General features: G+C 34.8%; 4 protein-coding genes across 4 annotated transcripts; 3 read left to right on the top strand and 1 right to left on the bottom strand.

The window, feature by feature from the left end:
• The first annotated feature begins 13289 nt into the window (after positions 1 to 13289).
• LOC132189406 (tropinone synthase) lies at positions 13290 to 16164 on the top strand. The gene is made up of 2 exons (XM_059604151.2): positions 13290 to 14274; positions 15237 to 16164. The coding sequence occupies exons 1-2, from the start codon at positions 13336 to 13338 to the stop codon at positions 15855 to 15857; spliced, it is 1560 nt and encodes a 519-aa protein (XP_059460134.2). The 5' UTR covers positions 13290 to 13335; the 3' UTR covers positions 15858 to 16164.
• Positions 16165 to 28498: 12334 nt separating this feature from the next.
• On the top strand, positions 28499 to 31378 carry LOC132186240 (dimethylnonatriene synthase). The gene is made up of 2 exons (XM_059600109.2): positions 28499 to 29465; positions 30537 to 31378. Exons 1-2 carry the CDS (start codon positions 28530 to 28532, stop codon positions 31155 to 31157), a joined length of 1557 nt encoding a protein of 518 aa, XP_059456092.1. The 5' UTR covers positions 28499 to 28529; the 3' UTR covers positions 31158 to 31378.
• A 13161-nt stretch (positions 31379 to 44539) lies between these two features.
• LOC132184233 (vinorine hydroxylase) lies at positions 44540 to 48454 on the top strand. The gene is made up of 3 exons (XM_059597791.2): positions 44540 to 44973; positions 45708 to 46323; positions 47441 to 48454. The coding sequence occupies exons 1-3, from the start codon at positions 44645 to 44647 to the stop codon at positions 48065 to 48067; spliced, it is 1572 nt and encodes a 523-aa protein (XP_059453774.2). The 5' UTR covers positions 44540 to 44644; the 3' UTR covers positions 48068 to 48454.
• A 1422-nt stretch (positions 48455 to 49876) lies between these two features.
• Positions 49877 to 55290, bottom strand: LOC132166958 (phosphoserine aminotransferase, putative (DUF760)). The gene is made up of 2 exons (XM_059577823.2): positions 54842 to 55290; positions 49877 to 50839 (listed from the first exon to the last, which is right to left on the bottom strand). The coding sequence occupies exons 1-2, from the start codon at positions 55201 to 55203 to the stop codon at positions 50050 to 50052; spliced, it is 1152 nt and encodes a 383-aa protein (XP_059433806.1). The 5' UTR covers positions 55204 to 55290; the 3' UTR covers positions 49877 to 50049.
• Positions 55291 to 60762: the final 5472 nt, after the last annotated feature.

The following is a 60762-nucleotide window of genomic DNA, read 5'->3' on the forward strand; positions in this document are numbered from 1 at the left end:
GATGTGTGGAGGTGAGCTAATAATTAATGGGTAGTTCAACCAGAGAAAAATCAAAGACACCTTTTAATTTTAGAAAAATTCAAAAGAAAAGGCGCTGCCTTAATAATTAAACCCATTTTTTGAAATATATGATGACTTTCAAAACTTTTGAATCTGAAATATATATAGTTTATAGTTTATATTTTATATTTTAATTTTATAACATATATAGTTGTAGTTACCTAAAATTATGGAGAATAATAACTGTAATTACTTGAGATTATGAAAACACGTCAAATACAACTAAACAAATTAACGTTACGCGTGACAAAATAAATTGTAAGTAATATTTATATATTTTAAATGTTAATTAAATTTTGTTGAATTATTTATTTATTGCGTTAGTTATATTTTTTAATATTTTAATTAATTTTTGTTCAACTTTTTTTTATTCAGAACAAAAAATTCTTTAACATCCTTAACCAAAATTCTGACTTTGCTACTGTCTAAATTAAATCTGGGATAAATTATATCAATTTCGAAGTTGTTTTAAGTTAAAAAATTAGTTTATTAATGACCTTTTGAAGCCTAATAGTAGTATTACTTTTCCTTCCTTCTAAAAGTAAGCCTAATAGCTCGACCACCACAGGTTGGGAATATTGGTCTCACCTAGCCATTACCACGTGAAACATGGGGAGAAAGGTCAAAAATAAAGATTAACGGTTGGTTTGAGTTTACAATTTTAAAAAGTACCATTTAAAAATAATAATTTTAAAATATTCATGATTTTTTAAAGCGTGGTTAGATCTTTAAAATCAAAGATATTTTTAATTTTAGAAATAGTCATAGTTGATTTTTCTATTTAATTTAAATCTCTTCAATCTATACGTCAAAAATAAAAAAATAAAAAAATTTATATATGTTCATTGATTATGTAGAGAAATTGAACTCCAAAGTCTTTCACAATCCTTGAACATGAGGGTGTTTGATGCTGGATGGGGCATCCAAAGGATCATGGCTTGATGGAGCATCTAAAGGATTGCAGTGAGGATTGTCAAGGTCCCCCCTCCTACCTTTCAAAATTTCTTCTTAGCTTTGGTGTAATTTCTCTCTAGGCCTTAGTTGCCCACTGATGCAGCGTAGGATTGTGGTGAACAAGAAAAACAGCAAGTAAAAGAGATAAATATTTCTAAGATTGTGAGACTATCACAATAATCAAAGAAATCTTCTTAAAAACTATAGATTCTATTTATGATTTAAGGAAAAACACAAAGAAACTCAACTCTGAGTAATTCTTATTAAACAAACTCAATAATAATCATAAACTGAATTATTAAAGGCTATAAGCATATATTTATAGCCCAAGACTCCTAACCCTAAATAACAAGAAATAAAGTTGGTTTAGAAGTTTATGAAAGAAGACTAAACTAAATAAAAGACTAACAAAGAAACCTAATTCAAATAAAAACTAAAAGATAAGATAGAGTAAACGACTAACAAAGAAACCTAATGAAAGACTAAAAGATAAGATAAGATAAGCCTTGAATTCCAATCTACATCATCCTCCTGAGGTTGGAGAGAATTCGCCTTCGAATTCGGACTGTCTTTTCCACGGTCCTTCGGATGTCCAATCAACTCATTCCACTCGCCCTTCCTCAAGATCAAAACAAGGCAACATCCCAAAATAAACGTGACGCTTCTCATCATCGAAATACCTTGATAGTTGTCATGAAAGCCCCACACACCGCTTGGCAATACTTTAGATTTGCTCTTCTTCTCTCATTCTTTCTCCCTCTCATGTGCCATGAAGATACTCTAGGACGAGTCAACCATTGTTTCCTTTGTGAACATATAATTTTGCTCTTCCGCATAAAACTCACCATAATCTTCATTAGGAGAATTTAAAATATCCTCAACACCAAGGAAATCAACATAATCAACCTCTTCACCATTAAAATTAGACACTTCACCTGAGAGGTCTTCATTAACCTCTTCATAATTGTCGATGTCACCTGTGGGCTCTTCTTCTTCCAATTGATCATCTTCGAGGTAGAGGCCGCCAAACATGGGAGAAAAATCATCTTCTTTGTACTCTTCCTCTTGGTCATCTTCTTCGGGCTCCTCATCATAGGTTGGTGGTGAGTCCCAATCCCCAATTCCTTGCGAAGGATCTTCAACATCTTCATGTCTGAAATCTTCATCAATGAACTCGGATTCTTGAAATTCTTCATCCACAGATTCCTTTCCCTCCTCCATAGAATATGGATTCGGTTTATGGATTTGTGGTTGGCAAGTAGAGGTCCAATTGGCATGTCGTTGACTCTTCACCTCACTCCATGTTTCCCTAAATACCTCTTTTTTGTAGGAATTTTTTATTTTCTTTGTCACAGCTATAGACCCTTGTCTCCAATTTTGTGACTTTTGACCTGTGGTACAACTATGGAGCAAGAAAGCGATGCGCATATGTTTCAATAGTTTCTCCCAACTATTGATCTTCAATTTTCCTTCCCGCTTCCTAGTTCTCTTCAGTTGTTGCCACCACGCACCAACTCTTCCCTGGAATGTATGTACCACCAAAGAGACTTGTTGTTCATCGGGCACCCCGTTGAATTCAAAAACCTCTTCAACAGCCAACACCCAATCCAAAAATTCGTCGGGTTCTAGATCCTCGTCAAATTTCAGAATTTTGAGTTCGAATCTACTTACCCGCCGATTGGCATGAGCTTGTGCAAGGTGCTAACGTCCGTGAATTCGGCGCTCCACAAACGGGCTTCTAGATCCATTCCCATGTTGACCACACAAGTTGGATAATTAGGTAGTGAGGTTTTCAATTTGATCTCTCATAGCCCTGAATTGATCCTTCGTGTGTTGCCAAGGTTCAGCGATAGATTTGCCTTCCGCCTCCACGAATAGCAATTTTGGTTGGCGACGACAATTGTTTGGCCCACCACTCATGTGCCTCAAACGAATCGCCGGTTGCTCCTTACATGCTGTCTCCGTACGCACATACACATCGTTCATGTCTGCAAAGCGGTTGCTTCTCTCCATTCATGGAAAGTGACTGAGCTCTGATACCAACTGATGCAGCGTAGGATTGTGGTGAACAAGAAAAACAGCAAGTAAAAGGGATAAATATTTCTAAGATTGTGAGACTATCACAAGAATCAAAGAAATCTTCTTAAAAACTATAGATTCTATCTATGGTTTAAGGAAAAACACAAAGAAACTCAACTCTGAGTAATTCTTATTAAACAAACTCAATAATAATCATAAACTGAATTATTAAAGGCTATAAGCATATATTTATAGCCCAAGACTCATAACCCTAAATAACAATGAAATAAAGTTGGTTTAGAAGTTTATGAAAGAAGACTAAACTAAATAAAAGACTAACAAAGAAACCTAATTCAAATAAAGACTAAAAGATAAGATAGAGTAAACGACTAACAAAGAAACCTAATAAAAAACTAAAAGATAAGATAAGATAAGCCTTGAATTCCAATCTACATCACCCACCCTCAAAACTTCATTAGGGGGAAAAGTTGTCCACCCATTTCCCTCCGAATTTTTATTTTTATTTATTTATTTTGTCTTCAATACGCGCCGTTTAACTAAGTTCAGATTTGTGAAACACTCACTTAAAAAGTAGGGATAAATATAAAATCGATCATTGTGGTTAACCTAAATTACAAATCACTCAATATGGTATAAAAAATAATTTATAGGCCCATGTAGTTGGCCTCAATTACAAATAACTCTATTTGGCATAAAAAATTTTTATATGTTCTCAAGATATACCAAAATAACAGTTTACTTCCTAAAATCAATTTTAATTAAGTAACTTAATAAAATCTGTCACTTTGCTACTTCATACCCAATAAAAACGTAACACATATTATTATTAATTTTTTACTTTAAAAAATGACACTTATGATTTTCACATCATTTTACGATGTCAGCTAAGATTATACATCAGCGCTCACTGCGCGTCATACAGTTACAGTAAATTAACATAATCTCTTATATCGCCAAAATTTTACCCTATATGTAACCCTCCTTCATCTTCATCGTCATCAGCCGCTTCACCAAATGCGATCGTCAAATTATCGTAAAATGTTAAATGCTCCCAAATCGTTGCGATGAAGATGAAAATGAGGGAGGGTTACGCATGGAGTAAAATTTTAGGGATGGAAAAGATTAGGTTAATTTACTATAACAGTATGATGTGACAAAATAACGGATTCTGTAAGTTAATTAACGGAAATTGATTTTAGGGAGTAAAATGTTATTTTGGCTTACCTTGAAGACCTATAAATTATTTTTTATACCACATGGAGTGATTTAAAATTTATCCCAACTACATAGACCTATAAATTGTTTGTTATACCACAAATAGTGATTTGTAATTTAGGCCAACTACAAAGACAAATTTTGCATTTCTGCCTAAAAAGTAACCGAAACCTTTAACTTTGATTGCATGGGCGCCAACTTTATAATTAAACCCATTTTTTGAAATCTATGAAGACTTTTAAAACTCTTGAGGCTAATTTGCAAAAGATAAATACTAAAGGTCAATATTTTTCTCATATTTGACACATATTTTCTTACAATCAACCATTAGATTTGTGGACTTATATGAACTCTACATAAATCAATGGTTGACCTCACAAATCTAATGATTGATATATTGAATTTATAAGAGAATATGATAAAAATATGAAAAACCTATTAACCCCTAGCATTTTTCTTTGCAAAATGATGGGTGCAACACACCAAAAAAAAAAAAAAAAATTGATTGCTTTAGTAAAAGAGATATAATTGATGTCAATATTTTGCTCATATTTTCTCCATATCATGTAATAAATCAACCATTAGATTTGAGGATTTATGTGGACCCCACATAAGTCAATAATATACCCCATAAATTTAATGGTTCATCTATTAAATTTGTATAAGAATGTGAGAAAATTGCTTTATTGTGAGTGTACGTACAACTCAAGAAGAAACAAGGCGCATCCATGTCATGTATGTGTGTGTGTTTTATTTTATTTTATTTATAAATAAATTATTGAATGTTGATGTACAAGATAAGTCTCACCCCAATTTTAGGCCCCGTTTGGTTTACAAAATATGTATTCCATTAGGAGAATGAATAGGTATTATTGGGAATAGAAGATGTTGGAATTGAATAATTATTGCATTCTTTAGTTTGGTAGCAACACATATTTCATAATTGGAATTGAACCAAAATTATTAAAAAGCCCATATGATTTCTAATTTTTACAAAACTCTTTTTTTTTAAAAAAAAATAAAAAATAGTTGAAGGTGTGGGTGGCCAACCACCCCAATGGGTGGCTAGCCACCCACAATAGGCATTGTGGCCATCCTGAAAGGGCCTCACTGTGGCCTTCTAGGGGTGGCTATGGGGGGGGGGGGGGGCCTAGCCACCCCTATTCACATCGAGGGAGGTCACGGGTACCCCTGATGGAAGGCCACCCTCGATGGCACTGTGGGTGGCCGCACAACCCCCAAAAGGCCACAACAAGGCCCTGTGGTTTTTGTGGTGCGCGCAGCCACCCCAGTGCCTGCTGTGGCCGGCCACCCACAAGATATATTTTATTTTTTTAGTTTTTAAGTTTGAGAGAATTTTTTTTTTAAAAAAAAAAATGGTTTTTTTTGGAAAACCTTGTCCATTTCCTAAAGAATAGCTATTCTTCTGCGTAAATGATTAGTTATTCCTATATAAATAACTATTCTTAAGAATAGGACTATACCAAACAAAAGAATGACTATTCCAAAAATAAAACAGGCCCCTAATGTTTGATTTCAAATGTAACTTAGGCTTAAACTACATTTAGTGCTTTTTTTTTTTCTTTTTTTTTTTTTTTATTTTCTTTTCTTTTTCGGCTTTGAGTGTTATTTGACAAATCAAAGTAAAAGAATTTGTCAAATAGGAATAGTCATTCCTATTTGACTATTACTTTGGGTGTTATTTGACTATTTACAAATTCTATTACTTTGAGTGTTATTTGACAAATCAAAGTAATAGAATTTGTCAAATAGGAATAGAATTTGTCAAATATGAATAGTCATTCAATCGTTCAAATCAATTTCTTCCTAAACTTTTATATTGATTAAGATTTTATATTTAAATTAATTGTTTCTTTTATATATATATATATTGTTTCATATTTTAATTGTTTAAAATATATAATTATAGTTGCACGAGATTCTTGAACCCCTAACAAAAATCCTGACTCCACCATTGTCTAAATTATACCCGGAATAAAATTATCTCAATTTTGAAGTGGTTTTAATTTATATCTATTTTTTAGTTAAAGTGAAATCTCAATCTTTCACCACCAAGGTGGTAGTCGAGATGGTAAAGCAGCCGGGTAAATCCCCCCCTCCAGGGGCACGAGTTCGAACCCGCTTGCGGTAGTAGTGCGTGCTCAACACTGGGCTTTACCAACTCGCACCTTTGTGGGGTTTTGGTGACGGGCTCGCCGCTTAGGCAGTAGCTATGGCTCAAACCGGACATTCCATGGCGAGGGGGGGCCCCTATGGTCACGCCCAGGGGGGGAAATCTACACTGGTCGCCCCTCCCCCCTCTTTAAATTAGAAAAAAAAAAAAATCTCAATCTTTCATTCATTCATTCTAAAAATCAAAGATTACAAACAATCGGAGCATACATCAGCATGAAAAAAATTAGGATACTCCTCCACTCAAATTTTCTCATTAGATGTTTAGAGTGTCTTTGTTGCCAAAACATGTGCCGCCATATTCGCTTCCCTCTAAGTGTATACTACCCTCTAAGTGTTGAGACTATGCAAGACAATTTTTTTCTTCCTCAATAAAATTTTCATACCACTGCCACAATTATTCATACCCCTAAGTGTTGAGAACACTAAGAAAATATCATGAAAACAAATTTTTTGGGATTACATTTAAAAAAAAAAAAAACTGTAATTTGAAAACGTAAACAGTATACTTTTTTCAAATCGCTGATAAGAATGTGTTTTTTTTTTTTTTTTTAAAAAAAAGGTGTGGAGGTGAGTTCCTTTGATACTGTTGTACTAGGAGGAAGAATAAATGTGTGGAGTTGAGCTCCTTTGATACTGTTGTACACTGTTGTACTAGGAGGAAGAATGAATGTGTGGAGTTGAGCTCCTTTGATACTGTTGTACTAGGAGGAAGAATTAAAAAAAAAAAAAAAAAAAAAAGTGTAGAGGTGAGCTCCTTTGATACTGTTGTACTAGGATAAATGTGTGGAGGTGAGCTCTTCTTCTTGCTTCACCACAACTTAACGTCGTGGAAGTCAAGGTAATAGATGGACGCGTAGACCAAAAACAAAACATGATTCACATGTACATTAACCTGTCCAGATTGATTTGTAATTTTTTTGTTTTTTGAGTGACTTTGATTTGAACCAAGGAAGCATAATAGCCAGATGTGTGGAGGTGAGCTAATAATTAATGGGTAGTTCAACCAGAGAAAAATCAAAAATACCTTTTAATTTTAGAAAAATTCAAAAGAATAGGCGCTGCCTTAATAATTAAACCCATTTTTTTTGAAATATATGATGACTTTCAAAACTTTTGAATCTGAAATATATATAGTTTATAGCTTGTAGTTTATATTTTATATTTTAATTTTATAACATATATAGTTGTAGTTACCTGAAATTATGGAGAGCAATAACTGTAGTTACTTGAAATTATGAAAATACGTCAAACACAACTAAACAAATTAACGTTACGCGTGACAAAATAAATTGTAAGTTATATTTATATATTTTAAATGCTAAATAAATTTTGTTGAATTATTTATTTGTTGCGTTAGTTATATTTTTTAATATTTTAATTAATTTTTGTTCAACTTTTTTTTATTCAGAACAAAAAATTCTTTAACATCCTTAACCAAAATTCTGACTTTACTACTGTCTAAATTAAATCTGGAATAAAATTATATCAATTTCGAAGTTGTTTTAAGTTAAAATTAGTTTATTAATGACCTTAATAGCTCGACCACCATAGGTTGGGAATATTGGTCTCACCCAGCCATTACCACGTGAAACATGGGGAGAAAGGTCAAAAATACTCTCATTAAAGATTAACGGTTGGTTTGAGATTATAATTTTAAAAAGTGCCATTTAAAAATAATAATTTTCAAATATTCATAATTTTTATAAACGTGGTTAGACCTTTAAAATCAAAGATATTTTTAATTTTAGAAATAGTCATAGTTGATTTTTCTATTTAATTTAAATCTCTTCAATCTATACCTCAAAAAATAAAAAATAAAAAATAAATCTATATATGTTCATTGATTATGTAGAGAACCTGAACTCCAAAGTCTTTCACATTCCTTCAATATGATGGTGTTTGATGCAGGATGGATGGGGGATCCAAAGGATCGTGGCTTGATGGAGCATCCAAAGGATTGCAGTGAGGATTGTCAGAGTTTCAAATTTTGCATTTCACAACGTCACGCTGCGCGCGTTAGTGTTTGACATGCCCAGTTGTAACACTAGATGAAGGGGTATTTCAACAAACGTTTCATTTAAAGCTGAATTTGGAAGAGGAGGTGATACTATTAACTTCTGAAAGATAGTAATCCTAAATTGATATTTTTTTACATTTTAAGAATATAATTATAAAAGTTATGAAATATTAAGTATGGTAATTAAGTGAAGTTTTCCCTATCAATTTCATTCAGGGGCATACATGAAATATTTGGGATGGTAATTAATGGTTTTTTAAATTGGTGACGTGTTAATATCTAACATATCACTAAAAAAGTTAGTGGCTTAACACGTCACCAAGATGACGTTTGAAAAAACAGTACAATGTAGATACATCACTATTTTTTTTTTTTTGGTAATGATCCTACTGTTACCACGTGAAACACGGCCGGGAGAATGGTCAAAAAAAAAACTTATTTAGCAGATTAAAAAAAATATATTATTAACTTGAAATCCAATATTTTAACTTGCAGAAAACGCATTAAAATATGGTAATTCTCAATATTAACATGCCTTGAAGAGGTGCTTTGATATTGTTTGGGATTTATGATTGTGTTAATAGTTATAATGATGCAAGTATTTTTTATGTAAATTTATCATCACATGCTGTATATTCGTTCTAGGATGACCCGAGGGTTAAGGTAGGTTCATTTGGGATTGTAGTTTCAATAAATGTGATTTTAAAAATTATGTTTTTAAAATCGCTACTTTTTAAAATCACAAAAGCATTTGATAAAACATATTAAAAAGTATTTTTTTATCAAATATTTGTTATGCGAAATCGTGATTTTAGTTTAAATTTGCACATTTTTTAAATAAGCACCTTTAGCTTGCTTATAAAAATTGCATATTGTTTTTGCTATTTTAAATTAAGTGTTTTTAAAATCGTAATGCCAAACGCTTACATTTTGCGAAATCTTTTAAAACGTATATTATTCTTGCAAAATTGCAAATTCAAGTGCACCCTTAATATTAATTAAATGATTAAATTCACGTAAAAAAAAAAAAAAAAAACCGAAGGAGACCAAAGAATAAAATGGCATGTAGAGCATGAGGTGCTTGTTGCATACATGGTTGTAATAGGCCCACTGGAAATGTCTCAGAGAATTATGTTTTCTCTTTCTGTATTATTGTGCAAATCACAATCACATTTCTCCCTGTGGGACACGTATTGTTGTTGCTTAGTGAGCTTTCGTGCTCATATAAAGCAGCGAGAAAAATTGGTTTTTTTATTTTTTATTTTTTGAAAGGAAATTTTTTTTGTCTCATTAATTGAAGAAGGATCACGAGCATAACACTCTTAGATTACATAGTTAAAAGCCCTGAGAAAATCATGGCCGAAGCTACGACTTACGAGATTACAAGCCATATATGCATATATAAAAATTAAATATTCAAGACCTATTTATAACATCAATACCAGTTGTAACACCAGATCAAGGAGTATTTCAACAAACGTTTCATTTAACGCTGAATTTGGAAGAGGCGGTGATGTTGCTAACTTCTGAAAGATAGTAATTCTAAATTGATACTTTTTAACATTTTAAGGGTATGATTACAAAAGCAGATGTGATTATTTGTAATATCTGCAGCCACATCCGCAAAATGCGGATATCACTTTTAGATATCCGCATCGGTATTGGTAACCTCATCATGTTTTTATTAACCACATCCACGCGCTTCTTTAGATCTCTATTAGGCTCATTCTAAACGATTATGAAAATAATTTTGACCCCTTTTTAGTGTTTTGGACTTGTTTTAATTTTCCTTTAAGCCCTAATGTTTTGAACTACATTGATTTTACATTACTTTTGCATTTTTGCCCAAGTGAATAAGGGAATTGTGAAGAAAAAAATATAAAACAATGTAAACACAAGGTATACCTAATTCGTTGAAATATATATATATATAAAGAGTATCTTAAAATTGCTATTCTCATCCACATATGAAGATAGTGGATAGTGGTTTTTAGAGCACTAGCAACACATGTCCTATATGTCATTTTCTTTTCTTATATTTAAGAAAAATTTCAAAAAAACCACAAAAACGCACCAACATTAAAAGCCTTATATTTAACCTAAATCAAGAGGTATCTACAGTGTTTTTCGATGTATTGGAAACACTATAGATACCCAATGCTTTATTAAATTATAAATAAATCATTCTCTCTCCTCTTTCATCTCTCTTTTACATATCCCAACAATTCTCTCTATTCTCTCATTGATTATAATGATAAAAAAAAGAAAAAAGTATTTAATTCATATAAAAAAAAAAAGAGAATATATTGTAAATATTTTTTTTATAGAGAATAAAAAAATAGTTTTATTCTCTAATTTTTTTTAATATATATATATATATATATATTTGAAAAACTGCTGCTAATACTGCTCACGTTGATATTCACACGTACAAATAACAGATAATTACAAATAACGAATCCGGACAATTAATATGGGCCCGGTCTATACCCCTAGTTTCTTAAGCTTGGAAAAATCAGAACCACATCTCATGTTGTCGTGTGAAGCACGAAGGAAGGAAAATGTCAGGTTAAGAATAGTCCAAGGATGGATTGGACATGGCGGATAACGTTTTTACTATTTTTTTAATAATTGTTGACGACAAGAAAATGAAACTGGTCTTCATGGGTTGTTTGCTAATGGGCTCAAAAAAAAAAAAAAAAAAAAAAAAGTTGTATATTGTTGAACTCAAATTCAACTCTAATATTTTTATTTTTTATATTACAGAAATTACATTTTATTATTATTTAAATAAAAAATAATAATTACAAAACGCAGTGAATTTTTCCTTTTCAGTATTATTTATTTGAAAGAATATTTAAAGAATATCTAAATGGTATACGAAAAGAATAAAAAAAATTATTGTGAAATTTATTTAAATAAAAGAACGAAAAAATAGTCTGACTAACTAAATTTAAATAAAATTTAAGAAAAACAATTACTAGTACTTTAAAATTAGAATTTTTTTTTTATTTTTTATTTTTTATTTTTTTTATCAGAGTGTAGATCTCACTGTTAGTTGCTGTGAATCTAACTCCCTTGAAACTCCAGAGATTTGAAGTAGGGGTTGAAATGTATGTGGATTTGAAGTTCAATTTGTTTTATATCTTCTTTCTCCAACTCTTTGAATTCCGATCCAATTAAGTAATGCTTGTCAATTTTTTTCTGAAATCTGTCACATTCTATGAGGTGAGGATTTTCACAATATATGATGGGAAAGCATTTATAGTTTAGAAAATTAGAATGTTGCAATTGATCATTAAAAAAAAAAAAGAAAAATTGACATTTTCTACCGGTCTATACTATTGTTTCTACATTGAGCAATGTTACTATATTCATTTTATACATGTTGACATGACACCTTTTAAGTAGCTTCTTATCTAATTAAAAAAAAGTCACTTACAACATGAAAAGTATGGGTGTACATGTGGATGCAATTATTTACAATATTTGCAGCCACATCCGTAAAATGCGAATATCACTTTTAGATATCTGCATCTGCATTCGTATCATGTACATTTTTATTAACTGTATTTGTGCAGTTATTATCCGCTATTCGCATATTAGTTAATGGACATTTTTAGCCTATTTTAATCTTTTGGGTCTCTTTGGGTTTCTATTAGAGCTTATTTTAAACAATTTTAAAAATAATTTGGCTCGGTTTTTGATGTTTAGGGTCTAGTTTTAATTTTTTTTAAAGCCCTAATATTTCGATAATATATTAATTTTACATTACTTTTGCTTTTTGCCGAGCAACATAACCAAACAAACACAACAAAGACCAGCAACGAACACCAAAAAACATGGCTATCTATCTAAAAATACATAATCAGAGATACTTCAATAGTTGGTAAATCTCTTATTGAACATACCCATATACATTTACACGTACACTTTAGTCAATTTTGTTTTTTAATATATAAAATATGTTATATATAAATGGTATTACCCGCATCTGCATGCTCTAAAATTGCTATCTGCATCCACGTATACAGATAGTAACTTTTGTTAATTGCATCCGCATGTTCCCTCCTAATGCAAAGTTAGTTGATGTGGTAAATAGATATGAAGAGTAGCATTACTCTTCTACATTAATGAGAAAGGAAGTTCTATCATTCAAGAAATAGAGTATGTGCTACTAGGAATACTATGAGTTTTAAAACAAATTCCTTACAAACTGATTTGACAGTTCACGTGACACTCACCAAATTCCTTACGGCCGGTATGGGGTGGCTGAAACCACCCCCAGCCCCTTGGAGGTGGTCCGGCCACCCCAAATGCATCCGACCCCCCCCCCCCCCCCCCCCTTTTTTTTTGGCCTTTTGGGGATGGCCGGACCACGCCCTTGGCCATGGGGGTGGTCGAACCACCCCCATGGCCGGGGGTGGCTCCAGCCACCCCGATCTCTTTCTCCTTTTTTTTTTTTTTTTTTTTTAAGAAAAAAGAAATAATAATAATTTTAACGTTTTGGGTTGAGGTGTTTTTTTATTTTTTTATTTTAAGTTTTTTAATATTTTTTATTTTCTTTTTTTTTTTTAAAGAAAAAAATATATATAATTTTAGGTTATCATTAGTTAGGTGTGCGAAGTGTGAATGCTTTGAATCATTATTGAAAATTGTGTACGCTTTTTCTGCATATCTAGTCATGATACTGTAGCTGGAACAGTACCATTCCAGCTACAGTGTCGTTCCTCGCTGTTGGCAAACGGGGCCAATATATACCATACGGACAACTGGTTTCTACTATAAATTACACAACAAGTCTTGTATAATTTGCCATCGATCGATAAATCCCAACATCGCCAAACACCACAATGGAGATCCAAACAATTATAGGCATTGTAGCTTTGCTAGCAATCTTCACCCATGTCCTCTTGAGACTTGCATCTCACGGCAACAATGGTTCCCCCAAACTTACCGGAATTCCTGAGCCACCCGGTGCACTACCCTTCATAGGCCACCTCCTCGGTCTCGGCAGCCACGAGGATGACCCGGTTGCCCGAATTCTCGGCTCCATGGCCGACAAGTACGGCCCGCTCTTCTTGCTACGGATCGGCCTGCGCCGGCTCTTGGTGGTGAGCAGCAAGGAGATGGCGAAGGAATTCCTGGCCACCAACGACAAAGTTTTCGCCACCAGGGCGAGCATAACAGTTGGAAAACACATTGGTTACAACAATGCCATCTTTGCTCTTGCTCCTCACGGCCAATATTGGCGTGATGTGAGGAAGATGGCCAGTCATGAGCTCCTGTCGAACGACCGGCTGGAAACTCTAAAACATGTTCCAGATTCAGAAGTGGAGTCAATGATTAAGGAGTTGTTCAAGCTGTCGGAAGACAACAAGGTGGCAACAATCAGCGATATGTTTGAGCACATGGCATACAATATCATCCTCAGGAAGCTTGTCGGGAAGCGGTTTTCGGCCGCTGAGTACCGGGAGAAGAGCAGCGAGGCGGGCCGGATAAGGAGCGGCATCAGCGACGCCTTGTTTCTGAGTGGTATTTTTGTGTTGTCGGACGCCATTCCTTGTCTTGAGTGGATGGATTTTCAGGGGCATGTGGGTTCCATGAAAAGGGCTGCTAAGGAGATTGATTCGGTGCTTGATATTTGGCTCCAAGAACATCTCCACCAGAAAAAAATAGAGTGTAAAAGTAATGAGGATAGGGATTTCATGGATGTGATGCTATCAACCTTTGAGGAGGATGCTGTGATTTCTGGCCACACACGAGATACCATCATCAAGGCAACAACATTGGTAAGTTGTTCCTTCATTTCTTACTATTTGGTTTAGGTCGATAAATAAAGATTTTAAGTTTTTTTTTTTTTTTTTAAGAAAATATATATATATATTTCTTTTAAGATTTTTCTATCAATAGTACGATGTTATGCATTTCTTATGATTGTTAGTAAAAATTAAGCCCCAGCTGCACACCTAGTACTTATTCATCATTAGATGCCTTTGCTGTAATGTTAAATTCAATAGAATATTAATTAAATAATTAATCAGTTACGTTTTAGTAATCAAATCAAATCAAACATATATATTTTTTATTATGAGGCACGCAGGGAGCAGAGGCAGAATTAGAACATTTAACCGCTATTATAATGTCATGGACATAAATATTAAACATCATAGATTTCATTTCATTCCATTGACTATTTATAGTACAACCAAAAGATAAACTTGTTTTTTTTCTTTGGCGCACTTGAGGAGGCTGAGCCTCCCCAAGCCAAAGGGTGGTTTCACCCCTGGGTCAAAGTATAAATAAATAATATATTAAAATAGGGGGTTAAAGAATGAGTAAAAAATATATTAAGATTGAAAATTAAATTAATACATAAAAAATAAATTAGTATCAATTTTGTGTTAACCAATAAAAAAAGAAAAAAAGCAACAAAATAATTGTTTTCAATATATTTCATTTTGAACTCAAACAATTATCAAAATGGAACTCGACATTTTGAGATAATTAGTGATCAAATCAACCAAATTTCTATCATTTTAAATTGTTGAAACAATTAACAATCAAATCAACCATTTTCTATCGTATGTTGCCGAAGACAGATCGAGCATGATGGCTTGTTTAATTAACCGCTATTATAATGTCATGGAGATAAATATTATACATCATAGATTTCATTTCATTCCATTGACTATTTATGTACAATTAAAAGATAAACCTTCTTTTTTATTTTTTATTTTTTTATATTTTGCAGATTCTCATCCTAACAGGCTCAGGAAGCACAGCTGTGACTCTAACATGGGCAGTGACCCTACTCTTAAACCACCCAAAAGTCCTAAAGGCTGCCCAAGAAGAGCTAGACACCCATGTGGGGAAGGACAAATGGGTGCAAGAATCCGACATTAAGAACCTCAACTACCTCCGAGCCATTGTTAAGGAAACCCTTCGCCTCTACCCACCAGGCCCCCTCACAGGAATACGGGAGGCCATGGAAGACTGCAATATTGGTGACTGCTTTGTTCCAAAGGGCACTCGTGTGGTCATCAACATATGGAAGCTGCAGCGCGACCCGCGGGTGTGGGAGAACCCGTCGGAGTTTCAGCCCGAGCGGTTTCTGACAACTCATGCAGAGGTTGACGTTAGGGGTCAGAATTTTGAGTTTATTCCGTTTAGTTTTGGAAGAAGGTCATGCCCTGGAATTGGATACGGCTTTCAAGTGCTTCACTTGGCATTGGCTCGAGTGCTTCAAGGATTTGATATTGCAACCGTGGGAGGCATGAAGGTTGACGTGCGTGAAGGATTGGGAATTGCTTTGCCAAAGGTGGAGCCACTACAACTTGTGCTCAAGCCTCGCCTTCCTAAGGATCTCTATTAATATATTGATTGCTTTCTATGAAAGTAACTACTTCAAATGATCAGTTGAAGGTTAATTATTATGTAGGTTAAGTGTGAAATAGCAATAGCCCTAGACCCTCCTTTAGGTTTTTTTTTTTTTTTTTTGGTTTCATAGATGTACCCTTTTTGAGGTGAAAACCCTATGACTATCGACTAGTTCAACAGAATAAGCACCCAATGTATCTAGGCCTCAGACACCGTGGTAACCCAGATATATAGCCACATGGTCATCATCTATGATCTATGCACCTGCATAAACATTAACAACATCGTTTGCACCACGAGAATCACCGCCACCCATGATGTAGGAGGATTTATGAGTCCGCCGTCTCCATGAAATAGAGACGCTCAGCAGTATAAAACTTACTAGTTTTTCAAAATGAACCAAACAATCTCATCTAGATCATCATATGATAGCATCATAAATCATCGCATGCAACCATTCGTAGTGATATCCATATGCACAATTACATCTCATGCCTTATATACATACCGATACGCCTAATAAAACATATAACAAATCATCTTCATCATAAAATGTTATGCTTTGCATGCCCATACTCATCGTGGTCATTTACATGACTTCATATATCATTAATACATATATACCATCATCTCAATCATATCATCCACACATATATACATATAATATCATTTCCTTCATATCATCCATACGTATATATATAACATCATCTCCTTATATCATCCATACATGTATACATATAACGTCATCTCCTCCTAACATCTATATATATATAACATCATCTCCTGCATATCACCAATGTTCATGCTCATATCATAAAATCATTGAACTCATATGCTGTTATAACTCATATCATAAAATCATAGAATCATGTCATAAATCATGCGAACCATTAAAATGTTCATAACAACATAATCATCACATTATCTTGTAAACCCATAAAAGCTCATAAAAACCTTTCAGCAAAACATCTTATAAAACATCATTAAATAGTCATAGTATCACAAAACACATTTTATACTTTAAACCATAGTATCTTTTGCCCAATAAGTAAAATACTTATTATGTTCGCTTGAGTATTCCTCAGTGAACTGTTGACTCAACCGTAATGCACCTAAGCATTTACAAAATAAACACATAATCAAACTTTATTCTTAGCTTTCCCCAATTATTAACACTCATGACACTTACAATAATCACTATGATTCTAATATGACATATATTAGAACATAAACCTTATAAGTATCAATTTTCATAGAACCCATGAAAATTTAGGATTAATTAACATTTTAAATGTAATTAACCCATTTAAATAGCATTCATAGTGTTCACATGGAGTCTTAGAGCACGAGGCACCCTAGGGCGAGGATCTGCAGATCGTAGCCCCAAGAGGACCAGACAATCTCGCTCTTAGGAGAAATCTCTTATTCGTCATCTCTTTTTGTATAGTTGTACATATTTTGTGACATTATAATTCCACCTTGGTGGTGGCAATTTGGTATGGTTATGGATATATGTTTTCTTTTTATATGTGCATGTTTAGCTCATTGTCTTTCATATGTTGTCTCTTATCAAGCTTTTCCTTCAAACCTTTTTAATTTTTTTAAAAACCTCCTTGTAAGGAGGGTTTTGATTCCTGGTAAACACAAAATTTTGAGGACGAAATTTTTATAAAGAGGGGAGAGTGTAATACCCCAACAAAACACTCATTTTAAAAGGTTAAAGATTTCTTACTAAAACTATTAATATTTCCATAAAACAAGGCTTTAAACAAAAATACCTAAACCTTTTCCAATTAGCCCAACTCCTTGATATTTTTTGAAGCAAAAACTCAAAACCACCCTCATTGGTCGAACGTGCGCTAAGGGACCACCACAAGCGCTCGTTGACTAGTCTTCGAGCCATGGGCAATACCCAAATGTACAACCAAACCCTTTTATTCATTGTGTAATAGTACTCGAACGCTCGCCCAATAGTACCTGAGCACTCATTGACATTTTTGAAAAGCAATTTTAATCCATTTTCCACATTTTCCCCAAGGCCCTATATAAACCATGCCCTTTGACTTCAGCCTCTCCTTACACCAAGAAACCTTAACCCTAGAGTGATGAGTGATTTTTGAGAAAGGAGGAAGCCTTGGTGGAGTTTTGTCATCATCAAGGTAATTTCTACTTCGTTTCGATCTTACTCTTCATGTTGCTATTACAACTTTCTTAGTATTACACATTTCAAGGATGCTTTGGCAAACTCTTCCACCCATTTTCTTACAAAACCAAGAATGATTTTGAAAAGCTTTCAACTGCCTTTACTTTCTTTAAAGTAGGGGTGTCAACATGGTCCCAGTTATTGGCCAAAACCGGGAACCGAAACCGGGATACCCGATTTTTTTATTTTGGAAAACCGAAACCGGAACCGAGTACCAGGTTACCCGGTTAGACAATAACCAGCTTGTTCCGGTTGGTACCCGGTTATTTGAACCAGGTAACCAATTCAAAAAAAACAAAAAAAAAAAATCATTTTAGTCTTATTTTAGGTATTGAGCCTAATTTTTGGGCTTATTTGAGGTATTTAGTCTAATTTGTGTGCTTAATTTAACAATTTTTTGCCCTTTTTTTTTTTTAAAAAAAAAAAAAAAATTATCATTTTTGTCCCAATAAGTTGGGCTTTGTTGTGATTGTTCAAAAAAAAAAAAAAAACCTAAAAAAATCCCAAAAATATCCTAAAAAATCATTGTTTTTGGCTTTTTGGGCCTAAAAATAAAAATCCAATGTTTAAAAATGTCCTAAAACTTCATTGTTTAAAAGTACCCTAAAAAAAATAAAAATAAAAATATTATTTTATATATATACCCGGTTATAGCCGGGTGCCTAAAACTGAAACTGAAACCGAGTACCCAGTTACCAGTTTTTTTCTAACCGGTTTTCCTGTTTCTCGGTTACAAGTTGTTACCCGATTTCTCGGTTTCCTGGTTGGTACCTGGTTTTTTTTGACACCCCTACTTTAAAGTTTGCATGATAGTATGTTTTGTACCTAAATGTGTCAACTTAGAGCCTAGGATGAGATGTACCGACCCATAGTTCAGGATAGGAGCCTAAAACACAGTTTTGAGTTTCTATCTGAGAGTCTTAACTCTGTGCCCGAACGCTTGCCCTCGAATGTGCGCGCACGCCCAAAGAGTAAGGCAATCACCCCTTAGCCCCAAATATGTGATACTAGGGTTTTTAGCAGTCATTTTCATTAATGAACCTCGTGCATAGCGTTATCTATTACTGCTTATAAAGATGGGTTATATTTCGTTATAGCAGGGATTCGTGATGTCGGATGACTCGAACGAGCGTACGAGGTAAATAAACACTTACGATTGTTTTACTTAAAAATGTGCGATATGTGAGCTGATTAAGCACGTGTATAATATGAGCATGTCTACATTTTTGTTAAACTTGGTAACTGCTTCAATAATTGGTTGATAAGATGCATTATATGATATGGTAAATTGGTATGTGAGGTATAATGGCCATGGGCTTATTATATAGACTTGATTCTATGGTCATACATATATGGATGTGATATATGGGCCTTGGATCCAATGGTTATTTCGTGACTGGCACAACCTTAACGAGCGGGTCACTATAAGACGTACATCATTAGTAGCATGGACCACCTGAGGTCGGACTCACTCGGGCTACTAATGTTGTGGACGGTAGCATACAATGGTCGGAATATCGGCATTGTATTATAAGTCCCTCGAGACAGTGCCAACCCTGTTGAGAATGAGTAATATCTCGAGTAGACCATATATAATAGTTCTAATCTATAAAGCATTAGTTTTCTACATTAAAAATACCTAGGTGATTGCCACTGTAAGTACACCCGTTTCTATCAACAAAACAATATTTTATAGTATATTAACAGAGACAATACCTCTTTCAAATGTCTACCAACATTGTACGTTTATTTCTGCTTAATGATAACTGGCTCATGTCGTACCCAACTGTGGGGTTTACTTACTAAGTCGTTAGACTTACGCAGTTATTACATCTTGTAGGAAACCTATTTCTTGAACCAAGGAATGGCACGGTTGTCACTACATGCCATGTTTAAGAAAGATCTACACATTGTTATCAAGTTTGCTTAAGTCATTATTAGTTGCTCCGGGTCTTTAAATCGAGGATGTTACATGTTTCATTATGAATATTAGACATTGCAGAGTTATTTCATTGTCATATGCATCAACCACTACAAAAAAACAAGGGTTTAGTGACGTGGCAACTGTTCATTAGTTTTTGCCACGTCACTAAATTGTAACGTGTTAAACTACTACACGTTACAATGTTTATTAGTAACGTGGTATTTTTAACACGTTACCATATGGTAACGTGGCAAAAATGCCACGTTACCAAATGGTAACGTGTCATGTTAACACGTTGCCAAATGGTAACGTGTTGAAATGACACGTTACCATATGGTAACGTGTCATTTCACCACGTCACCATTTGGTATTTATAGAAATTTGATAAAAAAAACTAATTTTTTTTTAACACTTAATAAAAAAACAAAATTTTACAGAAATTTGATAATAAAATTTTTTTTTAGGCACTCTTTGCATTATTTGCTATATGAGAAAAATATAAAATTATGGTTTTATCTAATTTATGATTAACTTTTTATGGTATCAAAAGGAATTTAAAAGTTTATAAAGTATGCAAATAATAATAATAATAATAATAATAATAATAATAATTTATTTTCTACAATCAAATTTCACATGATGGCATTATGTTATGTTAGTCTTCATTGTAATGTTTTATTTACCACACTTAGAAGTTTCATTTGATCTGTTTTAATTTAAGTTAAACTTGATGCAATTCCATGTGGTTTTATTATAAATTGGAATATTAAAATGAGTTAAAATACAAAATAACAAAGCGAAATCAGATTACAATTAAGGCAAGATCTACATTAGGTTCTCTCTTTTTTTAGGCCAAGGCAAAGTCAAATTATAAATGTAAAGAAGCCAATGCTAATACATTTTTCTTCTTTATAATTTTTTAGTGGTAATCCCGTACGTTTGAGTTTCTTGAAAATCATTGTTAAGCCGGCATAAAATGCATTGTAACCGGCCGTACTCTCCCTCGTATAAGGGAGAGGCGAAGAAGGGATCATCATGCGAACCCATCATTCAAAAATAAATTATAAAACAAATATAATAAATATTAAAAATTAAGGATATTAATTCCAAAAGAATTTAATTTGATTACATCTATGGGAGTATATAGATTTAATTTGATTACATCTGCTCCATTAGATTTACCGTTAAAATTTGACAAAATGTGTATAGATAATGTACCTCAAGATGGTGACATATAAATATATAAATATATATTTATATATTTATATATATATATATATATATATATATATATATATATATATAATTAAATTAATACGTAATATACAAATTGTAACGTGCCTATGTGGCACGTTACCCTTTTGTAACGTGCCTATGTGGCACGTTACCCTTTTGTAATGTGCCACATAGGCACGTTACAAAAGGGTAACGTGCCACATAGGCACGTTACAAAAGAGTAACGTGCAACATGTGGCACGTTACTCTTGTAGTAACGTGCCTATGTGGCACGTCACTACCTGCCTCGGGACCATGCATACGCACATCAGCTTTTCTTTTTTTTTCCTTCTCTTTTTTTTTTCCTTCTTCTCCTTCTCTCCTGGTTTTTCCCCTGGCCTTCGATCCGCAGCTTCTTCTCCACGCGCAGTGCAGCTTCTTCTACCTCCCTAGTCAAAATTTTCTCTCTTCTTCTAACATTTTCCAGCCACATTTTCATCAATATTTCTCTCCCATTTTCCAGCTTGTTTTTCGGATTTTGGAAGCAGGCCACCACCTCATCACCACCGTCTTCTCTCGCCGCCGGCGAGCTCATCTCCGGCCGCCAACTCACCTCTATCTCACGTTTTTTGCGTCAATCGATCAGGTATATATGTATATATATATATTTTTTGAAAATATATATTGATAGTTTTTAATTTTCTTTACAGTAATGCATATTTTCAATTTTGTATATGTATATAAATTTGATTCTTGTAATGTATGAGTTTATAGAATATTGTATATGTATATGTTCAATTTATTTTTTTAGCTAATTAACTTATTAATTTGGTTGAATTATATATTGCTTTTAGTGTTTTATGTTTGTACGTAGAAATGTAGGATTGTTCAATATAGCCATGCATGCAAAATATTTATAGACACGTCTTTAGGTAAGTAGTTTGAAATTGGCTAAATTTTTTTTATTTTTTATTTTGGTGTATGTTTTACAAACCTAGCTAAGAAAGAAAAGAAAAAACAAATTTAGGGGTTGTTTTTTTTTATTATACACCATCTCAAACACGGTCGCAGAACCGTGGTGGTCCAATGGTCTCGCGTGAAGAATTCGAAAGAGCCATTGAAGCCGAGAGGGAGAAGCACAGAGAGCAAATGGATGCGAGGCTAGCGCAGCAGAGTGAGGAGATTACTGCGGCGGTGACCGCGCGGGTGACTCAGCAGGTGACTCAGCAGGTGGCTGAGCAGATGGCTGCTCAGATGGCTGCTCAGATGGAGGCGCATGAGGAGCGGATTCGTAGCCTTGAGGGGTCGAGACGTGTGGGGTTGGAGCCGGAGGTGACGACGATCAGGAATCTGCAAGATGCAGAGTCACCAGCCCGAGTGATTGCGAGATCCTCAGTTGATAGTCGATCAGGTAACAATATATTTTTTTTATTCCTATTTGAGTAACACGATTATTTTACGAGATGAATATCATTTTAAGGGCTAGTAATTTTGTTTGGTAAATAAACTTTGTTCGTATCTAACACAATTGTATATAACACAATTGCAACGTAATATATATGCATGTGTAGATGACGTAAGAGTAGAAGCTGAGGACGATGATCACAATGAAATCCAACACAAGACGCCGGTTGGACAGAAGTCTCGTTTGTCTCAACATTATACCCGTCGTTTAGGCACCCCGTAAGTATATATATATATATATATGTAACTCAAAATAATTTACTATATCTGCATAGTTAGTAAGTTTATATTTGTTGAAGACGCCTCATTAAATAAATGTATATGTGTTTATGTATGTCGTGCAAATATATGCATAGGTCGTGCAAATATGTATGTCGATATTGTGTATGTGACAATTATTCGATTGTTTTCTCACTTACTTGGACATTGCTTACCTATAAGGAGTTGATAATATTATATCACAAATGTCAATTAACTAACTAATTGATTGCTTGTTTTATTATTTGCAGTTAGTGCGGAGATGTCGGGAGATAATGGTCATGATGTTCACTCGGCTATGGTCGGAGTAGTGTATAACCTTACATGTATATTTGTATAACGTTGCACATTTGCAATTAGTCTTTTGGATTTTGTATTTGTGTATTTGTAGTGTTTGGTTAGTGTTGGATTGTGGTAGATCGACTATATTTGATGTTGGATTGTGGATTGTGGCTATATACAATTGTGGATTGTGGATTTGGATTGTGGATGTTGGATTGATCGAATATTGGATGTTGGATTGTGGATGTTGGATTGATCGTATATTAGGTAACGAGCGGAAAAAATTCAAAAAAAAAAAAAAAATTTCCCCTGTAAAATTTGGTAACGTGGTGCCACGTTGCCAAATGGTAACGTGGCATAGTGTGCCACGTTACCAAGTGGTAACGTGGTGCCACGTTACCAAGTGGTAACGTGGTGCCACGTTACCAAATGGTGACGTGGCATAGTGTGCCACGTTACCAAATGGTAACGTGGCACCACGTTACCATTTGGTAACGTGGCACACTATGCCACGTTACCATTTGGCAACGTGGCACCACGTTACCAAATGCCAACGTGGCAACGCGTTACCAAATTGTAACGTGTTACCACGTTACCATTTTTTTTAACGTGTCAGAACCTAACACGTTACCAAATGGTAACGTGTCAGAGTCTGGCACGTTACTAAAGTTCCAGTAGCTACGTCCAATTTCACCACCTGTCAAACACGTTACCATTTACACGTTACTACACTTTAGTAACGTGTAAACACCATATACACGTTACTAATGGTCCGTTGCAAAAAAATTTGATTCTTGTAGTGAACTCTGATGATGTTTAGAGTGACGATTTTCCATTTAGCTACCAGTTAGCTAAATTGAGTTAATTGCCAGTAACCCTACCAGACTAGTCAATGCCAGATTTGGGGGCGTTACAGCGCAACCCCCAGAAGGCTACAACGAGGCCCTCTAGGGGTTGTGTGGCGACCCCTAGTGCCTGCTATGGATGGCCAGCCACCCATAAGATTTTTTGTTTTTTATTTTGTTTTTGTTTTTGTTTTGTTTTGTTTTTTTGTTTTTTTATTTTTTTTTATTTTTAAGTTTGAGAATTTTAGAAAGAAAAATGGTTTTTTTTTGGAAATCTTGTCCATTCCCTCATGAATAACTATTCCTCTCATTTTTTAGGTGAATAGTTATTCCTCTATGTAAGGGATTAGGTATTCTCTTGAGAATAACTATTTCTTGGAATATGACCTTACCAAACAAAAAATGGCTATTCCTTTATTCCAATGATCTATTTCGCAAACAAAACGGGCCCTAATATTTAAATTCAAATGTAACTTAGGCTTAAACTACATTTTTTTTTTCTTTCTTTCTTACTTTTCTTTTCTTTTTCAGCTCGAGTTTTATTTGACAAATCGAAGTAAAAGAATTTGTTATGTGAAATTTCTTTTTAAGGATTTCTTCGGTCTGCAAGCATTCAACAATTCCAATCAAGCCTTTAAAGTTCAATCGTTCAAACCAATTTCTTCTTAAACTTTTATATTGATTAATATTTTATATTTGAATTAATTGTTTCTGATATTTAGATTTCTATTTTTTTTTTTTTAATATTTAATTGTTTACGAATATATATAGTTTTTGTTTCATATTTTAATTTTTTTAAAATATATAATTGTAGTTACGTGAGATTCTTGACCCCCATAACCAAAATCCTGACAACGCCATTGTCTAAATTAAACCTGGAATAAAATTATATCAATTTCAAAGTGGCTTTAATTTATATCTATTATCTTCTTTTCTTTTCTTTTTTAAGTTAGATCTCAATCTTTCTTTCATTCATTCATTACTAAAATCAAATATTAGAAACAATCAAAGCATACAACAACACGCAAAAATATAGGATACTCCTCAATCTAAATTTTCTCATTAAATGTTTGGAGCACCGTCTTTGCCAAAGCATGTGCTGCCATATTCACTTCCCTCCTAGTGTGCACCACCCTCCAAGTCTGGAGACTTATGCAAGAAAATTTTTGCTTCCTCAATCAAAGTTTCATAACTCTAACACAATTGGTCATCAGTCTAAAATGTATGAACTATTTCAAGAGCATCACCTTCTGGAATGATTTTCTTTAGGCCTATATCTATGATCTAGTCTCTCTATACTCAAATTAAAATTATAGTTTATTAATGACCTTCAAGCCTAATAGTAATTCTCCTTCACGAGGGAAGAGCTCCCTCCTACTTTCCTCTCCCCCCTACTCCCCTCTTATTTCCTCCACCTCCCCTTCTTGTGTTTTTTTTTTTTTTTGTTTTTTGTTTTTTGTTTTTTTTTTTTTTTTTTTCAGTTTATTTTATTAGTTTTTCTGACCAATCTAGTTGCTCCGGCTATCCCTTTACTTTTATTGCGCTGCTTGCATCTACCCTCCACTGTGCTGCACCACTCTTCGCCTCCCCATAATCTATTGGGCCTTAGATCTAGTTTTTCAAATCTAGATCTAATCTCCTCAACTGGTTTCGCTCAGCCATGCGCCGGCCCACCATGCTTCCCGGCTCCTCAGCTGCCCATCGGTGAAAAAAAGCTCCATCTCGTCCACCACGCGCAGGCTAGTGCACTTCTCCTCCCTCGACCCTACTGCTGTAGCTGTTTGTTGGTCTTTTTATTGTGTTTTTGTTATTTTTTTGAATAAGGGTTTGACTTCTTCTTAGATCTGCTTTCATGAGCGATCTTTGGGGTGAAAGTTTTTATCCTAACTTTTGGGTCGAGGAGGATTAGTTTCAGTGTGAAAGCTTTACTTCCATGGCCAAGAAAATAAAAGTTGAAAATATGGGCTACCTATGTATTAGATTGAGTCTCACTAGAACAGATATGTTGTATAACTGAAGTTTGGACATGCGTTAGCAAATGTTGAACTCAAAGATAGAACTTGATTATAAGATTTTTATATTTGTCTCTATAACGTTGTAACCTTATACCTTTGGCTATAATTTATCGAAGCTTTTTAATATAAGAGCTTTATGCTCTTGATATATTTTTTGAATAAATGAATAGGAAAGATTCTCCTTGAAAAAGAAGAAGGTAATTTTCCTTCCTTTAAAAAAGTAAGCCTAGCTAATGCATGGCTCGATCACCATAGGTTGGGGAAATTGGTCCCACCCTACCGTTACCACGTGAAACACGGGAGAATGGTCAAAAAAACTTATTTAGCAAAATGATTAAAGATTAAACAAAGGCCTAGTATTAAAATATATATATATAATTTTAAGTTGAAATCCAATATTTTAACTTGCAGAAAACGCATTAAAAAATGGTAATTCTCAATATTAATATGCCTTGAAGAGGTGATTTGATTTGATAAGATATTGTTTGGGATTTATTCATGCCAAATAATTTTTTTTTTTTTTTTTTTATGTGAATTTATCGTCACATGCTTTTATTTTCGTTATGAGATTACCCGATGGTTAAGGTAAATGCTTAATGAATGACTTTGTTGAAGTATTAAAATATTAGTTAAATGATTAAATTTACGATGAAAAAAAAAAAAAAAGAATAAAATGGCATGTTGAGCATGATGAGGTGCTTGTTGCATACATGGTTGTAATAGGCCCTCTACAAATGTGAATCACGTGCTTGGAAAAATTTTCTCAGAATTTTGTTTTCTCTTGGTGTATTATTGGTGCAAATCACAATCACATTTCTCCCTGTGGGACACGTATTGTTGTTGCTTCGTGAGCTTTAGAAGCAGCGAGACATGGACGTTGCCAAATAATTGCAATGAAAAAAAGGGGTATTTTGATAATTTAACGTTAGAATTTGGAAGAGAGGTTTAACATTGCTAACTTCTGAGCTAGAGATAGTAACCCTAAATTGATACTTTTTTAAATTTTAAAGGTATGATTGTAAAAATGATTAAATATCTGGGATGGTAATTCAATGAATTTTTCCTTATCAATTTCGTGTAGGGACGTACATGCAAATGCGGATGCAGATGCGATTATTTATAATAGCTGTAGCCACATCCGCAAAATGCAGATATCTCTTTTAGATATCTACATCCGTATCAGCAACCTCATCTTGTTTTTATCAACCACATCGGTGTGTTTCTTTAGATCTCTATTTGTAAATTACCATTTGTCCCAAAAGTTTAAGCTAATAGGAGTAGGTAAATTTAATCATTTAATCACTATTCTAACACTCCTCCTCACATGTGGGCTTAAACTCTATTTTAATAGGTGAGACCCAACACGTGGAATATTTAATTTAAATGGGTAGTGAATTGACGGAGCCAAGGTTCGATCCCATGATCTTTAGCTCTAAGACCATATTAAATTACCATTTGTCCCAAAAGCTTAATTAGGAGTTTAACAAGGCTTATTTTTAACGATTTTGAAAATAACTTTGACCAGTTTTTAGTATTTTGGACTTGTTTTAATTTTCTTTTGTTAGTCTCGCTCCCTGAGTTCAAGAGTATATACTCTCGCGTTATAGTACAGTTAATGTTTTGAAAATATATTAATTTCAAATTACTTTTGCATTTTTGTCCAAGTGAATTGTGAAGAAAAAAAAAAACTAAAACATTATAAACATAACATTACCTAATTTGGTGAATATATATATATATATATATATAAAGAGTGTTCTAAAACTTCTATCCTCGTCCACAAATGCAGATAGTGAATTTTACTAATTATCACATCAGTATCAACATATGCAGAAAACAGATAGTTACATATAACGAATACGACAATTAATATCGGCCCAGCCGCCCTGGTGTAACCTCTAGATTGTTATTGGAAAAATCACAACCACATACATCTCATAGTGAGCTTGGTACAGAAGTTGTCATGTTGTCACGTGAAGCACGAAGGAAAAATAGCAGGTTATAAGAACATAGTACAAGGATGGAGAAGGACGTGGCGGGTCACGTTTTTATTATTTTTTTAATAATTATTGACGACCAGCAGATGAATCTATTTTGTCACACGTTGAATGTGTGAGCATGGGCATGTTGGACCAATCAACGCATAGAGCTAGTGGTCCCACATTTTTATTTATTTTTTTCTTTTCAATTCGATGGAATGGATGCAAGAAGTATTGGTATCCGTCAATTAATACTAATTTTCTAAATTTAATTTTAAATTTAAAGAGTTATTTGTAAGAATATTGCTTGGAAAAGATAATCCAACCTAAGGACTAGAGCCTAGTGACACATCATGTGGTCCATACGTGCCCAATGTGTACCATATACCGACAATTGGTTTGTACTATATATAAATTACACAAGCAAGCTAGTCCTGTATAATTTGCCATCGATCGATATCCCAACATCCTCAAACACCACAATGGAGATCCAAACTATTGTAGGTCTTCTAGCTTTGCTAGCAATATTCACCCATGCTCTCTTGAGACTTGCATCTCACGGCAAAAATGGCTCCCCCAAACTAACTGGAATCCCTGAGCCACCGGGTGCACTACCCATCATAGGCCACCTCTTCCATCTCGGCGGCAGCGATGACCCAGTTGCCCGAATTCTCGGCGCCATGGCCGACAAGTACGGCCCGCTCTTCTCGCTACGGATCGGCCAGCGCCGGCTCCTGGTGGTGAGCAGCAAGGAGATGGCGAAGGAATTCCTGGCCACCAACGACAAAGTTTTCGCCACCAGGGCGAGCATAACATTTGGAAAACATACTGGTTACAACAATGCCATCTTTGCTCTTGCTCCTCACGGCCAATATTGGCGTGAAATGAGGAAGATGACCAGTCTTGAGCTCCTGTCGAACGACCGGTTGGAGACCCAGAAACATGTTCCAAATTCAGAAGTGGAGTCAATGATTAAGGAGTTGTTCAAGCTGTCGGAAGACAACAGGGTGCCGACAATCAGCGAGATGTTTGAGCACATGGCATACAATATCATCCTCAGGAAGCTCGTCGGGAAGCGGTTTTCGGCCGCCGAGTACCGGGAGAAGAGCAGCGAGGCGGGCCGGATAAGGAGCGGCATCAGCGACGCCTTGTTTCTGAGTGGTATTTTTGTGTTGTCGGACGCCATTCCTTGTCTTGAGTGGATGGATTTTCAGGGGCGTGTGGGTTCCATGAAAAGGGCTGCTAAGGAGCTTGATTCGGTGCTTGATATTTGGCTCCAAGAACATCTCCACCAGAAAAAATTAGAGTGTAAAAGTAATGAGGATAGGGATTTCATGGATGTGATGCTATCAACCTTTGAGGAGGATGCTGTGATTTCTGGCCATACACGGGATACCATCATCAAGGCAACAACAATGGTAAGTTGTTCCTTCATTTCTTGCGTTGAAAAATAGAAATTCAAAATATTTTTTAAAAGAAAAACAAATAATTTTTTTTTTCTTTTTCTTTTAAGGTTTTTCTATCAATCGTACGATGTTACGCATTTCTTCTGATTGTTAGTAAAAATTGAGCCCCAGCTGCACACCGGCCTAGTACTTAATTAAATAATTAGTCAGTTATGCATTATCCATCATTAGATGCCTTTGCTGTCATGTTATATTCAATATAATATTAATTAAATAATATTAAATATAATATTATTTAATTAATATTATATTGAATATAACAGGACAGCAAAGGCATCTAATGATGAATAAGGAGCAGGGGAAGAATTAATTAAGGTGGTGTTTGGCAAATGGGTTGGCCTAGACACTGTGATTGATGTAAATTGATGTGAAAAAAAATAAGAATGTTTGATATTAAAAAAATAAAAAAGTAGTATAGAAAAGTGAAAAAAGTTTGGGGAAATTTCAGAAAGCCTCCCTGAACTTCCAGCCAATTTGAAAAACCCCCCCTGAATTTTCAAAACTCTCATTTAGGCCCCCTGAACTTTGGTTTTCTCTCACTTTGGACCCTTTTAACATTAAACTACGTCGTTTTGTATCCAAAAATTAAACACCTACCCAGCCCAAAAACGACGTAGTTTAATGTTAAAAGTGTCCAAAGTGAGAGAAAACCAAAGTTCAGGTGGCCTAAATGAGAGTTTTGAAAATTCAGGGGGGGTTTTTCAAATTGGCTGGAAGTTCAGGGGAGCTTTCTGAAATTTCCCCAAAAAGTTTTGTTTTGTAGTGATTTTTTTATTTGAATAATAATAAAAAGTGAATGATTTGATATAAAAAGTGAAAAAGTTAAAATGTTTTGATGTTGTTTTTTTTGAGAAATTGTGATGAATAGTGTCTGGGCTAACCTCATCCCCTTAACCTTATTATAATGTGATGGAGATAAATATTACAAATCATAGATTTCATTTCATTTCATTGACTAGTTATAGTACAACCAAAAGATAAACTTGTTTTTATTTATTTATTTATTATTATTTTTTTGGGCAGATTCTCATCCTAACAGGCTCAGGAAGCACAGCTGTGACACTAACATGGGCAGTGACCCTACTCTTAAACCACCCAAAAGTCCTAAAGGCTGCCCAAGAAGAGCTAGATACCCATGTGGGGAAGGATAAATGGGTGCAAGAATCCGACATCAAGAACCTCAACTACCTCCGAGCCATTGTTAAGGAAACCCTACGCCTCTACCCACCAGGCCCCCTCACAGGAATACGGGAGGCCATGGAAGACTGCAACATTGGTGACTGCTTTGTTCCGAAGGGCACTCGTGTGGTCATCAACATATGGAAGCTGCAGCGCGACCCGCGGGTGTGGGAGAACCCGTCGGAGTTTCAGCCGGAGCGGTTTCTGACAACTCATGCAGAGGTTGACGTTAGGGGTCAGAATTTTGAGTTTATTCCGTTTAGTTTTGGAAGAAGGTCATGCCCTGGAATTGGATACGGCTTTCAAGTGCTTCACTTGGCATTGGCTCGAGTGCTTCAAGGATTTGATATTGCAACCGTGGGAGGCATGAAGGTGGACGTGCGTGAAGGATTGGGAATTGCTTTGCCGAAGGTGGAGCCACTACAACTTGTGCTCAAGCCTCGCCTTCCGAAGGATCTCTATTAATATATTGATTGCTTTCTATGAAAGCAACTACTTCAAATGATCAGTTGAAGGTTAAATATTATTATATATGTAGGTTAAGTGTGAAATAGCAATATCCCTAGACCCTCCTTTAGGTTTTTTGTATTTTGTATTTTTTTTTTTTTGGTTTTTAATAGATGTACCCTCTTTGAGGTGATGAAAACCCTATGATCAATTAAATAAATCTCAAATGGCTAAGTGAAGATGGTTTGCATTTATATTGATATATAACATTACAAATGACTTTAATTATTTGCCCCCTCTCAACCACCAAAATTTTCCTTAACCCCTATAGATTTTTCCTCAATACCTAGCTTGGTTGCCCACCCTCAACTATTTATCAGGGGGCAACTATATCATACCGGCAAAGGTTTCCAAGATTAGGAGGACCAGAATTCAATCTTTCATGGTTTCACCATTTCAAATTTGCAAGTTCCATACATTTTAGGTTAACCTCTTGACTTAACGAAGGAGGAAGATGAACGAAACAACAAAACACACCAGATCTACTCCCTCCTCTTCTCCCCTCCCCCATCTACTCCCCGCTCCTACCCTACCCCTCCACTTCTGGTTTTTTTCTTTATGTTTGTAGGTGTTCTCTAACCAGATCAGCAACTTCAGCCTCTCTACTTTGTGTTCATTCACCTTCCACCGTGTTGTGCCGTTCATTTCCTTCCCGGCCACTATTGCTTGTTGGTTGTTTGTATTTTTTGTTTTGCATAAAAGGTTTCTTCTCTGTAGATCTACCCTCATGAGTGAGGAGGAATATTAATTAGGTGTGAAGGGCTATTTTTCACGGCCTTGATAATTAGGTGTGATGGGTTATATCTCACGACTGGTTTAAATAAATTTTGTAAGGAAATTTGGCTACATATATCTTAGATCTAGTCTGCTCGGAGCATATATACTCCTTAACTGTATTTGTACATGGGTTAGTGGAAGATTGAAGTCATTGATAGTACCTGATTGTAAGAATTTTTGTTTGTATCTATGACTTTGTAACCTAATAGCACGTGGTTATGATTTTTGCAGAGCATTATGCTTTGTGATGTATGAGCTTTTTGCTCTGCTTTGTAAGATCAACTTTATGCATGTGATCTTTAATCAATGAAACCCTCATATTTTTGTTCAAAAAAAAAAAAAAAAGGGAAGAACAAAAATAAAGAACAATAACAAAATTTTAAGGACAAAAATTGCATTCAATTCACTCTAATAAATGTCAAAATGTTCTTTAACGTGCATTAAATGTTGTTTAGCAATCTATAATAACCGCTCGATCTATTACGTACTTTCCAAAAAAAATGCCACATTAATTTTTCAATATTCTTAACCGCTGTTAACTCCAATTCTCCATTCTTTTTTTCTTTGTTTTCAAACACGTCTCCTTGAGCAAGACCTTTTGCACTTATACGTCAAATAATTGGTTCTTCAATCCTTACGTTGAGGAGCCCAGAAAAGTAGTAGGGCCATGAAGGCCATTGACGCTTCAAATGATTTGGCGAATGAGGCCAAATCGGAAGCAAAGCAACACGTAGATTTGGTTACAAGATGTGCTTCATATTGAATTTTTTGTAACTCGCAAGTGCACAAACCATTTTGAAATATAAGTTTGGTTTCAATGTTTATATTTGTTATTATTGCGCACAACAATGATAAATAATATAGAATCAAAAATAGAGAGATTAAGAGACATTTGAAACACAGATTTAATGTGGTTCAACAATATGCCTACGTCCACAAAAAGTGCCATTGTATTTTGTTATTTTTTATTTAGGGTTACATCATAACATATATATATAGAAAAACCTTAAACCTTAATTGTACGGACGTATTTTGAAAATTTTAAAAATACTCCGTACCGTACCATGGAAATTCCCAAAATACTCCCACTTCGCTCCTGTCCACTTGCCTTCCACTAGTGTTCTAATACGAGCCATTAATTCCAACAATATTCAATTTTGATAAAATCATGTCTTAAAATTTTTTTATCTAGATTGAACCTAAATTATTTTCTCTCTCTCTCTCTCTCTCTCTCTCTCTATATATATATATATATATATATATATATATATATATATATATATCACAATGACAAGTAGCTGATCTTTTGTACGAGAATTTTTCAACCCGTACCTACTGAATTATTAGTGTGGGAAAATTAGTGTTGTCTTAGTCATTTCGCTTGAAATTAGTATACATGCATGCGTGTCAGTACTACTTCATGTGCACTTGTCGAAACATTATCTGGATTCATTGACGGAGATTCGAGTGCTTCTTTCATGCATGTGATTATTATACGTTTTCCTTACAGTCGGCGATCGAATATTGCGTACAGATTTTCTTTAATAATCATGTATTGACAATTAATGGTACGTAGGAATGCGTGAAGCACGAAGGAGTAAAACGTCCGCTTCTAAAACTTACTATTTTTCTTAAAATTAATCTAAATATTTTTATTTTTTACATCACATCAATTATTATTTTTTATTATTTAAATAAAAAAAATTACTACAAAATAATTTATTTTTTTTCATTTTTTCATACAATATATTTTTTACTTTTTTAATTTTTTTCACACTAATTAAACCAAATACAATTTCAATCTACTTTATTTTTCAAATCCTTTAGCAAACATATATAGCCGAAAGCATTTATGCAATAATTATTGAGGATCCATCCATCAGCAGATGACGTTGAAAGTGTGAGATGAGGAGCCCATTGGAAGGACATGTTGGACTATGCATGCTAGAGCTAGGCCCTTAAACAGCAACCTTACCCGGATGAGGATCCCTAATAGTACCCAAAAATATGAGTTTCTCATATTTTAAATCTTAGCCATCAGTTACATCAAATGCTCTAAATTATGCCACGTGTCTACTTGTATCAAAATAAAAAATATAAACACAAATACACCTAATTATTTTAAATCAACATTGATGGAGTAACCACCACATAGGGAGGTGGCTGGGGCGGCTAGAAGGTGACTGGGTGGCCGAAAGGAGGCTAGGTGGCCACATTGCCACTCCCACCAGATCTGGGGTGGCCGCATGGTTGGGGTGGCCACGCGGCCACTCCTACAAGACCTAGGGGTGCCATGCACGCGGCCACCCCCAGATCTAGTGGAGTGGCTGCTCGGCCACCACATGGCTAGGGCGGCACCCTAGCCACCTCCCGCGCAGCCGCCCAATCTCCTTCCGACCGCCTTAGTCACCTTTCGGCCGCCTTTGCCACCTCCCTATGTGGTGGTTTCTCCACCAATGTTCAGATTTAATATAATTAGGTGTGGTTTTTTTTTTTTTTATGGTTTTGATACAAGTGGACACGTGGCATAATTTAGATCATTTGATGCAACTGATGGCTAGGATTTGAAATATGAGAAACTCATATTTTTGAGTAATGGGAGGGGATCCTTATCCACCTTAACCACCTAGTCTGTGTCGTGTAATTAAATCCAATGCTTTAAGTTACAAAGGTGATTGACCTAGCTAGCCTTAACTAAAAGAAAGGATATCGAGTATATATACTGCATTATTTTTATTATTTTATCTATTTAAAGTCAACTCAATAAAAAAAAAGAGTCATTGAAACATGGAATGAAATTCTCTGTTTTTTTATAAATTGATTTTAACGGGAGAGGATTCGGTCTCTTTTAAGTGAAAAGCAGGATTGTCATTGCAGAATTTTTTTTTTTTTTTTTTTTTTTTTTTGACAATTCTAGCTACTCTTCATTTTAAAGGGATCGGCTTCTCTCCAGTTAATTTTAACTGGAGATCCTTCTCCTTGAAACATATGCGAAGGAAAGCAATTTATAAAAAGTAATGCTAAAGTTTTTTGGAGTCCTCGTAAATATAATGTGGCTTTTAAAATCACTAATATATCAAAATTTAATAAATATTATCTCAAATTCAATGGTGATTTTAAAAGCCACATTATATTATAATATTTTGCCGGCCACCCCCATTTTTTTCTTCAGTTTTTAAAGGTTTTTAATTATTTTAATATTTTTAGTTTATATATATATATATTCAATTCTTTACTCATTGCCACATGTCAAATTTTTATTGAGTTAACATAGACTTCCATCAATTTTTTTGTGGAAGTTGGAAGGAAGTACTATCTCTGTCTTTAGCCATAAGCAATGATACCATTTACAATACAAAATGAAACTTAGGTAGGTAAAAATAAAGTAGTTAAAACACATGGAAGTAAATGGTATTTAACCTGAATTTTTAAATTAATTAGGTTTTGGAGATTCTCTACAAGCTCCTTTTGGCCAGCGTTATCCGCTAGTTTTTTTTTTTTTTTTTTTTTTTGGGTTTTTGTTACAAGTGGTACCAACTGATCTGCAGGAAATGTTGTATAAAAAAAATTAAAAAAAAAAAAAAAAAAAAAAAAAAAAGGCTTAAGGGTCCGTTTGGTAATGGACTTGGTAGGTGATTTTTGGTCTAAAAGTGATTAATGATATGATATAAAGTGCGTCGTCTATGTGGTCGTGACACAAACTCATCATTTTGTGCCCACCATTGAAAGATGAACAAATCAACCTAGAACAGATTAAGAAAACTTTTGGAACACACTTAATTATTTCTTCCTAACGATCAAACATCACCCACTCACGAAGACATAGAGAGCACCCTTCAAATTTGTGCCACCGCCGGAGAGCTTCTTCACTGCCCGAAGCCGGACCATGCTGTTATCGCTTAGATCTAGACCGCACCGCCACCGCTCAAACCGAGACCCACCGCACTTCAGATTTGCCCACCGCCAGTGGAGCAGCAATGTGGATCGGCTTGGGCGTGGCAGCGTGGTTTGACTCGAGGCGGTGGGTTGGGTGGCTGTATTTTGGTATTAATTATTTATGATTACATCATAACATATATATATATATATATATATATATATATATATATATATATATATATATATAAACCTTAAACCCTAATTGTACGGACGTATTTTGAAAATTCTCAAAATACCCCGTAACGTACCTCCGCTTCCGTCTACTTGGCCTTTCACTAGTGTTTTAATATGAGCCACTAGTTCCAACAGTTTTGCAGAATTTTAGGAGAATGCCTAATGAAGTAATACAACGAAATATGATTACAATAAAAGCATGCATGGTGAGCAATCTACGATCCAGAGAAAGAGTAGCAGCCCGGAAGGTTTCTTTTGCCTGTACCCGGTCCTCATTTTTCAATTCCAACTCACCAAGCATAGACAACGCATTGGGGCACTATTGATTTACCTTCAAAGCATCGTGAACCTATGGAAAGACATCATTATATGAAAATATATACATATATAAAAAATGTTTACACATAATAACTAAGAAATAGAAGTAGGGGTGTTGTAGGGGTAACAAGTTAACAATCAGTTCAATGCTTAATTGAATATTGTTTCGTGCTTTTGCAATGGCAGCGAATCTCAGATAAGCATGTATGTACTCGATCTGAATACTCCAAAGAACGAAAAAAAAAAAGAGTTAAGCAAAACCCACCAAATGTAATGTACAAACGAACAGTAAATTCTTTAAAAATTTTGAGGTCTTACACTTTATTAAATGAGAACCAACTTTAGCATCCTTAAATCATAATTAGAGTGTATTTAACCCTAATTTATTTTTGGGTATTACAAGAGCTATCTTTTGGAAGTCTTCAAAACAGACTTCCATAGTAAGGTTTACTATGGAGTCAGAGTTAGTTGCCTTGGAGAAGGCATAATTTGAAGATGAATGGCTAAAGAGTAGATTGGTTCATTTATTTTCCTTTATATGTTAATAAAGTTTCACATGTATGTTTATTGTGATTTTCAGGCTGTCATAGCTCGATCAAGGAGCAAATAATTTATAATGAGAAACTGCACAATATTGTGAAACAGCTTATTGAGACCGGTGTAATGTCTATGTATCTTGTGAGGTCATAAAGGAATTCTATAGATTCTTTGATCTAGCCACTAGCCAGAAGGCTAGTGAGAGGAATATCAATGGGGATATGACTGATACCTAAATTATAACAGTGTGATTTGAGATTCTGTGAATAAGGCTTAGTGGAAAACGAAGTCATATATGATCACGGTATGATACTGTCAATTTATGTTTATTAACTATCTTGCTGAGAAGATTATTGATGAGTCCATTTCTATGGTGTAAGATAGTACAAGATGCATTTCATTGGCATTTGACATGACATCTAAAAGAATCTGTCAAATGTTTTAACAAGATTTGACTCAAAGGACTAGGGTTGTAAGCGAGCAAAACTACTTGTGAACATGCTCGGGTTCGGCTTAGATTAGCTCGACTTGGAATCGGTTCGTTTATTAAATGAACAAAGTTTGAACATATTTTTAAGCTCGTTTATTAAACGAGCTCTGAACATGCCAAAACTCAGCTCGACTCGAAGTAGACTCGTGAACAAAGCTCGTAGAAGCTCGATAGACTCGTTTATATATATATAAGACAAACTTTTTGGTTTGTTTGTTAACTCAGTGAGATTTATAGACATAATCCTTTACTTCTAGGTAATTCTCTCAAGTGACTAAGTCTCAACGGCTCTCATGAATCTCACCACGTGGGCCACAACCTATGAGTAATTATGAAAGTCACTCTTCTACCCCTTTTGAATCTTTCTAAAAATGATGCGGCTATTAAAATTACTATTTGATCAAAATTCAATAATGATCAATCACAAGCGCAATGGTAATTTTAATAGCCACATCATTCTTAGAGAAATTAATTATAAAGAGGAACACAAAAAAGACTTATAACATTAATGAGAACCTAGTCTCAACTACTGTCGCAAAGCAAACAGAAATATAATTGATTTGTCCTTTCCTTGCCAAAGCTGCGTCTCTTAATTGCCAAATGCAGTAACGTACGCTCTGTTTTCCATAACCTTTCCCCATAGAGCTCCTCAACCGTTAGATTATTGGCTTTAAATTTAATCTCTACCATTGATTCATCTTTTACCCTGGCCTTCATCACATTCAACCTCTCATTTCTTGAAGTTTCAGCTCTCGGCCACACAGCCTCTAAGCTGCCCTCTTTCGCCGACTCGCCGCTAGTCATTACAATCTCTCTACCTCTCTCAGCCTTTCTCTGTACACTCATAGCAACGAAGCCTGGCTTGGGATTAGGATTGTGAAGGCCACTTTTGGGTTAACTCGTACTAGTCACCCTCCTACTGTCAGATATGTGAGGCGATGAAAACAAACTGAAACTTTATTACCTGCAACAAAAAATTAGAGAAAAAAAAATAATAATAACAAAACAACGACACAACCTAAACTACGACACAAACACCAACACTAATTAAGTGATTGGCAAATCTTAACAAGCATGATTTTCTATTTCATGCTTGTTAAGATGAAGTAAACCATCATGCTTTCATAGTCATTCAAAAGTTCAAGTAACTCTACCTCTTTGCAAAAATCAAGTTTGGACAAGCTTTCCACAAGGAAGTCATCCTTCGATCTTAATGGTTTAATTTCACCTTCAGGGCATTCTCACTTGACAGCAATAATTTGGGCTCATAGCTAAGGTGGTAATTCAATTATATGCTTCCATGCATTAGCCTCCAATCCATATGTAGAGTCCTCACAAAAAATAAATTCACAAGAGTTAGTCAAGCAAGATTCTACAGGATTATCAAAACACGACATATTAAAGTGATCCTCCGCAGTTGTCTCAACCACATTTATTTCATGGCCATCCTCATCTTCCTCAACATCGTAAGCCTCATCATCATCTACTTGAGGATTTTCAATTTCATTGTCTCCAAATTGAGTCATTGAGTCAAGAAAAATTTCATTCTCACTCTCATACTTCAAATGGGAATTCAATTTCAATTCTTGGAGATTTTGCATGGTATCTTGGTTGAATTGGGTTTGGCTTTGCATGAAAGCATGTACTGTATCCTCCAAAGTAACCAATGTGTCTTCCAAAGTATCCTCATGTGGTTGCACATTGGAATAAAATTCTTGAGGCTCATTGACAAATGGACCATTGTTCCAACCAATATTTGAATAATCTTGCCAATTTGGATTAAAAGTTCCAGCGTACGGCCAGCAAAATGGTCTTTGGTACACACCTGATAAAGGATTTCTCCACCCTTGCATTCCAAAAATAAAAAAAATAAATACTACTAATTAATAATAAAAGAAAAAAAAAAGAATAATAAAAATAACAGAAATTAAACTCAGTGTCTTAAATGCATTCCACGGAAACGATGCCAAAAAGAGTGCAAACCCAAGCGCAGGCTATCGCAAGTAATAATTTCTTGGTAAGTATGAGATCGATCCACAAGGAATGGTAAAACATTATAGTAGAATTCCTATTATTGTGTAGAAAAGTAAAAAGAGTTGATTTTGGTTTTTCACTAAAAAGTGGAGCAATGGAATAGAACTTAAATTAAAGAGTAAACTACGAAACTAAATAAATTGGTATTGAAGAAAATTTATGGGAAACACTAGGGTTTTAAGGATTCACCTAGCATTATATTATGTATTCCTGAGACGTACATATAATTATAACTCAATTAGGTAGAAAATCAATTCTCCTAATCAGAAGATAAAACAATAAAGCATTCATAAAAAAATATAATAAATTGAATATGCTTTAATTAAGAAATTGATTTTGATAACATGACACAATAAATTAAGCATTTATAATAAATTCAAATCATAACAAATCAAATAGAATAAGCATTTGAAATATACAAAAATAATAACAAATCAAAATAAATTTGCTCTCATGAAACTACTTTCAAATTAAAATTATCCCCGATATTCATTTATTAATCGATGAAGAACATAAATAAAAAGTCTCAGGAACACATAATAAAAATACTAGGTTTCATCCTTAGCCCTAGCTACAGATTTAGCCACTCATATTTATGAAAATAAATTTCTTTGTCAAAGTGCTAAACATTAACAAAATAAAGAGAAAAAAATTCGGAGATAAAACAGTGAAAGTCTTGAGTCCTATTGTTTGTCTCCTGCTTTCCTTTCTCTCCTTTATTTCTTCTCCTTTTGCATTCCTTATTTTCTCTCTTCTTTTTTTTTTTTTTTTTCTATCTGCGGCGTTCTCCTTTTTTTTTCTTTGTGCAGCTACTCTTTATAAAGGGTAAACATACCCTTCTCTTCTCGTGTTGTGCTTGCTATTCTATATCTAAGGCTTGATCGAATTGCTTGCTCCCCAAAGAATAGGTTTTCCTTCTTAATTTTAATGCAATACGGGCTCTTCTCTTTTCTTTTGTTTCTTGTCCATGTTGCACTCCATGTTGCACTCTTTCAAATATGGGTGAAAAAGTGGTTACGGTTAACGGTTATTGGCTAAAACTGCTAATAATAACCGCCTAAGCGGTTAGTAAAATCTACTAACTATCTCTACTAAGTGCCTAGGCGGTTAACCGTATATACAACTCTGATACAATAATTTTTGTAACAATATATATAATTAATGACTCACATGCTCCTGTTCAGTGTATGGCACAACCTTCCCAATACCCCAATATATTAACCTGAAGCCTCCTTGCTTCTAACCAAGATAAGTTACTTAAGGTTTAACATGTTATAGTCTAGATGGAATTCTCAGTTCTATTTACAACTATGAACAACAAGTTTTACAAGTTGCAAGGACCTTTGAGTATGATCTTTTGTGATTCACACATCATCACTCAAATACAATGCATCTTGCAGATCTCACATGCATCTAATCAGACAATACATAGTCTCTTGTATATATGCCATGTAAGAATAAGTGTGTATGTCCTTTTGTTCTATTCAAAAACTCTATCAATCGATTGGAGTTTTAGACACAATTCCCAACACCCCTGTGTGGCTCTCACTGTGGGGGAGAGGTGGGGGAGCCCCCTCCCCACTTCAGTGAAGGGATGGGGGCCGTTTGTGGAGACCAACATCCAATCCTTTTTTTTTTTTTTGTTTTTTTTTTTTGTTTTTTTTGTACAGGGAACTAAATTCAGGATCCAAAGAAGAAGAAAAATAAATAGGAGAATAGAAAAATAAATCAAGCACATAAGGCACCAAGATTTAAGTAGTTCGGCTTAATAAGCTTACATCCATTGGGAGAAACGATACGGAGAAAATCCACTGTCAAAAGATGGAGTATAAAAGAATAGTAAGAAAACCACTCAAAGCCCAAAACTCCAATACACTAAAATCTCATTCTTAAACAAAAGAGAAAAATATACAAAAGAGAATATCTTCTCTAATTCTCTAAACCATGAACGGCACTACAAACTTGAGAAAATAACAAGAGATTTACTTGCAGTTATTTTTCTCTAATGGGCTATATATGCATCTTCTGTCTTCCCCAAGTTCAGAAACTATCAAAGTAGGTTCTTTTATAGGAGTTGGACGTCGGTTTATCATAGGAAGTAGGAACTCCAAATCCAAGTTGTAGAAGTATTAAAGAGCGACTTCTACTCTGAAACGAAAAACCAATATTAGGCTCCGTTTACTTCGACGTAAAATGGTTTCCGTCGAAAAATATTTTCAGGAAAGCCATTTTTCCTGAAAATGTTTTCTGTCGAAAATATTTTACGGCGTTTACAGTGCAAACGGAAAATAATTTTTTTTTTTTATATATATATATATATTTTACAGCGTTTGCCCGGGACCCTTCAGGTACTTACCCGGGACCCTGCTGGGACTTGACCAGAATCCGTCCGAGACACAGTCAGGACTTGACCGGGACCCGCCCGGGCCTCGCCCGGGACTTGCCTAGAACCTGACCAAGACCCCCTACAGGACTTGATCGGGACCCGACCGGGCAAGTCCCGGGCAGGTCTTGGGCAAGTCCGGTCAAGTCTTGGGTGGGTCCCGATGGGGTCCCAGGCAAGTTCTGGGTGGGTCTCGGTCAAGTCCCGGCAGGTCTCGGTCAAGTCTCTGCGATTCTCAGGCGGGTCCTGGTCAAGTCCCAGGCAAGTCCCGAGCGGGTCCCGGGCAGGTCCAGTCAAGTCTCGAGCGGTTCCTGGGCAAGTCCCGGTCAGGTACCGAGCGGGTCCCACCTGGGTCCCGGGCAAGTCCCGGCGAGGTCCTAGTCAAGTCCAGGTCAAGTCCCGGGCAAGTCCCAGTCAGGTCCCGGGCGGGTCCTAGGCAAGTCCCGGTCAGGTCTTGGGCAGGTCCCAACGGGGTCCCGATCAAGTCCCGGGCGAGTCCCGGTCAAGTCCCAGTCAAGTCCAGGGCGGGTCCCAGTCAAGTCCCGGGCAGGTCCCAATCAAGTCTCAGGCAGGTCCCGGTGGGGTCTAAGGCGGGTCCCGATTAAGTCCCGGGCAAGTCCTGGCGAGATCTCGGGTGGATCCTGGGCAAGTCATGGTCAAGTCTCGGCAAGGTTTTGGGCGGGTCTTGGCAAGGTCTATCAATTTAAGAATGAGATGCTCATAGTCATAAAATGGTTTACGATTTTCAAAACCATAAACCATTTTTTGAAAATTAAAGAGGAATTTTTGGTTAAAAGGAAAATATTTTTCGTTGACCACTATTTTACGTCGAAGTAAACACACTGAAACGAAAATGAATAAATGCTGCCCTGCCTAATTAACTTGACTTGGGAAATCAAGTCATATTGCAACATTTATTTTATTTTTTTGTTTTTTGTTTTAATTCTTTCTTATTTTGAAAACTCTTTTCATTTTTGGATTTTTATAATATTTTTCATTATTAAGGAACGAATTTCTATGTGTGGAATGTGCATAAACATTTCTCCGCTTTTACTCTATTAAAAACTCTTTCTAAAAATTTAAAATCAAAAACTACTTTTGAAAACTTAATGTCCCTAACTGCGTGTTTGGTAAAATTTTCAAAAAATCATTTTCATTTTCGAATGCTGAAAACTCTTTTTAAATACTAGTTAATCAAACGAATCTTAGATGTGATATTTGTTAGAGAATAATAAGGAATTTGATTTCATTGTAATTGATTATAATCTCCTATAATCAGATTTGATTATAATTGAATCTGATTGATTTGATTGTAATTAGATATGATGATAACGCGGTTTTACCATCCATTTGATGAATTTCAAAATTATAAATGGATACTAATGCAATCAATGTTCTGATGGTAGCAATTCTAGCAACATGAGCATATGTATCAAAATAATCCAAACATTATTTTTTTTAAAAAACCTTTAGCTACTATGGCCAAATTAGGGATAGACAGAAATTAACAGATGTGGTGATTTGGTCTTTTCTAAGATCTAAGGTACTAAATTTGTCTTTTTTAAAAACTAAGGGGAAAAAACTAAAAACATTAAAACCCAAGTACCAAAAAAGTTATTAACTCTAAAAAATAAAACTAAAAAAACCACTATGAGGGGGGCTCCCAACTTGGCCATGGTCCAAGGCTAGAGAAGGTTTTTTTTTTTTTTTTTTTTTCATTATATTTTCATAGAAATACTAGGAGCATTATAATGAACGTTTTATGCATTTTCCGAAGAATTTAACAGAAAATTCCTCTTGACGCCTTCCTCCATCGCATATGCTTTTTTTGAGTTTTTCCTTTTATTTTATGTTGTTCTATTGCTTATTGTTTAATTCGATCATGCTGGGCTTTAGACTATTTATCTATGAAGTGGATTTTTTTTTTTTTTTTGGTCTCCTTCCAATTCTTTGAAATGCTAGTGGTTTGTCTGAAATGGGTTATTCTGTCTAAGCTTGCTTTAGCTTCGTGTCTAAGCTGTCTAAGCTTGTTCTGTAACTTCCTTTGATTTTATGAATGCCATATTGTTACAAAAAAAACAAAAACAAAAACAAAAACATAAAATTTTAACTGATAGAGGCTAAGTAAGGTAGTTTGAGGGGTCAATTGTAACTTTTTAAATTTTAAGAAACATTACAATTTGAGTATAAGTTTAAAGAGGATAAGTTTGTTTGTTTTTTTTTAACCAAAAAAAAAAAAAAATCAATGTAGCATTGCTTCCAGGAAATCCAAATTGAAAACCTTATATTACTCTTATTTTTACTAGACAGCTTTGTAAGCTCCGAATTAAACTGTGGCTAGGTTGTCTTGGTCAAAGATATAAAAGAAGCTTGAATTTAAGGGATAATGGACTTAGAAAAATGAAATAGATTGATTAGCTCTATTTCCTAAGATCAATTCGCTTATATATATATATATATATATATATATAAAGGAAAAAAAAGAAAAAAAAAAAAAAAAAAAAAAGTAGAAGATAAGCACAAGACTCATGCATTAATGAACAAGAAAAGATCTAAAAAAAAGATAAATATAAAACTTCAAAAAAAGAAAAAAAGTAAATATAATGACGTCAAGAACATCTCCAACCACATAAAACCTGACCACAAAAGTCAGGATTGGGCCCAACCGAGTTGACTTCACACCTATTTTTGTCATCCTCCTCCTTCTCACGATCAAAAAACACGACCAAATTGGAGGATCGAGGAAACTTCATGTTATAGTTTCCTTAATTTCCTCAAAAATTTGAGAACATCATGGACATAATGATCAGTTCTCATCTACTCGCAGTTGCAGGGCTTGTAGGATTGGTGTTATTGTACAATCTATGGAGGGTGAGAAATGGCACTCACAAACTCAAGAGGATGTCTGCCCCAGAGCCACCAGGTGCCTGGCCAATCATAGGTCACCTTTATCAGCTACGTGGCGAAAACCCAATTGCCCGGACCTTGGCTGCCATGGCTGACAAACATGGGCCGATCTTCACCATCCGATTTGGAATGAAACCTTCACTTGTGATCAGCAACCACGAGGCTGTCAAGGAGTGCTTCACCACAAACGACAGGATTCTTGCATCGCGTCCAAGGTACCTTTGTTAAATTACGTATTTAGCCTTTTATAAATTTAAGGATAAATTCATTTTCTACTCTTATAATTTTGAGTTTTGATAAATAGTTTTATGAGTTTTAAAAAATAATTAATTGCTCTTATAATAAGTAAAAAAAATAAATTACTCGATTTTGTTATCAAAGTTGACCACATTTGTCAATGTACTACCCCTCCGGTTGTGAGCATATTTGGGAGGTGCATAACACATGTTACATTATTGAATGAGTTTGTAGCAAATTTTTGTCAACAAAGATAACTGAATGACATGGTTAAATAAAATAAAATAAAATAAAATAATCGAGGAATGAGCAAACCACCTCGGATGGTCATGGGTTGGTCTGACCACCTTATTTGGCGGCCTAATTCTTAAGAAGAAAAAAAATTGAAAGGTGACTGAATCACCTTTAATGATCATGTGTTGGTTTGACCACCTTCTCTTGCGGCCTAATTATTACTAATGTAATACATGAATGAATTTTATCGGCCTAATTTTTGTTGATGTAGCATATGAATAGATTCTGTCAACTTTTTTACTAAGATCAAAATAAATTTATCCCTTTAATTTATATTTACAAGTGAAATATTATTTAATTGAAATGAGAAGTGAATGACGAAGTTGAGATTCAAACTCACGAGTTTTTTAATATATGATACCATATTAAATCATTACCCTTTTTAAAAACTTACTCATTTAGTTTATATTTTGAATAGGTCTAGCCATGGAAAGTACCTTGGATACAACTACGCAGGATTTGGATTTGCCCCGTATGGGACACTTTGGCGAGAGATGCGAAAACTTGCCGTTGTAGAACTCCTCTCCACGCGCCGGCTGGAGATGCTGAAGAGCGTGCAAGTCTCTGAAGTGGACACCTTGATCAAAGACTTGTACTCCCTTTGCAATCACAACGACGGCGGCACCGCCACCGCCACGGTGGTGATCAGTGAGTGGATTGAGAGGCTGACGCTGAACATAATCACCAAAATGGTTGCTGGGAAGAGATATTTCGGCAACGCCATCAACGGCGAAGATGATGGAGAGGCAAAACGGATATTCAAAATCATAAAAGAATTCATGTACGTTTCTGGGGTGCCGGTGGTCTCCGATCTGATCCCTCTCTTAGGATGGGTTGACGTGCAGGGGAGATTGAAATCTATAAAGCGTATTGCGCGGGAGTTGGATAGCTTAGCGGGAAGTTGGATTGAAGAACATACGAGGAAGATGGTCAAGAGTGAGAAGCCGGATTTCATTGATGTCTTGCTGTCGGCGATTGACGACAACTCCGTGTTTGGTTATACGCGTGACACCATTATCAAGGCAACAATATTGGTATGTAATTCTTCACGAACTCTCACTTTTATAGCTTTTTCATAAAAATTATATTAAACTTTAAAAAACGTTAATTTAGGATTACTATCTTTTACAAGTTTTAATGTTAATCCTCTCGTCCGATTTCAGCTAAAATCCTAACAGAGGAAATAAACTTTCCAAAATACCTCGTCTATATTTAATGTACTTCTGTAATTTTATGAACATCTTAGGGGTATTTTAGGGATTTTACTCATCGACGGTTTGATTTTAATGCTGAATTTTAATGGGAGAATTGACATTGCAAATTTCTGAAAAATAATAACCTTAAATTGATAAGTTTTAAAGTTTAAGAATATAATTATGAAAGTGATTAAAGATAAGAGGTGGTAAAACTATAAGCAGTAGAGGACTAAATGCAAACAAAATGACAATAGCCTGGCAACCACACTACAGATTCAAATAAAATAACCTTTGTGAATCCCTAGTATATTTTTGATTCATTTAACCAAAGAGATTCTCTTTTTTGAAGTTAAGTCCATTTCTAGGACATTGATAGATGGAAATAACATCCCTCTTAATTTCAAACAAGCATTCATTTCGTTCTCCAAATTTAAATTTTATATATTTAACGATGGTGGATTGTTAAGTGCTTTTTTGTTGTTCTTTTAATGTTCTTCTCGTTCTACATGAGTATTATTTTCTAAAAACAAAGTGAGAAAAATAAGAGATATATATTTTTTTTTGTTTTTTTAAAAAATAATATTCACTTAAGATTAGAAGAACATTAAGAGAATACATAACATTTCTCTTAACGGCATACCTGATTTTATATTATTAATCTTTTTTAAAAAGACGTGCTATCATTAACTTCATACATACCGCTAGATACAATAACTTAAATTCTAACCCTGAAATCCATTTTATTTGAAAGAAAAGTACTATACATTCTCCCCTCATTCTTTTCTAATTTTTCAAAATTATCATTGAATCTATGAGGCCATGCACGAAACTCACAGATTCAATAGTAATTTTAAAAAGTAAGAGAAGTACCTGGGGTAAAAAAAAAAAAAAATGAAGCTTTTTTCCCATTTGAAATAAAAGAATCCTTATTCAGGCTTACAATTTGATGTTGCAGAATCTCATCTTAGCCGGCTCCGATTCTACATCAATTAACCTCACATGGCTCCTATCCTTATTGCTGAACAATAAACATGCTTTGAAGCGCGCCCAAGAGGAGCTGGATCTCAATGTCGGCAGGAATCGATGGGTCGAAGATTATGATATCAAACATTTGGTTTACCTCCAAGCCATTATCAAAGAATCCCTGCGCTTATACCCGCCAGGCCCACTATCCGTTCCCCACGAAGCAATGGAGGATTGCAACGTTTGTGGGTATTTCGTGCCCAAGGGGACTCGTGTGTTCGTCAATGTGTGGAAGTTGCATCGGGACCCACGGGTTTGGGAGGACCCGGATGAGTTTTTGCCGGATCGGTTTCTCACCAGCCATGCGAATATGGATGCTTCGGGTCAACATTTTGAGTTCACGCCGTTCGGGTCGGGTAGACGGTCTTGCCCCGGGTTTACACTTGCGTTGCAAATATCGCATCTGACGCTGGCTCGGTTGCTTCAGGGATTTGAGTGGGCGACGCCGATGAACGCGGCGGTGGACATGGCTGAAGGCTTAGGCATTACCTTGCCCAAGACGGCTCCCCTGGAAGTTGTCCTCTCTCCACGCCTTTCTTCCAAACTCTACCAATGCTAGAGATACGACGTAGAATAACGCTACCTACTCATCTCCTATCTCGTTCTTATATTATTGTCCTGATAGGACCGTGCCCACATAAACCCAATAGTAAAGGAGTAGGATGGAAGATAAGTGTTTAGAATTATTTTATAAACTATTTTTCAGGTGGAGTAATTCTAAATACTAATCTTCCAATCAATCTCTTTTATTAGTGGACGGTGACAGTGCATGTTAATCATTAATAAAGGCTAATTCAAATACTGATAAGTACCGTCATATCAATTCAATAGCACTGAAACGAAAGATAAGAAATAAGTACGTAGCACTTCAAATATTTGTCTTTTGAGAAACTGTGCACCTTGTTTCCACTTACTTTTCATTAGGATTATATCACTTTCTTGTACATAGCTTTAATGCAGTCGGTGAGGCTTTTTTTCTTTGTTGACCAAATGATTTCCTCTCCATTACAATGAACATGTCATTCCAAGCATTCACCAATATCGATTTGGAGTAAATTAGGCTCCCTTTGAACGTAACGAGATCATTAATTTCAAAAAAAAAAACAATAATTTGATATTTAAGAAAATATTTTTCAACTTTTGTCTCTATGAAAAATCAGTGATATATTAAGAGAGTTTTGTCAAATATATATTAAAGGCATGTTTTGAATTGTATTTAAGAAATATAACATTTTAGTCAAAAAGTACTTTTGGCAAAAATTTTATTTTGAAATTTTTGCCAAAAGTTTCATTTTTAGGCTTTTTTAAATATTAAAAGCGCTTTTATTTTATTTTTACCAAATGGATTTTTTTTTTTCTTCAAACAGACTTTTTGAGTGTTAAACGCACTTTTAGGCCCCTCAAACACACACTTAAACAGACCCTTAGAGTAAAAAAGTCAAAGAAGTACTTTTAGAATTTTTTACTAAGGGTCCGTTTGGGATTGCAATTTCAATAAGTATGATTTTAAAAATAACGTTTTTGAAATCGCTACTTTTTAAAATCACAAAATCGTTTGGTAAAACATGTTAAAAAGTACTTTTTTATTAAATATTTGTTATGTGAATTCATGATTTTGGTTTAAATTTGCAATTTTTCAAATAAGCATCCCCTAGTCTGCTTATTGAAATCGCAGATATTTTTCCTATTTTAAATCACAATGCCAAATACTTTACGTTTTGCGATATCTTTTAAAAGCGCAGATTATTTTTGCAAAATCGCAATCCCAAATGCACCCTAAACATGCCAAGATCTTTTGTTTGACATAGTTTTTTAGGTACTAAAAGTACTTTTTAAGCTTTCTAACGCAATCTCAAACAAAGCCTAAAAGCAATTTTGGGATTGTATTTGAGAAATATAATTTTTTAGTAAAAAAAATACTTTTTGACAAAAACTTCAAATATACCAAACTTTTTAAGTATTAAACATATTTTTGGGCCCTTTTAACGCCAATCTAAACAATCAGTAAGAGTTTGATTGTCTGCTCCAAATCGAGTTCAATTCCATAAAGTACGAGTGAAATAAAGTTCAGGGCTTTGGTTGTTTCAAAAAAGGAGATTCCCTGTCATAATCATTAGAAGCAAACCCCGGCTGCTCCTCCTTCAACACACACAATAATGCTATATTCTGGAGATGAGGAATCATTATATTCTATAGGGTGTTGAAGCCAAACTTACTCATGAAATCACATGGGCCCAAACAATAAACAGATTTTTCCTCCAAAGTGAGTGGGAGAAAGTTTTTCCAGTTCCGTCTATTATAAACATACACCTACTTTTTTCCAACTCTATCCCCAAACAGTATATCTGCTCATTCAAGTGGGTATAAATGAGATAAACAGACTCTGCATTATATATAATGAAAAATAATTTACAGTATACATCAGAAAATTGTCAAGCATTTGCAAACCAGAGTGAAAGGGCATATATTAGAACTTCTATTTACAAGAGTATTACTCAAAAGCAACAAATCTGGCTGCTATTTAATAACCTACCCTTTCAACTAATTATTCTCCTTGAGCTTATACACAGTGTCAATGTATTCTTCTGTGTCCCAGAGGAATGTACCAAAAGCAACAGCCTCCAAAACCAACCTCTTCAGACTCGAAAACGACGTCAGGATCACCTCATCAGTCTCAACTAAACCAGTCTTCTCATCCCCAAAAAGAGCATGACTATGATTCTCAATCAAGCTGACAGCCTCCTTGGATCTAAGTTTTGCACATCTCTGTAATGTCTCAGGATCAAACCCCATCACATAACATTTCAAGCTTCCATGTTTAACTTCCTGGTTAGTTGACACACATTGCATGCTACTGATACGGCCAAAGAGAAGACTTGTCAATCCGTAAGGGCACAGCTCCTGAAACTGAAGGGGAGGCTTATGCCCGAGACGAAGGTCCTGGTTTACTGAAGCTAGACTTTGCTCCAACCGGTGCCTCAAGGAGGCAGACTTTAAAAAGTAGCCATATAAGATGGACGCCACATATACTCGGCCAAGCATGAGTCGTGTGATCTTAGTTGTTGCCCAATTGTCTGTGACACTAGAATCTGCTCTCAAGCCGGTGACAGTAGTGACATGTTCCTTGACCATCTCCAAAATCTCCAAGCTGTGATAGGACTCCAGCTCCCAGTCCTTTGAAGGCCATATCTCTAGTCTGCCGTTATAAATGCATCTAGAGAGCCTTGGAACCAAAGTGACTTTGATCTCAGAAAATTTATAAAAGATTAACATGAACATCACATCTTCAATGGCTATTTGGCACTCATGCTCCTTTAGCTGTGCAACCCTCCTGGCATTCAGATGGATTTTTAGGTCATACAAAGAACAAAAGAAAAAAAAACACACTAAGAAAATAAAATAAATATCTCTGATAAGTATATACAAATCAAAATTCCAACAACCAAGGTTTCAGTCCACCAAATCATTCCAATAATTTTTCATCTCTTTAATTTGTTTAACATAGTGAAGGGCAACGTTTTTACAGCGATTACCTATGTGCATTGATGTAAGATGTTATCCTATTCATGTTAGCCCTAGCTAGCACACTGAATGAAACTCATTTTCAACACGTACCAAACACTGCATTCTACTAATCTGATTCTTGTTTTACAAAGGACTATATGTGTCCATGTAAGCAAATGGAACTCACCATAAGAAGAGTCAGCATATGATAGTACATTCTTCATAGCTTTTTCATAGTTTGTGTTGTGAGTGCACTTGTGAGTGTTGTGTCCCACATTGAGAAAATATAAAAGAAAAGAGTGCTTAATATACCTAAGTGGACCTTAGCCTATTAGTTTAGGCTTTTTGGCTAGAGTTGTGTTCAACTATATATATTAATGTACTATTGGTAAAAACTCCGTAACCGCTTAATCTCCCAACAGTTTGTGAAAAATATAAGATACGGAATGTTTGAAATCGCCAAATCATGACACAGCAAGGACTAATCAGTAGCTGGATATTAGTAAATGTGACAATTAGGCATATGAATATCTATTCTTCTACATAGCAGGACCAATAAAAGCAAGGCACATTCTACGAAACACAAAAATGAATATAGGACCTGGTAAAATATCTATTGAAATAAAAGCACAACATAAAAATGACTAAGAAAAAAAAAATCATCAACATGAATGATGAAATCAAATGAATAAGAAATTAGAAAACTGTGATTCAAATAGAAAGCCACCACCTTTTATAATTACTGTATTATTTCTTTATCTCCTAGTCTTGGGGGAAAGATAAAAAAAAAAAGTTCCTTTTTTTTACTATAAGTAAACACTTATTTAAATAGTCAAAGGAGACGCCACCCATGTACTACTTGATTAAAGTTCCTTCGCTGCCTACCCCTAGGACCTAATGTGCCTAGCTAGAGTGGAATATTTGCTCTCAATCCAAAAATGAGAAGCTTTAGAGCAAATCCACCACAATTCACAGAATACTATATATACAATATCACATCTCTCCTACTATGAGTTAGTCCATACATGTTCACATCTCATGTAATTGATGCTGATGATATAGAGTGATAGAATATGTGGAACTAAGAAGGTAAAGAGAAGCACAACTGTGGAAGTGGGAAGCAAACAAAATGACAGTTTGATTGGCACCACATTGCACACTGATCTTCATTTAATGTTGCTCCAATTTTTATTTACCATTTTGCTGATCATGAAGATTACTAAGCACCATATCACTCTCACAACGCTACAGGTCCCCACAATTTTCACTAATTGATGTTCTAGGAAATTTATTTCCATCTTTGCTCCTCTCTTCCTTGGGGTTCTGGTTATTTAAATAGCCATTCATTCCACCAACTATGCTAGGGACAGGAGCAGAAGCCATACTAGCAGACCTGGTCATTAATCAACCATCAACAGAAAATTTGGTCCAAATTCCAAGAAAGGTGAGAAGTCCTGCTCATAAGGAACATCAGATGCAAAAACTAAAACACTAGCCATTAAATGAAAGTATGGGGAAAATTATAACTTTGATTAAGAATTAAGATACAGAAGACCACGCTAGAAGAATTTTTGGCACATCTTGGCGTGAATTTATGTAGGCGTGCATGTGCATGAATTCTTTTAGGGTTGGGATTAGAGGTTGACAGAATTGAATACAAACCACATGGAAATCCAAATCTTGATCATGTTATTTCTCTTATTGTGCAATGCGGATTTGAAGGCACAAGGCATGATAGTAACTCACAATGGAGTGACTCAAAAACCAATTGTTATAAGGTTTTCAGACAGTTCTGATCAGGAAAGAAAATAAGGAGAAGTAATATGATTATGAGAAAGCATCCCCCTTCCTGTTTTTGCCAAGTGAACCTTGGGAGAGTGCAAAGAAGAAGAAGAAACATTTTTTGGCTAAGTAGATATTCCAAGAATGCACACAGCATAAAATATACATGACACTGTTGCGTGGGTGGGAGTGGCCAACCAACATGTTAAATTGAGATTACAAATTCATGCCTCATTAGGGTACCGTTATTCGAATGCTGCTTGAAATAGTTAAATCACAAACATCTGAACACTTTTATAACTTCCATAAGCTAGAAATTGAAAATATCTCGCGCTAGAAAGACCAGCTAGCCTGCCACTATACATCCATAAGTATATTCAATAAATTTTGACTAGGACTGACCAAGTGCAAAGTTATTTGAAAGCACACTAGCGAAAATTTTTTTTTTCTCTTTTGTCTTTTTTTTTGGGTGGGGGGCAGGGGGGATTGGGAGTGACCAACCCACGTGGTTGAGGACAATACAAATTAATGCCTTGTTGCAACACATTATATATATATATATATGCTTTAAATTAGTTAAATTTATTAACAGATACAACTTCTCATAAAATTTCCAAATCCTGGAAATTCAAATCTGAATCCGATTAAAAAGCCTAACTACCACACCTGTAAAATTTAGTAAATTTTTCAAAGCAAGAGATGTTCAAATCATTTCTCTTAAATTACAGGACACCTAAAGCAGTTATAAAGCATAGAAGAGTTTGATTGCAGCCCTTCATTACATAATTTTTCAAATCACAGAACCTTAAACCTATATGCAACTGAGTTCATCATGTATGGCTTCAAATGCTGTACAATACTGTTAGGAACTCAAGTTAGGTTCCACATTATGCTGTCAATAGATCTTACCGTCTCATGATGAGTCCTATTTTGTAGACCAGGTATAATAATAACAGCTGATGTCACAACTTTAACCATCTGATCAATTCTAAAACTCTCAAAAACTTTTGACCACCCATGAAATTTGAATGGAATCATACCGGTGACATTATTAAAAACAAACCGATTTTGTTACACACGATCTACAAAATATAACCCATCATATAGTTATTCCAATCTTACTTCACTAGAATTCACCATCGAGATATTAGAAGAGATCTAATCAATGTTAAGAAAGGAACCCCCAACCTAAGTGAAGCTCCCATTATGAATCCAGAATTAAGTCATGCATTTTGCAATTTTAGTTGAAGTTAAAAAATTTCTTATAGGTTATGAAGATAGAGCATCCGTTATAAAGCCAATAGCAAACGACTCTTTTAACCTTTGATAGAGAATGCATGAACCGATGAATACTTAAAGAAGAGGACCTACAAAAAAAGAAACCCCAAATGAGGCAATTAGTTGTTCTGTTTTGGTTTTACAGGGCTGAATGAGTTTCCAAACTTTGATTTGTAATTTTCCAATTGTATCCACAAGACACCAAAACCATGCTGATGACGAAATTACAAAGAAATTTCGCAAGTTAGAAGGTCACGTCAAACTACTCAAAGCACCTAATTGAGGATAAGAGCAGAGACTAATTGGATATGTGATGAGTAAACCCCTTGCAGCACCTAAAACTACAAATCGTCCAAATTTTAACTCGACCATCTTCAGAACATATTGCAACAACCAACCTTATTTCTAAGACAAATACATCATAGAACACACTATGTTCTCTCAAAAACTACCAAAACTTCCAAATATGCCAAAAACTTATTGTTTCACAGAAGCAAAATAATCAAGACACTACTACTGATCACCCCAGTATTACTCGCACAAGCTTACTCTTTCAATCATTCCCAATTAAACTACAAATACGAAAAGAATAACAAATAATAAGAAAATCCCATAAATTAATGTAAAAGACAACAACTCCACTAACACAACGAAGCAGATTCAACCACTCCACATACATATCCACATAGATAAAACAAATACATGTAACATGCATGCACATATATGGAAAAGACAGAAAAGCAAGAACAGAAAGAAAAAGGAAAGGAACCTGTGAAGGCAGGCCTCGTCGGAGCCGGCGCTGAGCAGCATGCGGGATAGGGCGCCGTCGCGATCGTCGGCCAAGAGTCTAAGCTCATCGGCGACGGCGGTGTGGAAGAGCTGGCGGTGGTTCTGCAAGACGGTGCTGAGGAACCTCCCCGGCAGGGACCTGGGCTCGAGCGGCGAGTTGAGGCTGCTACTGGGTGTGGGCTCGCAGTGGCTTGCCCCGGCGCTCGCAATCACCGCGAAGGCCCTGGGCTTGGTGGGTAACTTGAGCGCAGTCTTGGAAGAGAAATTGTGGGGTTTTTGAAGGGATGGCAGGCGTGGAGACGGGAGAGTTGGGATGGGGTGGCGTGCGAGACAATGGTCCATCAACAGTGTCTGTGTAGTGGTGCTGGGTTTGTTGGTTGGTTGGGTGAGCTTTAATGGATAGGGATTTGACTTTTACACTCTCTTGGAGGGGATACAGATTTTTGGAGTTTGTGTATCCATGGCTTTTATATATATAAAATATATTTAGTTTAGGATTAGTAACTAGATTTGGATTTGGTGAACCAAATCCTATTTTGATATGAATTCTAAAAGACTCATCTTTCATTCTTTTTTTATAGAGATGGAAAATAAATTATAGCATTACTCTTTGGGTATAACTAAATCTTTGATGCTTGATCTCTGTCTCCCATAAATATTGCGTAAGTTTAGAATTATAATCTCAATTAATAATATAAGAACTATTCTTTAACGATGGCAATTCGTGTTTACGTCGGGTTAAGTCGTGTTGAAACATGTGCATTAAATTATATAGGTTAACCATAATTCGGCACATTTAATTAAACGGATCAAACTCATCAATTCTAACCCTCTAATTTTATATTGGGTTGGTTTCGGATTCAGATTGTATCAAATTATGGATATAAGACTATATAAGTTAACCATAACCCAACCTATTTAGTTAAACGAGTTTGACTCTTCAACCTTAACTCTTTAATTTCGTGTTAAATTCGTGTCGAGTTCTCAAATCATATCAAAATTTAACAGCCTTACTATACTCCCTCTTGAGAAAGTCAAATTCTGAGTTGAAATAAAAAAATAAAAAAAATTAATAATTAGAGTTCTTATTCGATTATCTTTCTTCAAATTTTAATTATTAATATTAAAATAACTTCAAAATTTTAAGGGGAAAATTTACTTTATCCCTTAAAGTTTAAAAAGTTTTTCAATTTGAACTCTAATGTTTAAAAATTGGCAATATACCCCGTAATGTTTTAAAAAATTTCAATTTAAACCCTTCGTTACTAATTTTCGTCTAATTGGACGGAAATCATCTCACGTGCGTCTTATGTGTGATTTTAATGCCTTTTATTCTAATTTTGTCCTCATTAAAACTTATGAAATTACGTAATTACTCTCATTAAAACTTATGAAATTGAAGGTAATTACGTAATTACGTAATTTTATAGGATTTAATGAGAGCAAAATTTGAATAAAGGGCATCAAAATCTCACGTGAGACGCATGTAAAATGATTTTCGTCCAATTAGAGGGAAATTAGTAATAGATGGTCTGAATTGAAGATTTTTGAAATATTAGAGGGATATATTGCTAATTTTTAAACATTGAGGTTCGAATTGAAAAACTCTTGAAATTTCAGATGGTAAAGTAAATTTAACCCAAATTTTAAGGGACGGAAAGTGTTTGGGTTTTTATTTTGTGATTATTTGAGTGATTGTTTGAGTTATAGATAAAGATATCTTTATATAGACATAGATAAAGATAACATTTCATATAAAAGTAGTGGAAATAGACTACTAGTTTGAGTTGAGGAGAACCAATGAATAAGCAGAATCGTGAGCAACTAGTGTAGGCGTGACGTGACATAAGTGCAATTGGAGTGCAATTAAAGAAATGATTTATTGACTTAAAAAAAAAATTAATTTATTGACCGTTAATACATCTTATTGGTTCACCACAGTCTACAAGTATTAGAATCTTATTGATAGTTTTATTGGCTGGAATCATGCCTAATAAAGTAAATGTCATTAGCTCGAATCCCTCTCCCCTTCTTATCATGTAGACATGTCAAAAAAAAAAAAAAGTATTAGAATCTTCTTGGAGAAAAATTAGGCTTTATTTGACAATTATCTAGCAAATACTCTCGGGTATTTGGAGATGGTTTGGCCACTTCTTTTAGCTGACTTTAGGGATGGTTCGGTCACTCTATCCAACCAATTCTAGTAATGACCGAACTACCTTAAACCTTTGAGGTTGAGGGTGGTTTGACCACCACCAAATCACCCATCTATTTTTTGTGCCCAAACCACTCTCGGATATTTGGAGATGGTTCGGCCACCTCATTTAATTGACTTTAGGGATCGTTCGGTTACTTCATCCGACTAATTCTAATTGTGGCCGAACCACTTTAAACCTTTGAGGTTGAGGGTAGTTTGACCACTTCCAAATCACCCATCCCCTTTATTGTAGCCAAACCACCACAAAAACTACCCAACCATGTAAAAATTTATTTTAGTTTTGTTATCAACATCACATAAAATCTATTGTAACCATGCAACATTTTAAAGAGTAATACTAAAAAGTATATATATAATACTTTCAACCAACCTTTGAATCACTCATCGTTAAAGAAAATTTCAAAATTAATTGAGATTGTCACAGCAGGAATATGAAATAATTTTTTTTTTTTTAAAATGATATATAGCTTTTTTTTTTTTTTTTTTTTTGATGTGTCCGCATAAGGTGGGGGAGAGTAATTCGAAATAGTGACTTTCGCTTCATTATGTGTGGTTCTAGCTGATTAAACTACCTCTTGAAAACGATATATAACATTTTTGTGTCTCCATAATTGTTGTGTATTTCAAAATTATAATTAAATTTTGGTTCAATAATAATTAAAAAAACTATATATAATTCATCCCATATAAATATCCCAAGTAAAGCACGATATCTCAATCAGTACAATTGGGCCACCACGGCACACAGAAAAATTGCGACTACTGCAGCGGCACGCCGAAAAGGACGAAATTTTTTGTCGTTTCAAACATTTATTGTTTATTTATTGGTCAGATTATTGTCGTTTTGGGACAGTGGTGAGAAAACTGTCAAAGGATTCCGACTGCTCTTATCATATCTTATCCTACCACATGAGAAGTTAAGTGATAAGAAGAAGAATATTCTGTTAATATTCTTATAGAGTAAAGGGATAAGAAGAATAATCAACTATCATGATTATAGCTCATCATGGAATAAAATATTAAAATAATAGGATTATATATTAATATTGTACCTACTCTTCACATTGGTAGTCAAATATAAATCCTTCAATAATAGTACAATAAAATGTTAAAATTTTATTTAAATTATGTTAGCATTCTATATAATAAAGTTATCATTTTTTTTTTTTTCGTATGTGTTGAAATATATAAAAAATATAAAATAATAAAATATGAAAGAGAAAGAAAAGAGAGCGAAAGCGGAAAGAGACATATAAATTATATATTTATTACATTGCCTTGTAATAAACAATATTGCATAGGTCTTTATTTATAGGAAAACAATAAGTAACGAGTAAGAAATTCAAACAAATCCTAACAAAGAAAATATCAAAAGAGAGCCCCTTATGTCCAAATCATGTGTAAAAGGGCTGTTTTGCAGCCTTCACTCTCCATTTAACACATTACTATTTCAAGAAAATTGCAAAAAACTAAAAAACAGCAAATCAAAGTGAAAAATAAAAAGACCAAAAACCCTTACACCCCTGCAGATAGATCCATCCTTGGGCGAGACCCATGGTCTGGCCTGACCCACGGTGTGGGTTTGGTTGGACCCACGACGTCGTGGGTCTGGCGTGACCCACCTAAAACCATCATGACCCGCTTTACAACCCGAATTTAATGCCTCAAAACCCATTTTTAATGCTTCAAAACTCGTTTTTGGATTCAAAACTAAAACCTAGAAGTAGAAAGTTAATCCGTTAGGGAATTTATCATGCTAAAGGCCGAAAAAATGTAACTCTGGTGCCGAAGAAAGTGACTCAGGGCCAGACCAGGTCGTGACCCGCCGCACGGGTCTAGCATGACCCGCCGCCCAGCCACCAACCTTTCTCTCTTGAGCTTAAAATGAGCTCAAATATAGTGTGTGGGGTGTATGATATTTTTGTGGAGTTTACTTGTTTTTGCTTATGTGGCAGTTTGTGATTGGGGACTGTAAAAGTAGCCTTTTAAGGCTCATCCGGATTCAAGGTTTCCTTATATCAAAATATGGGAAACTTCACAAAAGGCCCCTCGAACTTTCAATTTGATACAATTTACCCCTTTATCAATTTTTGTCGTTAAATCCTAACAGAAATCCCTAAAAAGATTAAATTACCTATCGATTTTTTTTTTTTTTAATGAAAAAAATGAAGAAAAAAAAAGAGTCACAAGGTGACCCATCTTGTCCCAACCGTGGGTCACCTTATGATTTTTTTTTCTTTTTTATAATAACTTTATTTTTTTAAAATTTTAATTTGAAATTTTATAAAAATGTTATGGGTATAATGGTTATTTTATCACTTTAACATTTAAAAACTAATAGGTGTGGTACATTGCATCAAGGAGTGACACAACACACAAGGAGGACTCTAGCCCTCTTTCTAGCACTACAGATCGCCTGAGAATAAAGATGTGCTTATATGTATACTCACACCATTCTTGACAATAACTGTGTTTTAAAGTCACAGTTAAGCGTATTTAAGCCAGAATAGTATCAGGATGGGTGATCTCGTGAGAAGTCTAGCTCGGGGTAATCAAAAGCGAACAATATTGTGTCATTGGGGTAGGACGTTACAGTAGCGATACTCCTCAATTTTAAGTAATGTTGTAAGTTCCTCTTGTGTCTCTTTTATGTTACTCCAAAAATTATATAAGTTTTGTCCTCAAGGGGTAGCTCAAACGACTGTGAACCACGCTTCATGAAGCGGAGGTCACTAGTTCGAATCCTCCATTCCTCTTCTTTTGTGTGGACATGTAAAAAAAAAAAAAATTATATAAGTTTTAAAATTACCATTGGGCTTATAATTGATTATTATTAAATTTAATCAAATGATAATTTCAAAAGCCATATTATTTTTAGAGTGACACGAGAGAAACATAAGAGAAACTTCTAGCATTACTCCTTAATTTTTTAAAGAGATTTTGTCCTTAATTTTTTAAAGAGATTTTGTCATTTGTGCTTACAACATTGCTCATTGAGCTGCAGCAACTAATTTTACTGGCAACTTTCCGTCTGACATATTTTCCCAACTGGATCGATCTACCGTTTGACAGTGAACAATACAGTCCATAAAAGTTACTTTGAATCCTATTTTTCTTTTCCTAATTGGCCTTGTACTATTTTTTATTCTCGCTTCTTTCTTTTGTTTTAGTTGTAATGCTTTCTTGTTTTTGTTGTTGCCTTTGTACTATATCATCTATATGTACAAAATCTTTTCTTAAAAAAAAAGTCCAACAAGAGATTGATACCAATGAACAACCACAAGTAGGAAACAGTAAATTTGGGAAAAAGTTAATGAAAATATAAACAAGACTCCAAAATACACCTAGAGGAAGTGAATAGGTGTTTAACAAAAATTAATGCAGAATTAAAAATAAGAAGCATGCAACAATCAATCAACAAAATATGTAAAGTAGTAAATTACAGAAACACAAATATTTTGGTGATAAAGAGAAAACATTTTAGAAAACTCTTTAAAAGTAATCTCTTCGGGGCAGCCAAACCCAAAAAAGCATTAAAAGAAATTCTGTTACAAATACAATGACACTTACAACCCTTTGCAACTCCTAGGCTCTGTAAGATCAGCAAGATTCCCGCTTGTCTCCTAGCTCAACAATCTCCTTGAAGTGATTATCTTTTATCAGATCCTTCGATAGACTTCTTA

Source organism: Corylus avellana, chromosome 2, assembly GCF_965113065.1.
Source record: "Corylus avellana chromosome 2, dhCorAvel1.hap1.2, whole genome shotgun sequence".
Taxonomy (NCBI): Eukaryota; Viridiplantae; Streptophyta; class Magnoliopsida; order Fagales; family Betulaceae; genus Corylus; species Corylus avellana.

Bases quoted from the DNA above. Each gene is read 5' to 3' on its own strand.
- LOC132189406 (XM_059604151.2), top strand. From the start codon at position 13,336: ATGGAGATCCAAACAATTATAGGCATTGTAGCTTTGCTAGCAATCTTC. The intron at 14,275-15,236 runs GTAAGTTGTTCC...TATATTTTGCAG, and splicing joins TCATCAAGGCAACAACATTG to ATTCTCATCCTAACAGGCTC.
- LOC132186240 (XM_059600109.2), top strand. From the start codon at position 28,530: ATGGAGATCCAAACTATTGTAGGTCTTCTAGCTTTGCTAGCAATATTC. The intron at 29,466-30,536 runs GTAAGTTGTTCC...TTTTTTGGGCAG, and splicing joins TCATCAAGGCAACAACAATG to ATTCTCATCCTAACAGGCTC.
- LOC132184233 (XM_059597791.2), top strand. From the start codon at position 44,645: ATGGACATAATGATCAGTTCTCATCTACTCGCAGTTGCAGGGCTTGTA. The intron at 44,974-45,707 runs GTACCTTTGTTA...TATTTTGAATAG, and splicing joins ATTCTTGCATCGCGTCCAAG to GTCTAGCCATGGAAAGTACC. The intron at 46,324-47,440 runs GTATGTAATTCT...TTGATGTTGCAG, and splicing joins TTATCAAGGCAACAATATTG to AATCTCATCTTAGCCGGCTC.
- LOC132166958 (XM_059577823.2), bottom strand. From the start codon at position 55,203: ATGGACCATTGTCTCGCACGCCACCCCATCCCAACTCTCCCGTCTCCA. The intron at 50,840-54,841 runs GTTCCTTTCCTT...TCTGAATGCCAG, and splicing joins GACGAGGCCTGCCTTCACAG to GAGGGTTGCACAGCTAAAGG.